This window comes from Oncorhynchus masou, chromosome 5, assembly GCF_036934945.1.
Source record: "Oncorhynchus masou masou isolate Uvic2021 chromosome 5, UVic_Omas_1.1, whole genome shotgun sequence".
Classification (NCBI taxonomy): Eukaryota; Metazoa; Chordata; class Actinopteri; order Salmoniformes; family Salmonidae; genus Oncorhynchus; species Oncorhynchus masou.
In genome coordinates, this window is record NC_088216.1 from 24,697,716 (window position 1) to 24,768,526 (window position 70,811).

Consider the following 70,811-nt stretch of genomic DNA (forward strand, 5'->3'; position numbering starts at 1 on the left):
TTTTAACTTGACGTTAAAATACGAATAAATGAAAAAACTCTGATTCTGTATATACAAATACAATTACACCAAAACATACAGTATCTATATATATATTAATATAAACATATATATTTACAAAACATCCACACCGAATGGTCATACATGATTACTTCTTAGACAATGTACAAATGTATGAATAAAAAGTACTGCGCAACATTCAATGAAGCTGAAACATGTATTTATGGTGCAATTGCAGTGTAGGTACTAGGTACTGAGCATACTGTATAATATAAGTGGTATGTGAACATTGTACATTGAAATGAAATTTAACATACATTAGCTAGATTGCCAAACCAAAACTACAGTAAGTGATTGTGTTAAAACCTGCCTTCCATGAAGAATTGGAATTACAAAGCCTGATACAATATCCAACTGGTCATCCTCATGTGGGTCATTTATGACTGTGTATGTATTTATTCATTGATTCGTACATTTAGCTATGAATCATCTTGACTCTCACACTTTTCCATTATCCACTGACTATCATTAGAAAATCATTTTTTTTATATCCTTATGTTTCAGTGCTGTTGTTTACTGTACTGAGTACCATGTGTTGGCCGGTACTCAGTAATCTCATCCTGACTATGTTAAACATCTCCTCTCAAGCTCAGCCTGATCCAAAAAATCTGCCAACTTTCCAAAAATTACAAAGTTTTATAGATATCCTGGTTGGAGGATTTTGGATTTCCTGCTTATTACTTCCTGATTCGGGGAATCTTTCAAATCGGATTTCGGGAAAACCAGGGGATTTGGGGAAAGTTACAGGATGTTTGCAACCCTACCCTGTACATGGGTCCATACATTGATTTAATACACTGTTCATTCCTGTACACTATTCAAATTCAGTGATGACATACACAGTTCTTCCTATACACTGGTCCATAGATTGTCCCCATACACGTTCTTGTACACTGATCTCATACCCTCTTCCACTGGCCACACCAGGTCTCCTTGGGTAAAGAGGTCTTGTTCAATAAAGATTCAACAAAACTAAAATTGTCATACAACAGGCCTCAGTGGTCGGCCATATTGGCAGGCAGCAGCTCCCTGGAGCTCTGATCCTGCTGGGGTCTGTCAGTGGTCAATCTCAGACTAACACTACCCTCCGTGGTGCCGGTGGGGTTGACCCGGAACTTCCTGTGGACCGGCCGCATGGCCACGATGAGCTGCCTCTTGAAGGTGTCATTCAACACAATGTAGAGGAACGGGTTGATGCAGCTGTTAATGTAGCCCATGCTAATTGCTATGTTGTAGGCGTAGGAGAAGGCTGGGTTGGGGTTCTGGACTCCAACGTGAACCAGCTGGAGGATGTAGTAAGGGGCCCAGCAGATGAAGAAAGCCAGGCAGATGGCCACTGCCGTACGGGTTACTTTCTTGGTGCGCACCCTCAGGCTCCTGGGGGGCAAGGGGGCCACGCTGGTGGTCATGTGCTTGAGGATCTTGAAAAAGACCACACAGATGATGAGGAGAGGCAGAGCGAAAGCCAGGACAAACTGGTAGAGTGTAAACCAGTAGATGTTGGTAGACGGATCGGGAAGTAGCAGGGCACAGCCCACCAGGTCGCCAGGCAGAGGCATGAGGCCTGTGTACATCCACACCGGGATGATGGTCAGCAACGACAGCGTCCATACTAGAACGATAACCACGGTTGCCACGCACGGTGTCCGAACGTAGTTGAAGCGGATGGGGTGGACGGTGGCCAGGTAGCGGTCCAGAATCATGACCGTGAGGATGTAGGTGCTCACGATCTGGCTGTTGGAGTCCAGCGCGGTGATGACTGTGCACATAGTGGCGCCGAAGCACCACGAGCCGTTGCCCATCAACTGGTGGATGAGGAAGGGCATACCGACGAGGAAGAGGAGGTCGGCGATGGACAGATTTAAGATGAAGATGTCGGGGACGGTCTGCTTGGCGCGGCACTTGGTCTTCTTCAGGATGGTGTAGATGACCATGCAGTTACCCATAATGCCCAGGAAACAGATGATGCCAAATATGGTGGGCAAGATGGTGTTGTTGTAGTAGGCATCATGACCCCCACCTATAGGGGCACAAGAGCAGCAGAAGAGAATGTTATTAAAGTACCGGTATGAAATATCATAGAAACCAGACCTGTCAAGCAGCAATTTACATAGCCTGGCTGCTGTGACCCAGCTGGTACACTCTTTTTATAAATATATATATAGATATAATAATCTAACTTTTTAAAAACTTTTTTTAAATTATTAACCCCTCCACCACCCCCTTCTTCGAAGGACAAATATCTTGTAGTTTTTTTACAGCTTTTTTGCTACATATACAGTTGAAGTCAGAAATTTACATACACCCTAGCCAAATACATTTAAACTCAGTTTTTCACAATTTCTGACATTTAATCCCAGTAAAAAAATCTGTCTAAGGTCAGTTAGGATCGCCACTTTATTTAAGAATGTGAAATGTCAGAATAATAGTAGCGAGAATGATTTATTTCAGCTTTTATTTCTTTCATCACATTCCCAGTGGGTCAGAAGTGTCAAGGTGTGTCTAAAGGCAAAGTCAGGTGCAGGAGAGCAGAGTATGATAAATAAAGTGCACTTTATTAATGTTCCAAAACGGGAGCACAACAAAATAAACGCGCTCAAAAACACGGAACAATAAAGTAAAGCGCTAAAAAACATTGTATGACTTGAAACAATTACACACAAAACATGATGGGAAACAGAGGGTTAAAAACAATTAGATTGATTGGGGAAATGAAAACCAGGTGTGTATGAAAACAAGACAAGACAAATGGATATATGAAAAATGGAGCGGCGATGGCTAGAAAGCGGTGACGTCGATCGCCGAACACCGCCCGAACAAGGAAAGGAGCCGACTTCGGTGGAAGTCGTGACAAGAAGTTTACATACATTCGATTAGTATTTGGTAGCATTGCCTTTATATTGTTTAACTTGGGTAGCCTTCCACAAGCTTCCCACAATAAGTTGTGTGAATTTTGTCCCATTCTTTCTGACAGAGCTGGTGTAACTGAGTCAGGTTTGTCGGCCTCCTTGCTCGCACACACTTTTTCAGTTCTGCCCACCAATTTCCTTTGGGATTGAGAGCAGGGCTTTGTATACCTTGACTTTGTTGTCCTTAAGGAATTGTGCCACAAATTTGGAAGTATGCTTGGTGTCATTGTCCATTTGGAAGACCCATTTGCGACCAAGCTTTAACTTCCTGACTGATGTCTTGAGTTGTTGCTTCAATATATCCACATCATTTTCCTTTCCTCATGATACCATTTATTTTATGAAGGGCACCAGTCCCTACTGCAGCAAAGGTTGGGGTGGTGTTCTTTGGCTTGCAAGCCTCCCCCTTTTTCCTCCAAACATAACGATGGTCATTATGGCCAAACAGTGCTATTTTTGTTTCATCAGACCAGAGGACATTTCTACAAAAAGTATGATCTTTGTCCTCATGTGCAGTTGCAAACCGTAGCCTGGCTTATTGATGGCAGTTTTGGAGCAGTGGTTTCTTCCTTGCTGAGCGGCCTTTCAGGTTATGTCGATATAGGACTCGTTTTACTGTGGATATGGATACTTTTGTACCTCTTTGCTGTTGTTCTGGGATTGATTTGCACTTTTTGCACCAAAGTACGTTCATCTCTAAGAGACAGAACGCGTCTCCTTCCTGAGCGGTATGACGGCTGCGTGGTCCCATGGTTTTATACTTGCGTACAATTGTTTGTACAGATGAACGTGGTACTTTCAGGTGTTTGGAAATTGCTCCCAAGGATGAACCAGACTTGTGGAGGTCTGCCAATGTTTTCTGAGGTCTTGGCTGATTTCTTTTGATTTTCCCATGGTGTCAAGCAGAGGCACTGAGTTTGAAGGCAGGCATTCAAATACATCCACAGGTACACCTCCAATTAGCTCAAATGATGTCAATTAGCCTATCAGAAGCTTCTAAAGCCATGACATCATTTTCTGGAATTTTCCAAGCTGTTTAAAGGCACGATCAATTTAGTGTATGTAAACTTCTGACCCACTGGAATTGTGATACAGTGAATTATAAGTAAAATAATCTGTATGTAAACAATTGTTGGAAAAAGTACTTGTGTCATGCACAAAGTAGATGTCCTAACCGACTTGCCAAAACTATAGTTTGTTAACAAGAAATTTGTGGAGTGGTTGAAAAACGGGTTTTAATGACTCCAACCTAAGTGTATGTCAACTTCCGTCTTCAACTGTACATGTTATTCAATCATTGCACCCACACTGCTCGTGCGCGTCAATGATCACCTGCGTGGCCAGGCGCTAAAATAGAAGTTGGTTCTATTTGTGACGCTTAAGTCACGCCTTTCCCATCTCCTTTTTGGTTTTTAGGAGCCTATACCCATGTGCCATTTCCTCATTGGTTTTGAAGAGCATATACCCACGTGGGTGACTGAAAGATTAACTGAGGTCCACACTCCAGGCCAGTCGGTAATGGTAATGCACATTAAAGTTGGTTGCCAACCGCCATATAAAGTCCAAAGAAGAAGAAGAAGCCTGAAGGAGGAGAGATTGCTAGAAAACAAACGTTTACCCTTTTGTATGTGGATTAATTGTCGTAGTAGAGGACCTTGTGCATTTCAGGGAAAATAACAACTCAATGTTTATATCCCAGGACAAATTAGCATTTCCACTGCTCCAGAATCCAATGGCAGCAAGCCTTACACCACTCCAGACGACGCTTGGTATTGTGCATGGTGATCTTAGGCTTGGGTGAGGCTCCTCGGCCATGGAAACTCATTTCATGTAGCTCCCGATGAACAGTTATTGTGCTGACATTGCTTCCAAAGGCAGTTTGGAACTCGGTAGTGAGTGTTGCAACCAATGACAGGTGATTTTTATGTGCTTGCGAGCTCCAGCACACAGTGGTCCCGTTCTGTGAGCTTGTGTGGCCTACCACTTTGCGGCTGAGACGTTGTTTCTCCTAGACGTTTCCATTTCACAATAACAGCTCTTACAGTTGACCGTGGTAGCTCTAGCAGGACAGAAATTTGATGAACTGACTTGTTGGAAATGTGGCATGCTATGACGGTCCATGTTGAAAGTCACTGAGCTCTTCAGTATTTGCATAAATACACCAATATGACTTTTCCATGTAAAAAATAGAATGACCACTGCTGCACCTCCTGCCACTGTTTTGAACCAATTAGATTATACTATAATGAAAAAAAATATATAAACGCAACATGTAATGGGTTGGTCCCATGTTTCATAAGCTGAAATAAAAGTTTGACATATGCACAAAAAGCTAATTTCTCTCACATTTTGAGCACATATGTGTTTACATCCCTGTTAGTGATCATTTCTCCTTTGCCAAGATAATCTTGGTATGTCAATAAGATGATTAAAAAGCGTGATCCTTACACATGTGCTCAGGTGTACTTTTGTCTATAATAAAGCGCTTCTGTGGAGGAAAACTAATAATTATGTGCTGTGCCTTGCTCCCCAGTGGGTGGGCCTATGCCCTCCCAGGCCCACGAATGGCTGCACCTCTGCCCAGTCATGTTAAATCCATATATTAGGGCCTAATAAAATTATTTCAGTTTACTGATGTCCTAATATGAACTGGAACTCAGTGAAATCTTTGAAATCAATGCAAGTTGCACTTATATTTCTGTTCAGTATACATATTCACATTAACATTGCTGATTACATATAGTGGTGACTGTTCCAACTTTAGGATTTGGATAGGCTTTAATGCAACTCATACACCTCTGTTAACTTCATTGAATCTACAAAACTGTTAGTGTTTAACTTTAACGTGATGACAATTCAACAGAACAGTTGAACAGGAATGACATTTGCACTAACGGGTGGCCCAAAAATTATAACTTAAAGCCACACCCATACTAAGCCACACCTCCACAGTTCCTCCAGGAACCAGTAGCTACATTGAACCATTATAGGTTCCTCCATGAACTAAAAAAACCAAAGGTGCAAATATGAACCATTTTGGTGATTGTTAAGCAAATAACTGTTGGTGTCACCGTAATTGATGCATATCCTGGCACACATAGCCTGATGCAGACCTTTTAGAACATCTACATTTTAAAAAGTCTAATAAATCCATGAAATATAGCCTACACCTTCACAATAAATAATTTATTTATTTTAGACAGGTCTAAAGAAACATGAAGAAAATGTAGTCTATTTCAGAAGAACAGAATAGCATACTCTGAGTATGCTTTTGTTAGGTCCTGATCTAAATATGCCAAATGGCTGTATGCTACACTAGTTAATTTAGCAGACAAGATTTTCTTAGAATTCTGTGCCTTCATTTTATATTACTTTGTAGTATGAAGAATACAATTGAACAAAGCTGAATAAAATAAGAAGGATATTTTCTTCAAACATTTTTAGGGAGTGCGCACATATGGCTATTCTGTTCTGAGCGGTTAACAAAGAAATAGGTACTCCTATATGCTTCATTTAGATTTATTCATGTAACTTTAGTTGTTCTACAAACATTGGGCTACGTGTTTAGAGTTTTTATACATTGTAAGGCTGCATGAGGTGACTCTTATGATGACTTGAAAAAATTAGCTTGAAAGGCTTGCGCTCTACTTTTTTTATTTTTACGCAGGCTGTACACACTTCATCAGTCTCTCATTCACAATTTGACAAGCACTTGATAATGCCTCAAATTTCCCAGAGGCATCCCCTCTATGCACTTAAATAGCAAACGGAGGATTTTTTTCTGTGGTTCATATTCATTCCAGCCAGGAAGGCTATACTCCTGTTGTAAAGATAAGCAATGTGGTTAATATTAAGAAAGTTGAGAAATAAATGTAGTAGGGCTAGCCGAAAGAAAGCTGATGGGATCGTCCTCTTTTCAATAGAGGCCATCACTTTGTTTTCTCCCCCAATTGCATAGCCTATAGAAATGTTGCGCAACATGAGCTCATGGGCTCTCATGAAGTGTTTGATTAGATTTTCGATCACATTTGCATTTAAGTCAGAGTGATTAGAGGGACAATGGAGTGCTGAATACCAGTTAGCAAGTGTGGTAGGCTACTAATAACCATCAGCAGCGTCAGAGCTTGGAGAAGCCTAATTACGTGACTATACGGTCACATGGGATTTGACTGCCTTCATGAATCGTGATCGCCAGTGTGGCGTTAATATGGTCACCGCAACAGCCCTATTCACACCCCTTGACGTTTTCCACATTTTGTTGTGTTATAACCGCAATTTAAAATGGATTCAATTGAGATGTGTTGTCACTGGCCTACACACAATAGCCATTGATGTCAAAGTGGAATTATGTCTTTAGAAATGTTCACTAATTCATTAATAATGAAAAGCTGAAATGTCTTGAGTCAATAAGTATTCAACCCCTTTTTAATGGCAAGCCTAAATAAGTGCGGAATAAAAATGTGCTCAACAAGTCAGATAAGTTGGATGGACTCACTCTGTGTCCAATAATTGTGTTCAACATGATTTTTGAATGACTATCTCATCTCCATACACCAGACATACTTTAAGGTCCATCAGTTGAGTAGTGAATTTCAAACACAGATTCAACGACAAAGATCAGGGAAGTTTTCCAATGCCTAACAAAAAAGAACAAGGCACTAAAGCAATACTGCAAAAAAATGTGGCTTGTCTTGAATACAAAGTGTTATGTTTGGGGCAAATCCAATACAACACATTACTGAGTACCACTCTCCATATTTTCAAGCATAGTGGTGGCTGCATCATGTTATGGGTATGCTTGTAATCATTAAGGACTGGGGAGTTTTTCAAGATAAAAAATAAACGGAATGGAGCGAAGAACAGGAAAAATCCACGAGGAAAACCTGGTTTCAGTCTGCTTTCCATCAGACACTGGGAGATGAACTCACCTTTCAGCAGGACAATAACCTAAAACACAAGGCTACACTGGGGTTGCTTACCAAGAACACAATGAATGTTCATGAGGGGCCGAGTTACAGTTTTGACTTAAATCCGAATGAAAATATGGCAAGACCTAAAAATGGTTGTCTAGCAATGATCAACAACCAGACAGTGCTTGAAGAATTTTGAAAAGAATAATGAGCAAATCTTGCACAATCCAGGTGTGGAAAGCTCTTAGAGACTTACCTAGAAATACTCACAGCTGTAATTACTGCCAAAGATGATTCTAACATGTATTGACTCAAGAGGTTGAATAGTTGTGTTTTTCTTCCACTTTGACATTACAGAGTGTTTTGTGTAAATTGATTACAAAAACAACAACAATTAAATCCATGTTAATCCCAATTTGTAACACAACAAAATGTGGAAAAGTCAAATGGTTTGTATACTTTCTGAAGGCACTGTGTTGCTATACCACATTCATGTCAGCTCGCGGGATCAGGCGGCTTGTTGAGATCTCTCACTGTTTGGATTTGAAAACAGCCCCCCTCATTACCAACACATCTTGCCGACAACATAAAAACAGACTTTCCAGACACTGAAGTCAGGACTTTGGTATCCGCCAGAATTTACGAGCAGCAGAGGAACATTGTAATAAAGCGTGATACATAGTATACAGTATAGGCTATCCATAAACCAAACCTGTGAAGATATTTCACTTCCCAGTAATATATATTTTAGTGCCCTTGGTATGTGCTATATACAGTATCTTTGACCCCCCAAAAAACTAAATAACATAGCTGCTACTGTATGTGTTGTGGTGATTAAAAGTTCACAGGAATTTTCATGGCTCTTTTGAGATTAAGGTAGAGAATGAGCCATTCCGACGAAAAACAAGTCACTCAAAAAGGAAAAGGTTGGCACTAGCTGTGCCTTCAGGAAGCTACTTGACAGATTTTCATTTCCCTCTGAATAACAAGTGTTAGACAGAGCAGTGAAGGAAACCAACCATTAACGTCTTCAAGGAAAAACGAATGAAAATAAAATGAGGATGACTGTAGCTTTCATTATAGCCTACATTATGTGTGCCATAATAAGATAAAGTGAAATCATTGTAGGCTATGAATTATTTTTTAAACGAGCAAAGATTTCCTTCATTGCAGTTACACGTTTCTACAATCTGGTTGTTTAATTGCTATACTGAATAGCCTACTGTACAAATATTTTCAACCATGATAAATGCTTACCTGTTGAAGATTCAGATGAGTTCACTGCAACCGGTGAGATGTTATCATACAATACCGACACATTATAGAAATCCATTGATAACTTCCGATGTAATCTCAATAAAATCTGGGGAAAGAAAAAAAGATCAACAAGTGTTTATGCTCAGGGAACATTCTCAAGCAGTTAATAACGCAACTGTCTTGCTGTTTTTAAATAATATTGTAGTGGCTAGAACTCACTGATAAAACAAATAATATTTACAGTTCCATCTTGCACATAAAAATTCTAGTACTACTATTATTTGTGAGATCCATGAAAATATAATAAACGTTTCCGCTCTTGTAGTGGACTTTACTGATTAGTAGCGTATCGCTTGCACGCGCTTGATGGAGTGGAGACAGGCGCCCAGTGTCTTCAAGTATTTTACTAAGAGACTGACAACTCTCCTGCGGCTGCACCGCGCTACTGTATAGTCTATTTGCGACTGCGCTCTTCGTCTTTCATTGGCTGAGGATGAAGTTTCGAGGATAACTCTTCTGTTTAGAAGTCTAGTTGACTGGCACCATTGAGATACCATTGAGATGTGGCTGTATTGTCTTGACAAGTCTATGTGTGTATTTAATACATTTTGACAGCCACATCAAAGATCAAGGACCAATGTACTTTTTTAATGCTAACATGGCACCTCAATAAAGACATTTTAATAGCACGAAGAGTGTTCCTACTTGTTATTTGATGACCAATAGCCTAGCCCGAAAAAATACCTTCACCAAAATACTGTACATTTCTGACGCTCTAGCATATCCAATCCCGGAATGTATTGCTTCCCATCCTTCTTTTTTAGTGACAAAATGAAAGCAAACATGTTCCAAGCATTGTGACGTTTTAATGATATTTTCAAACGAATTGGGAATTTACAGGTAGCCTAACTGCCAAAATAAAGGAAATATCAACATAAAGCAGCTTAATAGGACGCTGGGCCACCAAGAGCCAGAACAGCTTCAATGCACCTCGGTTGGCATCATTGTGTGTCGTAGAAGTGACGCCTTCAAACGTCAGACAATGCCCACAAGTGTCTGGAACTCTATTGGAAGGATGCAACCATAGAGATCCCGAGTGTTCTAATTGCTATGGATGCAACACCATTCTTCCACAAATTCCATTTGGTGTTTTGTTGATGGTGGTGAACATAGTGCTAATTATACCGTGAGTTTCGGGGCCTAATAGTAAAGACATGCCATTTAACTGTATATTTTTTTATATGACCTTTTCATTTGGCATGAACACAACCAATCATGATGTTTTCATCTTATTGTCAAACAAATCCCTTCAAAAAGTAACTATCAGCAAACAGAAAAATGATCACAAAAATAGAATGTGGTGTATTGAGAAATGTATTATTTGTTAATGAGTTTAGATTTAAAATGGTTGCAAATAGCCAATGGGATTTCCATGCAGGGATTCAGTTATTTGAATTAACAAATGACAATGGGGTTTCCGTTCTGGCATTGAATTGATTGGATTACGCAATACAAGGGCGGGTAAAGTTCAATGATGGATTGGTGAGTTGGGCTGAAGACACTGTAGAGAGTGGTCGACTGGAATGTGTTATGGTGAACATGAAATAAATCTGTTCCGTTTATTATAAGTACACTTCGGAGTCTTCTGCAGAAGAATCCAGCATCTTAGGATGCAACATATAAATCACCCGAACATAAATATTAGACACTGTTAAGACATTTGTGTGGAGATGATATCATTCTATTTGACATTCTGGGAGAAAGTAACTCCCCTACTTACTCAAATGACAACACACTTCACTCAATTCAGTGCTTCCAAGTTCCATGGATCAAATAGTTATTTTGATTATATTATTAAAACGAGGAAAATCTGAAATGTCCCCTGCAGATTCATAAATGTAATAAATTACAACAATAAAATAATAACAAAACTCATAACAGAATGGCAAAAGTATTTTCAACATTTTGTTACATTACAACTTTATTCTAAACTGTATTAAATAAATACACACGATACCCCCATAATTACAAAGCGAAAACAGGTTTTTAAGGATTTGCGCAAATATATTAAAAATAAAAAACAGAAAAACCTTACTTACATAAGTATTCAGACCCTTTGCTATGAGACTCGAAATTGAGCTCAGGTGCATCCTGTTTCCATTGATCATCCTTGAGATGTTTTTACAACATGATTGGAGTCCACCTGTGGTAAATTCAATTGATTGGCCATGATTTGGAAAGGCACATACCTGTCAATATAAGGTCCCACAGTTGACAGTGCATATTAGAGCAAAAACCAAGCCATGAGGTTGAAGAAATTGTCTGTAGAGCTCTGAGACAAGATTGTGTTGAGGCACAGATCTAGGGAAGGGTACTAACAAAAACTCTGCAGCATTGAAGGTCCCCAAGAACACAGTGGCCTCCATCATTCTTAAATTAAAGAAGTTTGGATCCACCAAGACTCTTCCTAGAGCTGGCCGTCCAGCCAAACTGAGCAATCGGAGGAGAAGGGCCTTGGTCAGGGAGGTGACCAAGAACCCTATGGTCACTCTAACAGAGCTCCAGAATTCCTCTGTGGAGATGGGAGAACCTTCCAGAATTGACAATCATCTCTGCAGTACTCCACCAATCAGGCCTTTATGGAAAAGTCGCCAGACGGAAGCCAGTCCTCAGTAAAAGGCACATGACAGCCCATTTGGAGTTTGTCAAAAGGCACCTAAAGACCTTCAGACCATGAGAAACAAGATTCTCTGGTCTGATGAAGATGTGCACGCTCATCCCCAGAATCATTTCACGTGTCTGTTTTCAAAGGATGGAGCTGAGAACATGAACAACTTCACAGTTAAGAACACTATAACAATATGAGGGACTTCTATTTAAGTCAGAAAATGATACTCATATGATAGGTAAGATATACATAACCTTGCAGAAAGCCTATCTCTTAGAAAAAAATATAAACTATTGGAACCAAGACTTAAAAATTACTGATATTGGCACAGATGAAGTGAGTGTTGGAACATAACTAACTAGGTACAGCGGTAGCCTTTTGTGAGCCCTAAGCGAGATTTGGTGGAGGGGCATTTTCACCAAGTGGGCAAACAAAATGTGTGAAATATGTACGTTTTTTTAATGTTTTTTTCCTGCAATTCTACACATTTTGCAATGGGGCGTAGAGAAAATGTTGCAGTTCTATAACACATTTCATGCAATTCTACCTATTTTGCCATGGTGCAGAGATTTTTTTGCCGTTTTAAAGCAAGTTTTCTGCAGTTCTACACATTTTTGCCATAGGGGGGAGAGCAAATGTAACAATTGTATTATATTATTTCATGCAATTCTACACATTTCGCCATGACTTATGCTATGTTAACGGTATCTGAGTGAAAGTGACTGTTACGGATTCCGCCGGTACTGCTGCTCATTCCGTGCACCAGCTCTGGAGGTCTATATCACCGGCCTCTTGGTGTCACTGAACTGTTTCATTACGCACACCTGGTTCCCATTCCCCCTCATTAGTAGTTGTATATATGTGCCCTCTGTTCACCATTGTCTTGTCGGTTACTGTTCCCATGTCCATTGGTCTTGTGAGTACCTGTGCATTGTGTACTCGTTATTAGGGGTCTTGTCCCGTGTGTTGTTGTGCACTTGTTATTACAGGTCTAGTCCCGTGTGTTGTTGTGCACTTGTTATTACAGGTCTAGTCCCGTGTGTTGTTGTGCACTTGTTATTACAGGTCTAGTCCCGTGTGTTGTTGTGCACTTGTTATTACAGGTCTAGTCCCGTGTGTTGTTGTGCACTTGTTATTACAGGTCTAGTCCCGTGTGTTGTTGTGCACTTGTTATTACAGGTCTAGTCCCGTGTGTTGTTGTGCACTTGTTATTACAGGTCTAGACCCGTGTGTTGTTGTGCACTTGTTATTACAGGTCTAGTCCCGTGTGTTGTTGTGCACTTGTTATTACAGGTCTAGTCCCGTGTGTTGTTGTGCACTTGTTATTACAGGTCTAATCCCGTGTGTTGTTGTGCACTTGTTATTACAGGTCTAGTCCCGTGTGTTGTTGTGCACTTGTTATTACAGGTCTAATCCCGTGTGTTGTTGTGCACTTGTTATTACAGGTCTAATCCCGTGTGTTGTTGTGCACTTGTTATTACAGGTCTAATCCCGTGTGTTGTTGTGCACTTGTTATTACAGGTCTAGTCCCGTGTGTTGTTGTGCACTTGTTATTACAGGTCTAGTCCCGTGTGTTGTTGTGCACTTGTTATTACAGGTCTAATCCCTTGTGTTGTTGTGCACTTGTTATTACAGGTCTAGTCCCGTGTGTTGTTGTGCACTTGTTATTACAGGTCTAGTCCCGTGTGTTGTTGTGCACTTGTTATTACAGGTCTAATCCCGTGTGTTGTTGTGCACTTGTTATTACAGGTCTAGTCCCGTGTGTTGTTGTGCACTTGTTATTACAGGTCTAATCCCGTGTGTTGTTATGCACTTGTTATTACAGGTCTAGTCCCATGTATTTATTGGAGGTATTACCTGGCTCTTTTGTTTGGGTTACATCCCTGTGTTTTTGTATACGTGTTTTTTTTTTCTTCTTCCCTATGCCTTTCATGGCATGTTGTATTTTTGGGTGGAGTATTAAAACCCCCTATTACGTATTCCTGCGCCTGTCTCCAATCATTTATACATCGTGACAGTGAATAACAAAATCAATGGGGGCCCCCTTGGGGGTCAGGGACCCAGGGCACATGTCCTGCATGCCCGGTTGGTATTTGGCTATGATTACTACAATTAAAAACGTGTTAGCTGACATGGCTGATTGTCAGTGACTGACAAAACAAGAAACTGTTGATACACAACATTTAGAACTTGCACCTTGTGTAATTCTACTATTCTCGACTGAGTTCCAAAACAATATATATATGGGATCGGTTGGCTGTCAGAAGTTTTACAATATAAATGTACTTTTAGTCCGTTTATATGTGTCACGCCCTGGCCTTAGTATTCTGTGTTTTCGTTAGTATTTTGGTGAGGCCAGGGTGTGACATGGGGATTTATGTGGCTTGTTTTGTCTGGGGTTGTTTGTAGTAATGGTATTGTGGTTAGAGTAGTACTCTAGGTAAGTCTATGGTTGCCTAGAGTGGTTCTCAATCAGAGGCAGGTGTTTATCGTTGTCTCTGATTGGGAACCATATTTAGGCAGCCATATTCTTTAGGTCTGTTGTGGGTGATTGTTCCTGTCTTTGTGGCACCAGATAGGACTGTTTCGGGTTTTTCGCGGTTCTTGTTTTTGTAGATTGTTGTATTTTCATCTTTATTAAAGATGTACAAAAATAACCACGCTGCATTTTGGTCCGCCTCTCTTTCACCAGAAGAAAACCGTTACAATATGCCTATTTCAAGACATGGCATATGAGGGTGCGATGAGATACCCAATGGGTTGGACAGTATTTTTCTCGTCAATCATTTTTTTTAAAACTTGGAGATCTGAGGTACCGGGATGCATTAGAACAAAATCACCTTTATAATAAAGCATTGCATACATGTCATCACTTTTGCTTAGTGGCATAGAGCAGTAGAGTAGAGGAACTTATCGAAGTTACACACATGGGAGAAAAAAATTGTGGTCTCGTGTCCGAGAAATGTTGGGCCTTTTATAAACGCATTTCATGCAATTCCACGTCGTCTTACTTGACTGGAGACGTTGGCATAATTGTTTAAAATGCCGCGTTTAAAAAAAAAAGTGGAATTAGGAGTTGGGAAATCTCCGACTTCAGTGTGTTCAAGACAACTGGGAAAGCAGGGAAAAACAATTTCCTACTGGGAAAATTCGTTTTGAACGGTCATCCAACTCGCTACAATATGAGGAAAAAATTATAGTCCTAAAAATGCTTTCCAGTTTCACTGATTTACCCCAATGATGCACAGCTCGCGTGTTGGTGATGGCATATGAGCTCATGGCAAAAGCATTTCTCTCTCTCGCTTTACTTTGTAAAACAATATTTGGTACCCTACAGCTTTCCAACCTGTGCTTTCCTGCAATTGAAGGCAATTTGAAATATTGCGAAAGGCCAGTTTTGTCTGCATGTTCTTTGTTCAATGACAGATTTGCCGCGTGTTCCCGGCTATAGGTTATGCCTTGTTATTGGGCTGCACATCGCAGTTAGGCTATTTTTAAAATAAGCTATTTATCTGTGGCTAAATTTCTCGTAGTGTAGTAGGCTATTCTGAATTATTTAATTTATTTCTGAACAGCCACAGTAACTCTATAACGTTGGCACATTTATTTACATTTATCAGGTGTGCTGCAGCTCCTCCGGGGTGAGGGGATTGCTGATGGCAATGCTGGACGTCCGATGTCTGTAGTGTTGCAGGGTAGTAAGCATGATGAGATGTTAATTGCTTAATTCACTCAGAAACCACACCTGTGTGGAAGCACCGGCTTTCAATAGATTTTGTATCCCTCATTTATTCAAGTATTTCCATTATTTTGGCAATTATCTGTATGGAGCCTATCAAATTATCTGCATATTTTTTCTCCTGTGTCATTTCACAATTTATTCAAATGTTGTACCACTAGATGGCCTAGTAGTCCCTGCTATGGAGTCCCTACACCTTATGACACATCTACAACAGGTGAGGTCTAGAGCCAAACTAAATGTTGTCTTCTACTCTTCACACATGCATATTCATACAAAAATGTGTGTTTGTGTGTGAGAGAGATCTTTAGAAAACAAAAATATAATTACTTGACACATTGGAAAGCACTAACCAAAGAAACAGCAAACTGGAATGCTATTTGGCCCTAAACAAAGAGTAGTACACAGTGGCAGAATACCTGATCACTGTGACTGATTCAAAATGAAGGAATATTCAGTTTCCACAAAATGAGGTGGAAATTGAGATGCACTTTCTAACCGTTTGCCAAATGTATGTCTTATTTTTTAAATTTGTTTAACTTTTATTTAACAAGGCAAGTCAGTTAAAGAACAAATTCTTATTTACAATGACAGCCTACTAAAAGGCAAAAGGCCTCCTGTGGGGACGGGGCTGGGATTAAAAATAAATTCAAAAATATAGGACAAAACACACATCACGACAAGAGAGACAACACTACACTACATAAAGAGATACCTAAGACAACAACATAGCAAGACAACAACACATGACAACACAGCATGGTAGCAACACAACATAACAACAACATGGAAGCAACACCACATGGCAGCAGCACAACATGGTACCAGCACAAAACAGGGTGCAAACAGTATTGGGCACTGACAACAGCACAAAGGGCAAGAAGGTAGAGACAACAGTACATCACGCAAAGCAGCCACAACTGTCAGTAAGAGTGTCCATGATTGAGTCTTTGAATGAAGAGATTGAGATAAAACTGTCCAGTTTGAGTGTTTGTTGCAGCTCGTTCCATTCGCTAACTGCAGCGAACTGAAAAGATGAGCGACCCAGGGATGTGTCTGCTTTGGGGACCTTTAACCTGTTGATACAGAATGTGACTGGCAGAACAGAGATGACCAGTTTACAGAGGAGTCTAGAGTGCAGTGATAAGGAGCATTGCCAATGCCAATTAGAGACACATTTCCCTCAGATTACACAGACCCACAAAGAATTTGAAAACAAATCCTATTTTGATAAACTCCCATATCTATAAGGTTAAATACCACACACAGTGTGCCATCACAGCAGCAAGATTTGTGACCAGTTGCCACAAAAGGGCAACCAGTGAAGCAAAAAAGCCATTTTTAAATACAAACAATACTCATCTGTCTATTTATTTCCCCTTTTGTTCTTAAACTACTTTTGCATTGTTACAACACTGTGCATAGCCAGATGTATAACATTTGAAATGTCTCTATTCTTTAAGAAACTTTTGAGAGTTTAATGTTTACTGTTCTGATTGTTTATTTCACTTTTGTGTATCATGTATACCACTTGCATTGGCAATCTGAACATGTTACCCATGCCAATAAAGCCCTTTGAATTACATAGAGAGAGAGAGACAAAGCCATCACCTACAGAGAGATGAACCTGGAGAAGAATCCCCTAAGCAAGCTGGTCCTAGGGCTCTGTTCACAAACACACTTCACAGAGCCCCAGGACAGCAACACAATTAGACCCAACCAAATCATGAGAAAACAAAAAGATAATTACTTGACACATTGGAAAGAATTACAAAAAACAGAGCAAACTAGTATGCTATTTGGCCCTAAACAGAATGTACACAGTGACAGAATACCTGACCACTGTGACTGACTCAAACTTAAGGAAAACTTTGACTCTGTACAGACACAGTGAGCATAGCCTTTCTATTGAGAAAGGCCGCCGTAGGCAGACCTGGCTCTCAAGAGAAGACAGGCTATGTGCACACTGCCCAGAAAATTAGGTGGAAACTGAGCTGCACTTCCTAAACTCCTGCCCAATGTATAACCATATTAGAGACACATATTTCCCTCAGATTTCACAGATCCACAAAGAATTTGAAAACAACCCCGATTTTGATATACTCCCATATCTACTGGGTGAAATACCACAGTGTGCCATCACAGCAGCAAGATGTGTGACCTGGTGCCACAACAAAAGGGCAGCCAGTGAAGAACAAACACCATTGTAAATAGAACCCATGTTTATGCTTATTTATTTTCTCTTTTGTACTTTAACCATTTGTACATTGTTACAACACTGTGTATATATACATAAATTGACATTTGTAATGTCCTGATTCTTTTGGAACTTCTGGGAGTGTAATGTTTACTGTTCATTTTTATTGTTTATTTCACTTTTGTATATTATCTACTTCACTTGCTTTGGCAATGTTAACATGTGTTTCCCATGCCAATAAAGCCCCTTGAATTTAATGTAATTTAATTGAGAGAGTGAGAGAGAGAAGGGGGGGTGGGGATCATTTCTGTGCAGATTTAAGTATTCCCAAAATGTCGCGATAGGAAGCTTCCTATATACAGAGCTCACTCTCTAGGAAGTGGATAGCCTACTAATAACACGTGTTTGTAGGATTTCAAGGGATAGCAAGTAGAAACAAGGTAACATTAAATGTAGGTTGGTGGACTTGGCCTAGGAGACCTGAATAGTTTCACTTTAGCTTCATGCAAGTCCTGGTGTACCGTCGTTCACTTTTTTGAAATGATGTAGCCTATATTCTTGTTTAATTAGCCTACATTGTAGGACTAGCACAACAATAGCCGAATCCTCGTCATCTTTCTTGTGTTGGAGCGAAAGTAGGCCTACAAGACTTCCTTTCTAAGTTTTAGCAATTTTGACAACTCGGTTACTTTTAACTTTGTAACAAACTGTTGCTTGTCAAACTTGGAAACAATAATGTATTGCATTGTTACAACTATCGCAGATCTTTGTTTTTATTCCCCAATGTTTCACTCGAATGAGCTGGACATTTATACAAAATATTGATGTAGGCTAATGGCAAGGGAAGAGGACAGAAAACATTGTACCAGACACAAAACGATTTTGAGTCGAAATGAGACATTCTACATTTAGCTTGAGTTGAGTCATCAACCACATCTGCCTGTCAAACATCCTCTACAAGGCGTGTAAATTAGCAATCCCATTGGTTTTGCACAGCTACAGTACATCTATTGGATATGACAGGATTCTCACATCCGATTGGTCAATTGTGGAGATGATGTGCTTTAATTGGTCTGAGGAAACGTCAATCCGATTATATCCTTCCTCCCCTTATTGTGCGAGCCTCAGAATGCTAGTATTGTCTGTGGGCGCGGCGTCACATCACAAGCTATCATATTTGTGCGTTGTTTTTCGGTGTTGGTTAATGTTGCTTTACTGCTACATAGTCTCAGGTTCTCTATCTGCGTTCTTATTCACAGGTTTGTAGCGGCGTGCAGCGAGTGAGGGTATTTGCGCTACTCGGAGTGAATGGTCAGACCAGGGGGAAAACGGGACCGGAGCTTTTCTGGGTTTTTTTTCTGACATTGTTAATAATTTTCATAATTCCTTGGAGGAATAAACTCCATTGAAAGACTTCAGAAGGGTACTTGTGCGTTCCTCAACACCGCATACAAGTGTTCCAACAATCCTCACCATGGAGGCCATTGCCAAATACGATTTCAAAGCCACTGCTGATGATGAGTTGAGTTTTAAACGTGGAGAGACGTTGAAGGTAAGCAGCCAATTGTTTCACTGTTTATATTCTTAAGAAATGTGTCAGGGACAGCATGTTCCTGACTGATTAAAGGCCTATTTATTACACTATTTGTAATAGCCCGTTACCTTTTTTGTTGTTGGTCATTTTGTGTCTTCATATTAGACACTCCTGCACAGTAACTGGTTTAAAGGACATGATCTAAAAACGTGTAAACAGTAAGTTCCCTAATTCACTTTAATTGGTCGATATTCAATAACAAAGTATTTTCCAAGAGATATTACCTTGTCATTTCAAAGGTCTATTTATTATGATAGGCCTACAGAAGGAGAGGGAATAGAACGGAATATAATATAAATAAAAAAAATGTTGTAGGGGTGTTGTCCTTTGGTTCCAACACATTTGAATGAGGCACAGCTAATGTCTTTGTCAATGGCAAGTCATATGGTAATCGGTGTCACGTTTTCAAGGAAAAGTTCAGCGATTGTTTCCGTACAGATATGGAAAAGGATAGCACTGATAACCTTTGGCAGGACACGATTCTGTCTTTCTCACATCCTATAACAAGCATCCTATATTGTATGCCACATATTACACGCGGTCATCATTTTGTGTGGAGAACCAGAATGAGCAATCCCAAAATTAGTCTTTGTAGCCTATATGACAATCATTTTTAGTCAAATAAATGCTACAAGAAGTCAGAATGCTATGGTAAATAACCCTACCCATAGTTGGTTAAAAACTACGCTTAAGCTCTTCCATCAAATCCTTTCTTTATCCTCAGTAGTTCAGCAATATTGGACTTCTTCTGGGGTTAAGTAGGCTATGTGATAATGCTGAAACAGGAAGTCTCGAGTATCATCCTTGGCTTCTATACATTTTTCCTCACTCAGAGAGTCAGAAATGGAGAGGGAGAAGGAAAGAGAGCAGAGAGAGAGAGGATGAGCTGGCAGTATGTTTACAACCACACCCCTTCCCTTGCTGGGATTATGACAGCTCCTTCATTTCAGTGTCAGAACAGTACTTTAACAGCTCTGCTTCAAGCCATGCTATAATGGTTATAAAAGCTCTATTATAGCTGGACTTTTTTGCGGCATAACTGCACGCTGACACATGACTGCCTGCACTGCAATCATAATACTAGTGTCAGTTCAGGTTAAAACCATATGCAAAAAAAAACCCAGCAGTAAAGAGAAGATTGAGAGTGAAGTGTGTGTCTCTGATGTAAACGGCTGGTTGTGGTTGTGTGCAGTCTTGTCTTCTTTCCAGCTCCCTCTCTCCACTGGTGTTTTGAGAATGGTCTGGCCCTGGTCTTGGCTCACCCTCCCTCCCCTGTTCTCCTCTACTCCGGCAATGTACCCTGGCAACGCCACGTTCAGAGGCAGAAACAAATCTGGCGAACCAGGACAGGAATACGCATTCATATCTCCTCAAGAGAAACATCAGTTGTAGATGTTCACACTAGAGACAGGAACATATCTGATCATGTGGCTTTAAGAGAAATATGGCCGCGAGCTGTGAAAACGGTGAAAGCGGTTGAAACGGTGAACAACGTTATCAGTCCATTTGTTGCCTACTGACTTAACAAGTCGGTAATTGTCCAAGAGGAATATCTGAAGGACGATTGGTGCGATTGCCGATCAGTGAAAGGAGGCATGTGAGTGCAGGCTATACTGCGTACAGTATACACTAGTCTAAGTAACTTTTACTATCCGTATAGTACATTCTGTCAGCCAAACCAATGGATGTCCCTCCCTCCTGTATTAGCCAAGCTTTTAGCCGGCTTGACAATGACCATAGCATTTGGCAAGACAGCACAAACCAATCTGGAAGCAGGCTATATTCTAACAGCCAAGTCAATAGCTTTCTTTCTCGTGTTAGCTGATTTGTTCACAGAAATGAAGCTCAATGGAGAGCGAACATTCTTTATCACAGCGCTGTAGAAGGGGATGGGGGAGTATGCTGGGCAGCTTACTCCATCCCCCTGGGCTTTAGGCTTCGCTCGCTCGGCGGGCACCACATAATAAATATTAATCGTCCAAGAGTGTGGTGTGTGGCAACAGCTTGCCGGTAAAAACACTACTACACCCGAGGCTATTATTTTTTTCTTCCCCCTGCTCTGTTCTTTCTGCGTAGCGCAGCATGCATGAACTCCGCCCGGAGTTGCGAAAGGGTTCTGTTGAGTTGAGTTCCGTTCTTGCAACTTCCTGGGATTGCTCTGCTGATGCAGTCTTGGCTCTTCTGAGTTCAGAGAGGGAGGGAAGGAGAGAGGGAGAATCTGGAGGGGATTCAGGAACGTCGGCAGTGATCCTATGCCTCCTTTCCTAATTGAATTCTGACCATGGAGGGAGGATGGGGCTCTTTGGCACTGTTCTCAGGGCCCATGGGCGGCCTCTTCTTAACCACACACTTCAAAGCTTCTGGCCTGGCACTGGGTTTTTAGCTCCAGTACTGTTCCAGCATGTACTATTACACAAGTGTTGTTACAGGGTATTTAGTCAAGTGGCTCTTATGAAGTAGGTCTACACTCTTGATGAACTGAGCTCTTATGGAATAAGCCTACTGTCTTGGTGAATTGCTGAGAATTAGAATACAGCCAATGCGTGATGTGCCATGTCCATGATCGATTTAGCACCGTTCTTGAGATCCCCTTACAATACAGGGGACATTAAGTCCTCATGGATATTTTTAGAAATCTGTGAAGATGAGAGATTATTTCCTCTGAATATGTAGGGTAACTCCCCCAGCCCTCACTTTTACAAAGGGTGGAGGAGTTTATTCTCTGGTATTGAGTTGTCAGGAAGAGAAGCATGTCAGAAATAAATAACACTTACCGAACAGAAGTCTTGTCTTGTTTTTTTGTGTTACTCGACATCAAGACATCTGTTTTTCTCGCATTTTGAAAGGCAGGAGAGGAGACCTCCGTTTTTATTTGGGGATGTTTTTTTGTTGGATAGACATTCAATGGCTCTGGGGCACGCAATCTCTCTTTCTCTCTCGCATTCTCTATTTCTCTCTTTCTTTCTTTTTTCTGTCAACTGAGGCCGCAGCACAAAAGCCGGGCAGCATCAGGTCTAAATTTAGCCTGCAAGGAGTGGAAAGAAAAACCATCTGAGACAGGAACCTGGACAAGGGCTGCGTGTCTGACGGAGAAGCCCAAAGAGAATGGAGCATCACTCTCGCAAACAAAGGAGAAGAAGGAAACAACAAACAGCTTTGGTCTCAAGTGTCTGGCTAAATAGTTTTTAGGGAAGTAGCAGCACCGTAGCCTGGTCCCAGATTAGTTTTTCCTGTATAGCCAAATCCTGTGGCCATTGTCAAAGCCGTTTGGCTAAGGCTATACAGCACAGATCTCAGGCCTGCAAGGTCGCACTTTGGCTCTTTGACTTTTTGGTGCCAACCCACGGACACCAGAAGTCTGCGTTCCGAGCTGGCAGTCAGGCACAGAAGGATAAACCGAGGGAGAGAAAGAAAGCACTCCACTCCGCTCTCCCAGAATGCCAGAGGCAGCGGGAGTCTAAAACGGGATGTACTGTGAAAGTACAGTGAAGGACAGACAGCGTCTGCCAACGGTATCTAGTGAACTGAACTCATTACCATGGCGGATGCTAACCTGCTAGGTTTCTTAGGAGCTTATACACCAGAAGCTGCATCCTATGGGTCACTTATGTCATATGCATGATAGGTTCTTCTGCCATTTGACCATAGCCATTCTTTGTGTCTATTTATGAGTGTGTATGCTTGCGTGTGCACCTGCATGTGTGGGTGACACTGACTCCTTTGACAGGGGCAAATGTACAGTGTATCAACTCACCCATTACAAGGTGAAATCACCACCCGATGCAGATGAGTGTCAAGACAAGGGCGATGGAAGGAAAGACAATAATAGACACACATTGACTATCCCCATTGAGAGAAGAACAGCACAATCATTCATCCATCTGCTCTTTTCTGTCACAGATCTTGTCCTTCTCTTTGTCCTCCAGAAGGAGGAAATGGAGGTGAGGGATGCGGCTGGCTGCACTCCTCCATCTCTCCATATCTCTCCTCTGTTCCCTTCATCCCTCATTCACTTAATCCTGCCTATTGGGGAGGGAGGGAGAGGGAGCGAGAGTAATCTAAACAAACAAACTAGCAGGTCCCATGTCACAGCTTGTGACCTGCTAGAGGTGCTAAAGAAGACCGAGGGAGAACAGGCCTAAAGTAAACCCGCAATCCTGTGCCGGGCTTCTCTCTCGTCACCTCCCGTCACCGTGTACAGAGTTACAGTATATTGACTTTTCAATTACAGGGCAGAAAAACAAAGCATGATGAAGAAAGAGAGAGTGGGATGGTAGAAGGAGAGGTAGACTAGTGCTTATAAACCTTTGTGTTGCCTTACTACGTGATAGACTTTAACAACCCAAACACAGGATCTAAATTGGTAGAACAAGTTCTTTTCAAGAATTAAACCATCAGGTTAGGTTTGTGAACTAATGTCCGTGTGTTCTAACAAATCGTGCACTCCCCCAAGGCTAAGTTAGGAAGTTCTAACAAATCGTGCACTCCCCCAAGGCTAAGTTAGAATGTTCTAACAAATCGTGCACTCCCCCAAGGCTAAGTTAGGATGTTCTAACAAATCGTGCACTCCCCTCAGTACAATGGCAGGGTGTTCAAAATTGTTTTGCCCCCCTGCGGCTACTGCAGCATGGATGATGCTTATTACCCTTGGAAGTGAATCTGACCTAATTACAGTATGTGATCGTCTGACTGGAGGGCTGGCAGTGCACACATGCACAGAGAGGGAGACACACACACCGAGTTGTCACACTGTAGCTTTGAAAAGTTTACTGCTACTGTCTGACCCAGTCGTAAGGCCAAAGGCTGCTCTTATTACCCTTGTGTTCAGGGACCTTCACTTTGAAGCCATCCTGGAGCCTTGCTTCCTTGTTTTCCTGCTTGTCCTCCTGCGTGGTTTGGGATGGGTAGATGCCGAGTTTGCTCCATTTCTGTTGGGAATGCCCTGAGATTTGACTAAATCTAAGGAACGAGGGATTTTAAACTTTCAGGAGAAGAGAAAAGAGTGTCTCTTCTCAGGTGTATTCAGAACTTTCCAGGCCTCACAACTTGCCAGATAGTTTAATTTTGCACGGGTTGACTTCACCCAGTTGTAATTCTGTCCAGGGCTACAGTAGTTGAGGCTCACTACAACACACTCCCTACTGCTCTTTAGCTAAGAGTGTGATCATGGGCCCGACAGTGTGAAAAGCAAAATATGGTTTCCTGTCACATCTAATGCTGTTCTTGACTCTCAGCTTCACAACCATATTTTTTTAGGCAAGTCAGTTAAGAATAAATTCTTATTTACAATGATGGCCTAGGAACAGTGGGTTAACTGCCTCGTTCAGGGGCAGAATGACAGATTTTCACCTTGTCAGCTCAGGGATTCGATCTTGCAACCTTTCGGTTACTGGCCCAACGAATCTAACCACTAGGCTACCTGCCGCCCCGCCCTTGGCCTAGGGGAAGTGCAAGCAGATACGCACACATACACACACACACACACAAAAACAGTGTAAAGCACACCGAAACAGTGTAGTGAACACATGCACACAGACACACACACTAAACTAATCCGCAGTGGGACTAGCTTGGGCTGATCAACATTGTTTTTCGTCAAAGCTGCGATCCTAACACCGGTCTGTCTAATGCCTCGGAATCAACCCTATCCTCTCCCACACCTCTCTCACACCACACACAGCCTCTCACCCTCTCTCCAGTGCTGTTTCAAAGATCCATCTCTAAGCCCAGTCAAATGCTTTAACCATTGATTAAACCTAAACCTGCCTTCTCCCATGTGGACAGACCATAGAATACAATACCCTGGCCTGTTAGCTCAATACGGATGGCTTCCTAACTAGAAGCGTCGTTTTCCCTCCCTTCCTAAGTTTTTTTTTATTTTTTTTTTATCGCAACACCCAGAAATGGCTCCCTATTCCCTATATAGTGCAATACTTTTGACCAGAGTCTTGTGGGCCCAATCAAAAGTAGTGCACTATATAGGAAAATAGGGTTCCATTTCAGCTGTGACAGTTGCCTTCTCACACCTCATTTGTTTTTACTGTGATGTCAATAGAGCCATTCTCACTATTTATATAGTTCAGAGGACTGGGGGGGAACAGGCTAAATTCTCACTATTTATATAGTTCAGAGGACTGGGGGGGAACAGGCTAAATTCTCACTATTTATATAGTTCAGAGGACTGGGGGGGAACAGGCTAAATTCTCACTATTTATATAGTTCAGGGGACTGGGAGGGGAACAGGCTAAATTCTCACTATTTATATAGTTCAGGAGACTGGGAGGGGAACAGGCTAAATTCTCACTATATAGTCTGTGTTTCCGGTTCCGGTTGGAGCGAGCGGCCGCATCTACACTTCGGTCCGCAGGTAGTATAACTTTTTATAACTTTTCATTACATTTCGTTATAGTACAACGGTTTGATTTGTCTAATCTTAGCAATTTCTTCTTAGCCAGCTACATAGCCGTCTTTGTATCAACGACAATTGCATAATTATCGTATTTCGTCGTCCTAACGTATCTGCCCAGCAGCTAGCTAAGCAGCTAGCTAAGCAGCTAAGCAGCTAGCTAACATCCACTGTCCACTAGCACTGTAGAAACTATTACACTCAACTGAACGACTCGATTAGCGTAGTGTCAGCTAGCTACATAGTTGTCTTCGTATCCAAGATAATTGTGCAGTTTAGAGTGTGTAGACTTAGAGTGATTATCTTAATTTACCGAGGTTAGCTAGCCAGCTATTTGTCGTCCTTAACGTAGGAAATGCTGCTAGCTAGCTAGCCAACAGCTAGCCAACCTCTACCGAATTGAACTCCAACTACCCGGTCAACATTCCGCGTCGTTCCACAGGTAGTATCACATTTTCATTTCACTTCATTACAGTACAACGGTTTGATTTGTTTGATCGTAGCTAGCCAGCTACATAGCCGTCTTTGTATCTAAGACAATTGTGTAGTCTAGAGCGATTTTCTAGGTTAGCTGGCCAGCTATTGTCGTTCTTCTAACGTAGCTAGCCAGCTAGCCCCCGAATAGCAGCACTGTTGTAACTATTACAGTACAACGGTTTGTTTTGTTTGATCGTAGCTAGCTAGCTACATAGCCGTCTTTGTATCTAAGACAATTGTGTAGCCTAGAGCGATTTTCTAGGTTAGCCAGCCAGCTATTGTCGTTCTTTTAAGTAACGGAACGCAATCAACCTTGCTAGCTAGCCAGCTAGCCCCCGAATAGCAGCACTGTAGAAACTATTACACTCGACGGAACGACTTGATTAGTGTAGTGTCAACATCGCAGCCACTACCAGGTAGCCTACTCCAGCAGTACTGTTTCATTTCAATCATTTTAGTCAATAAGATTCTTGCTACGTAAGCTTAACTTTCTGAACATTCGAGACGTGTAGTCCACTTGTCATTCCAATCTCCTTTGCATTAGCGTAGCCTCTTCTGTACCCTGTTAACTATGTGTCTATCTATCCCTGTTCTCTCCTCTCTGCACAGACCATACAAACGCTCCACACCGCGTGGCCGCGGCCACCCTAATCTGGTGGTCCCAGCGCGCACGACCCACGTGGAGTTCCTGGTCTCCGGTAGCCTCTGGAACTGCCGATCTGCGGCCAACAAGGCAGAGTTCATCTCAGCCTATGCCTCCCTCCAGTCCCTCGACTTCCTGGCACTGACGGAAACATGGATCACCACAGATAACACTGCTACTCCTACTGCTCTCTCTTCGTCCGCCCACGTGTTCTCGCACACCCCGAGAGCTTCTGGTCAGCGGGGTGGTGGCACCGGGATCCTCATCTCTCCCAAGTGGTCATTCTCTCTCTCTCCCCTTACCCATCTATCTATCGCCTCCTTTGAATTCCATGCTGTCACAGTTACCAGCCCTTTCAAGCTTAACATTCTTATCATTTATCGCCCTCCAGGTTCCCTCGGAGAGTTCATCAATGAGCTTGATGCCTTGATAAGCTCCTTTCCTGAGGACGGCTCACCTCTCACAGTCCTGGGCGACTTTAACCTCCCCACGTCTACCTTTGACTCATTCCTCTCTGCCTCCTTCTTTCCACTCCTCTCCTCTTTTGACCTCACCCTCTCACCTTCCCCCCTACTCACAAGGCAGGCAATACGCTCGACCTCATCTTTACTAGATGCTGTTCTTCCACTAACCTCACTGCAACTCCCCTCCAAGTCTCCGACCACTACCTTGTATCCTTTTCCCTCTCGCTCTCATCCAACACTTCCCACACTGCCCCTACTCGGATGGTATCGCGCCGTCCCAACCTTCGCTCTCTCTCCCCCGCTACTCTTTCCTCTTCCATCCTTTCATCTCTTCCCTCTGCTCATACCTTCTCCAACCTTTCTCCTGACTCTGCCTCCTCAACCCTCCTCTCTTCCCTTTCTGCATCCTTTGACTCTCTATGTCCCCTATCCTCCAGGCCGGCTCGGTCCTCCCCTCCCGCTCCGTGGCTCGATGACTCATTGCGAGCTCACAGAACAGAGCTCCGGGCAGCCGAGCGGAAATGGAGGAAAACTCGCCTCCCTGCGGACCTGGCATCCTTTCACTCCCTCCTCTCTACATTTTCCTCCTCTGTCTCTGCTGCTAAAGCCACTTTCTACCACTCTAAATTCCAAGCATCTGCCTCTAACCCTAGGAAGCTCTTTGCCACCTTCTCCTCCCTTCTGAATCCTCCTCCCCCTCCCCCCCTCCTCCCTCTCTGCAGATGACTTCGTCAACCATTTTGAAAAGAAGGTCGACGACATCCGATCCTCGTTTGCTAAGTCAAACGACACCGCTGGTTCTGCTCACACTGCCCTACCCTGTGCTCTGACCTCTTTCTCCCCTCTCTCTCCAGATGAAATCTCGCTTCTTGTGACGGCCGGCCGCCCAACAACCTGCCCGCTCGACCCTATCCCCTCCTCTCTCCTCCAGACCATTTCCGGGGACCTTCTCCCTTACCTCACCTCGCTCATCAACTCATCCCTGACCGCCGGCTACGTCCCTTCCGTCTTCAAGAGAGCGAGAGTTGCACCCCTTCTGAAGAAACCTACACTCGATCCCTCCGATGTCAACAACTACAGACCAGTATCCCTTCTTTCTTTTCTCTCCAAAACTCTTGAACGTGCCGTCCTTGGCCAGCTCTCCCTCTATCTCTCTCAGAATGACCTTCTTGATCCAAATCAGTCAGGTTTCAAGACTAGTCATTCAACTGAGACTGCTCTTCTCTGCATCACGGAGGCGCTCCGCACTGCTAAAGCTAACTCTCTCTCCTCTGCTCTCATCCTTCTAGACCTATCGGCTGCCTTCGATACTGTGAACCATCAGATCCTCCTCTCCACCCTCTCCGAGTTGGGCATCTCCGGCGCGGCCCACGCTTGGATTGCGTCCTACCTGACAGGTCGCTCCTACCAGGTGGCGTGGCGAGAATCTGTCTCCTCGCCACGCGCTCTCACCACTGGTGTCCCCCAGGGCTCTGTTCTAGGCCCTCTCCTATTCTCGCTATACACCAAGTCACTTGGCTCTGTCATAACCTCACATGGTCTCTCCTATCATTGCTATGCAGACGACACACAATTAATCTTCTCCTTTCCCCCTTCTGATGACCAGGTGGCGAATCGCATCTCTGCATGTCTGGCAGACATATCAGTGTGGATGACGGATCACCACCTCAAGCTGAACCTCGGCAAGACGGAGCTGCTCTTCCTCCCGGGGAAGGACTGCCCGTTCCATGACCTCGCCATCACGGTTGACAACTCCATTGTGTCCTCCTCCCAGAGCGCTAAGAACCTTGGCGTGATCCTGGACAACACCCTGTCGTTCTCAACCAACATCATGGCGGTGGCCCGTTCCTGTAGGTTCATGCTCTACAACATCCGCAGAGTACGACCCTGCCTCACACAGGAAGCGGCGCAGGTCCTAATCCAGGCACTTGTCATCTCCCGTCTGGATTACTGCAACTCGCTGTTGGCTGGGCTCCCTGCCTGTGCCATTAAACCCCTACAACTCATCCAGAACGCCGCAGCCCGTCTGGTGTTCAACCTTCCCAAGTTCTCTCACGTCACCCCCGCTCCTCCGCTCTCTCCACTGGCTTCCAGTTGAAGCTCGCATCCGCTACAAGACCATGGTGCTTGCCTACGGAGCTGTGAGGGGAACGGCACCGCAGTACCTCCAGGCTCTGATCAGGCCCTACACCCAAGCAAGGGCACTGCGTTCATCCACCTCTGGCCTGCTCGCCTCCCTACCATTGAGGAAGTACAGTTCCCGCTCAGCCCAGTCAAAACTGTTCGCTGCTCTGGCCCCCCAATGGTGGAACAAACTCCCTCACGACGCCAGGACAGCGGAGTCAATCACCACCTTCCGGAGACACCTGAAACCCCACCTCTTCAAGGAATACCTAGGATAGGATAAGTAATCCTTCTCACCCCCCCCCCCCTTAATGACTTAGATGCACTATTGTACAGTGGCTGTTCCACTGGATGTCAGAAGGTGAATTCACCAATTTGTAAGTCGCTCTGGATAAGAGCGTCTGCTAAATGACTTAAATGTAAATGTAAATGTAATAGTTCAGGGGACTGGGGGGGAACAGGCTAAATTCTCACTATTTATATAGTTCAGGGGACTGGGGGGGGACAGGCTAAATTCTCACTATTTATATAGTTCAGGGGACTGGGGGGGGGACAGGCTAAATTCTCACTATTTATATAGTTCAGGGGACTGGAGGGAACAGGCTAAATTCTCAATATTTATATAGTTCAGGGGACTGGAGGGAACAGGCTAAATTCTCAATATTTATATAGTTCAGGGGACTGGGGGGGACAGGCTAAATTCTCACTATTTATATATTTCAGGAGACTGGGGGGGACAGGCTAAATTCTCACTATTTATATAGTTCAGGGGACTGGAGGGAACAGGCTAAATTCTCACTGCAGGATTATTTACTGGTTTGCTTCAACTCCAGGAAAAGTGTAATTGTTTCAGGAACCGTGTGTGTGTGTGTGCGCGCGCGTGTGTGTGTGATAGGGAGATAAATGAAGCCATCTCCTCTCTCCCTCTTCTCTCCCATCCTGTAATTTGGTCGTCACGATGGAACACAATTCCATCAACATGATGAGCATGAAAATACCCATAACTTTTGCTTATGTGGTTTCCAAAGTGTCATTTCCGTGTTGTATGGCTTCTGGAACTGCAAAATATGGTTATTTTGTTTGAATGGGCACAGAAACGGTTGTAACGGGATCGTTACAATATCGTAATTATTATTTCTCAGAGGAAACTCATCAGAAACCCTCAACAGAAACTCTGGGTATAGACTAGAGTTTGGGTATAACCAGAGATACTTGATATAATGATGGGATTACGCGTCTCCCCCCTAACAATGGGATTTGTTATCCACAGAGCGGAATGGCAGGCTGTCGAGCTCCTGTCTATTCCTCTCTGGTGATTGGCGTATAGATCTCCGTTATTTAATACTTTTTTGAATATTCGATGAGCCGTCAACCGCCTGTATTCAATGTAGAGTGAGATGCCATGCTAACCTCATGAATATGCATAGACTGTCACGAGTTCTGACAGGGACAACTCTGATATAAAGTATTTTTTCTCAAAGTTGCCTGGATGTCACTTGTGACACACTTACGTCAATATACCCGTAACATGCTACGCATTATGGAATGGCTGTTAGATCAAAAAGACTCACTTATCACAATAGCAATACATTTTTATCTTAACTAAACTCTCATTGACCCCCATACAAAAACACCTCACTTGCTTAATAATCTACTAAATGTGGACAGATTTTGGGCGGAGTAAACCCTCTCGAATCGCCTCTTCAGGCTTAGTCCCAGTATCCCTCCCCCTTATCCATCCCGCGAGCCGCATCAAGTCGGAGTAGTGTTCCAATTCAACTTTGGGCAATGGGTAGTGCCTTTGAGCCCTGTAGCTGTCCCTCCAAACAATGCGAATTGACATGCAGATTTTCTATCTAGTGGTTATCAGAACTCCCATGAAGCACTGCGACCAAAGTCTCTAAAGTTGCTTCAGGAAGATGGCTGGCAAATATACTATGATGGAAGCAAACGTAAGTAATTATAACATCATAACAAATCATGCAAAAAATGTACAGTTAAGAGGAATATATTAATGCAGAAAAGGATCATGAATATTTATTGGTCATGAAGTTAATTTATGAAAATCGCTATTTAACATGCTGACTGGCTAACATTAACCAACTAGCCATACATTTAGCTTGCTGATGGGCGTGACATTTGTATGACTTGTAATTAGGGATGCACGATATATCGGTGAACATATCGGAATCGGACGATTATTAGCTAAAAATGCCAACATCGGTGTCGACCGATGTCTATTTTAACCCCGATGTGCGAAACTGATGTCTACGCTGACATACCAACAGTTGAAGTCGGAAGTTTACATACACTTAGGTTGGAGTCATTAAAACTCATTTTTCAACCACTCCACAAACTTCTTGTTAACAAACTACAGTTTTTGCAAGTTGGTTAGGACATCTACTTTGTGCATGACACAAGTAATTTTTCCAAAAATTGTTTACAGACAGGTTATTTCACTTATAATTCACTGTATCACAATTCCAGGGGGTCAGAAGTTTACATATACTAAGTTGACTGTGCCTTTAAACAGCTTAGAAAATTCCAGAAAATGATGTCAATGCTTTACAAGCTTCTGATGGGCTAATTGACATCATTTGAGTTAATTGGCGGTGTACCTGTGGCTGTATTTGAATGCCTACCTTCAAACTCAGTGCCTCTGCTTGACACCATGGGAAAATCAAAAGAAATCAGCCAAGACCTCAGGAAACATTGGCAGACCTCCACAAGTCTGGTTCATCCTTGGGAGCAATTTCCAAATGCCTGAAGGTACTATGTTCATCTGTACAAACAATATTGCGCAAGTTTAAACACCATGGGACCACACAGCCGTCATTCTGCTCAGGAAGGAGACACGTTCTGTCTCCTAGAGATGAACGTACTTTGGTGCGAAAAGTGCAAATCAATCCCAGAACAACAGCAAAGGACCTTGTGAAGATGCTGTAGTATCTATATCCACAGTAAAACGAGTCCTATATCGACATAACCTGAAAGGCCGCTCAGCAAGGAAGGAGCCACTGCTCCAAAACCGCCTTAAAAAAGCCAGACTCTGCACATGGGGACAAAGATCATACTTTTTGGAGAAATGACCTCTGGTCTGATGAAACATAAATAGAACTGTTTGGCCATAATGACCATCATTAAGTTTGGAGGAAAAAGGGGGAGGCTTGCAAGCCGAAGAACACCATCCCAACTATGAAGCACGGGGGTGGCAGCATCATGTTGTGGGGGTGCTTTGCTGCAGGAGTGACTGGTGCACTTCACAAAATAGATGATATCATGAGCAAAGGAAAATTACGTGGATATATTGAAGTAATATATGAAGACATCAATCAGGAAGTTAAAGCTTGGTCGCAAGTGGGTCTTCCAAATGGACAATGACCCCAAATTTCCTTCCAAAATTGTGGCAAAATGACCTAAGGACAACAAAGTCAAGGTATTTGAGTGGACATCACAAAGCCCTGACCTCAATCCTACAGAAAATGTGTGGGCAGAACAGAAAAAGCGTGTGCGAGCAAGGAAGCCTACAAACCTGACTCAGTTACACCAGCTCTGTCAGGAGGAATGGGCCAAAATTCATGCAACTTATTGTGGCAAGCTTGTGGAAGGCTACCTGAAACGTTTGACCCACGTTAAACAATTTAAGGAAATGCTATCAAATACTAATTGAGTGTATGTAAACTTCTGACCCACTGGGAATGTGATGAAAGAAATAAAAGCTGAAATAAATAATTTTCTCTACTATTATTCTGACATTTCACATTCTTAAAATAAATTGGTGATCCGAACTGACCTAAGACAGAATTTCTACAAGGATTAAATATCAGGAATTGTGAAAAACTGAGTTTAAATGTATTGGCTAAATTGTATGTAAACCTCTGACTTCAACTGTATGTCATGTGGCCTTGTGGTGTGTGTCTGAGAGTAACCGGGGGAGCAGGGAGGGGGAGAGAGAAGGCAACCATGTTGACTTGCAGTGGTATGCTTTTTGCTCGTTATTCAACTCATCTGATTACATAGTATCTGTCTTGACTGCATCAACTGAGAGAAACTAGCTTAGCTTGCTAGCTAACGTTAGCTAGGCTAATTGAGACTACATAACTTTAGCTGTGTGCTTTCCATTCCTTTCTATAGCAAATAACAACTACATTCAGAGTATTAAGTGGCAGCCTACCTGTTGGCTCTTGGTGTTGTAGCCTGTATTTCTCATTTAACTTTTAGTTTTGTCATTTTAATTCCATTGACTAGCCTAGGTATCTGCCACACGGAGCGGAGCGTCTATCTATGACTGTAGCCTAGTGCCGGTTTGATGACTTCAGAACAGTACTTCCACAGGTAGTGAATGAGTGAAGGAACTGCGACTGTTAAACTGCTATGGAATGAAAGTCCAGCTTCAGTACTCCTCCACTTTGAACCACAACCAGAGGATGGGTATATTACGGGCATATTGTTTTTCTGCTGTTCTCATTTGTTGTTCATATGGTAAGTACATATTTGTTGCACGAGAAATATAAGGAAAGCTGTTACTGCCACCAGTACAGGCATTGTGAAAAACACAAGGCTCGTCATCAATGAATTGAGTGATATCCGTTGTCAGTTTCTGATGTGCGCAACTGATGGAGTGATGTCCCATTCCCTAGGCCTAATTTGCCTCTCCCTACCACTAGTTGCTCCATTTGAGTGCCACTCCTCCACCAAGCAACCCTCTAAAACGAGGGGGAGGGCTGAGGTATTGGGAATAAGCCTTCCTCTCTGGTGTAACCCTAGTCCTTGAGTACCAACATACAGTACAGGACTCTCAACCCTAGTCCTTGCATGACATGTTTTTGATTGAACTGACCTGGAAGACCAGCCGTGATAAATTCAATCACTGAACTGATCAATTAGCTCAGTTGGTTAGGTTTGTTGCCTTGTTGGGACAAAAAGATGGACTATGTACACCCTCTGTTGCCTCATGCTGACTCATCCCCAGCTGGCCTCCCATCACCGTGGGTAAGTCCGTTGGCATTAGATTGCTAACATGCTAGGCAGGCACCAGCCCCAACATACAGGGCTCACCTTCCCGATCAGAGTGACTCATTCCACCCCTAAGTTACCCCTGCGCTCCTTCACACTAAACAGCATACATTGTTATCCACAAGCACATGGAGGAGCCAGCCAAATCGGAAAAGTAGCCAGCCAGGCTCGGGTTAAGAAATTTTTGCTGAACAAGCTCTATTTTGGTGTTCTCTGGTACATTCTAATACTAGATATTTTCTGGCTGAAAATACAATCAGGATATAACACTGATCAAAAATGTTCCCACTTTTACATTGCTGGTTTCATCAGCTGTTGTGCAATATGATATAAACACAGGAACAACTTAATTCTGACTGCACTGGGCCTTAAAAAACCTGTAACACGGAACCCAAACCGGCTGCATAAATGTATTTTGTCCCCCCACACCAAACGCAATCATGACACGCAGGTTAAAATATCAAAACAAACTCTGAATCAATTATATTAATTTGGGGACAGGTCGAAAGCATGAAACATTTATGGCAATTTAGCTAGCTAGCTTGCACTTGCAAGCTAATTTGTCCTTTTTAGCTAGCTTGCTGTTGCTAGCTAATTTGTCCTGGGATATAAACATTGAGTTATTTTACCTGAAAGGCACAAGGTCCTCTACTCCGCCAATTAATCCACACATAAAACAGTTAACCAAATCGTTTCTAGTCATCTCTCCTCCTTCCAGGCCTTTTCTTTTCTTGACTTTATATTGCAATTGGCAACTTTCATAAATTACGTGCATTTACTGCCACTGACTTCGTTCGTCTTTCAGTCACCCACATGGGTAGAACCAATGAGGAGATGGCATGTGGATACCTGCTTCTATAAACCAATGAGGAGATGGGAGAGGCAGTGCGATCTGCGTCAGAAATAGAACTGACTTCATTTTAGCCCTTGGCAACACAGATGCTCGTTGGCGCTCGCGAGCAGTGTGGGTGCAATAATTGAATTATATAGATTTCTAAATGTATTTTGCGATGCAAGCGGTGTAGTCTGCCTGTAAGAGTCTGACTTCCACAGGCTTCAGGTATGATTGAAGAATGACGCAGGTGTTGAACATGGGCTTTGCCATACAAAAAGCACCATTGTCAAAATGTTGATTAAACCAGTAGACCTACAGTATATCAATATCTCTGAAAATAAGTATAATTAGCTTTTAAAACAATTCAAAGCCTACCCGTATGCAAATTATAGAGTCAAATGAACTGCTCTCTTAGTGATGCGATTCGGTAGACTACTGACTTGTCACTCACTTTAACATCATTGTCTGGCCAGTACCAAAGGACTTCAAATCGAAAATACAAATGAGATTGTAGTTTAGTTGTGCCAATGCGACACCATGGACATATACAGTAACTATGTTGTATGAGATTGACTTTATTCAGTCAGTTCCACACCTTTTTATAGACGAGTTAAGCTTGCTGTTCGTCAATCAAAGCACAGTAAATAGCCTATGCGCCACCACTCCGTGGCTGTTTATGAAACACGCCAGGGTCCAACGTTAGCTTTTTTTCTCACTGGTAAAAATCATCCAGTTAACTTTGGACGCTGGTAAAAATCTATTGGCATGAACAGAACTTCTACTGGCCTGGACATGGTGTCGTCCTTAAAGGGATAATTCAATATTTTGGCAATGACTGTTTGAATGAAGTTGCTGACTAGCATTAGCGCAATTGCTAACTAACATTTACACAATGGCTGGAAGACTATGGTAACTGCTAGCATGCTAGTGGAGACCTAGCATTAGCTTGCAAAAACTAACACCAACTTCCTTCATTGCCAAAACCCAGGAGTATCCCTTTAAATGAACTGGGGTCATGCAGGGCCTATAGGTTGGCATGCTTTCTCTAAATTCAGCTATTAAGAGGCTACATTTGGTTATTGTATGTTTTAAAAAGCTGTGTAATATAATTTGGCAATGTACCCTATTACCCTATTCTTTAGAATTGCATTGTATTAATTGTATACATTTTTGTTTCTAAAGTATGTCCTTTTGAGATTTGAAAATAGGACGCTGCCTCTTTAAGAGTCCAAAAGACATATCGACATGGCTACAGTAGGCTAGCCAAGACAAATGCTACGTGTCTTTTTGTAGCTTTTTTTTGCAGACTATCAACAGCAGCCAGCATATTGCTAGAATGTTTACTTTTGTAAATCACTTTCACTAAAAGAAGACAATAGGCTGAATGGATTTGCACTCGTCGTTAGCACATTTTATCGGACGTGCAAATTCATGCTCCATCCCTCCATGTAAAGAAATGTGACTGCAACCACAGCACACACAACACACACACACACCCAAGTACCAAGAGACGGGACAGACCGCAGACTGTCAAACCGTCAGTGTTCCCGGTCATCGCTCACTTTGTAAAGCATAACCTAGTTCAATAGTTCTCCTCAAAATAGGATTTGTTGCAGTTACCCCTGTAGCATCTGCTCGTCTGTCACCTGGGGTGAGTCAGTTAGCATTACCCCGCTAACTTGCTTACGCTAGCTCTAACGTACCCAGGCCCGGCTGCCTGCTGTGTCTCCTGTGAGGCGAGAGACATAGTTAGCATTAGAGGTACACCAGAGTGACTCATTCCTCCCCTAAGTAACCCCTGAGCTCCTTCACAAGTGGTAGACGTCATACCACTCACTACACCTGTCAGTGGATCAGGGCAGAGAGCAGGGTAAAGGGGTTAGCTTGTGGAGTGCATGTGTTTTGTGTGTGTGTGTGCTAGAGCTCGATCGATTATGATTTTTCAACGCCGATACCGATTTATTGGAGGACCAAAAAAGCCGGCACCGATTTTAATCGGACGATTAAAAAAATAAAAATGTATTTGTAATAATGACAATTACAACAATACTGAATGAACACTTATTTTAACTTAATATAATACATCCATAAAAATCAATTTCGCCTCAAGTAAAATAATGAAACATGTTCAATTTGGTTTAAATAATGCAAAAAAAAGTGTTGGAGAAGAAAGTAAAAGTGCAACATGTGCTATGTAAGAAAGCTAACGTTTAAGTTCCTTGCTCAGAACATGAGGACATATGAAAGCTGGTGGTTCCTTTTAACATGAGTCTTCAATATTCCCAGGTAAGACGTTTTAGATTGTAGTTATTATAGGACTATTTCCCTCTATACCATTTGTATTTCATTAACCTTTGACTATTGGATGTTCTTATAGGCACTTTAGTATTGCAAGTGTAACAGTATAGCTTCCGTCCCTCTCCTCGCTCCTCCCTGGGCTCGAACCAGCAACACCACCCAGCAACAGCCATCCTCGAAGCAGCGTTACCCATGCAGAGCAAGGGGAACAACTACTAGAAGGCTCAGAGCGAGTGACGTTTGAATTAGCATGCGCTAACTAGCTAGTCATTTCACTTCGGTTACACCAGCCTGGAGTTGATAGGCTTGAGGTCATAAACAGCACAATGCTTGACGCATAATGAAGAGCTGTTGGCAAAACGCACAAAGGTGCTGTTTGAATTAATGTTTACGTGCCTGCTTCTGCCTACCACCACTCAGTCAGATACTTAGATGTTTGTATGCTCAGTCAGATTATATGTAACGCAGGACACGCTAGATAATATCTAGTAATATCATCCACCATGTGTAGTTAACTAGTGATTATGATTGATTGTTTTTTATAAGATAAGTTTAATGCTAGCTAGCAACTTACCTTGGCTTACTGCATTCGCGTAACAGGCAGTCTCCTTGTGGAGTGCAACGAGGCAGGTCGTTATTGCGCTGGACTAGTTATTGCGCTGGACTAGTTAACTGTAAGGCTGCAAGATTGGATCCCCCGAGCTGACAATGCGAAACTCTGTCGTTCTGCCCCTGAACAAGGCAGTTAACCCACAGTTCCTAGGCCGTCATTGAAAATAAGAATGTGTTCTTAACTGACTTGCCTAGTTAAATAAAGGTATAAAATAAAAATTGGCAAATCGGCACCCAAAAATACCGATTTACGATTGTTATGAAAACTTGAAATCGGCCCTAATTAGTCGGCCATTCCAATTAATCGGTCGACCTCTAGTTTGTGCTTTCTCCTGCATTAAAAGCTCCTGTCGATTCTGCTTTCTCTCTCAATTCAAGTTAAGGGCTTTATTGGCATGGGAAACATATGTTTATATTGCCAAAGCAAGTGAAATAGATAATAAACAAAAGGTCTCTCCCTCTCTCTCTCTCTGTCTCTGTGCTGACCCTGAAACTCTACTGTTGTTGACAGTTTGCAGACATAGATAGAAAGCCCTCCCAGGGGGGGAGAGTGTCTAAGAGGGGCCATCTGGGCAGACTAGATTCAGAGGCCTGTCCCCTACAGCCTCTCTAGTCTGAGTGGGCTTGCTGGGACTGCTTGTCAGAACCTAATGCGTCTGCTCTTTCACACTCTCTGTCACTCTTTCTTTCTTTGTAATCCAGACAGCCACAATCTGGGATCTCGTTAAAAGTGTCCCAGTGCTGTAGCTGGATTAGTGGTTTAGCTGTCGCTCCTCGCCCTTTATCCCCTCAACCGACATAGGATAAATAGACCTCATGGATTAGCCCCAAAACAGAGGCTGGGACCGGTGCCAACCGGGCAGAACCAGGACAGGGGGCAGAGGGAGACACAGCAGCACATAACTCTCCAGGAAAGCAAGGCCCCAGCTGCTACAGGCTAGGCTCATGGCACAATCCAAAATCCCAGAAAACTATACGGTTGCGTAATGAACCTCGATTACCACTGACTTTATCCAAGTGAAGGCTTGGATGTGTGTCAACTGGCAATGCAATATTCAGAACTAGAGGATTGTGTCGTGATGTAGGGGCATACGCCACTGCTTTGTACACCATGCTATTATACTATGCATCAATGTTTTAGTGTTGCTATTTCCACAAAGCAGTAGTTTGGATGATGTTGTAGACACGCTAGGTACCATGTTACTATGCAAAGTATGCATCGATGCTTAATGTTGCTATTTTCATAAAGCAGCGGGTTGGATAATGTTGTAGACGTGTCATAGTTGTTTGTTTCAGAGATCTAAACGGATGCAAATCACTGTGCTGTACATGGAAATGCACCTCGTTGTTCACTGTACCAATTTTGTGGAGACAAAGCAGATTCTTGTGAGTTTATGTAGAGGCACTTTGTGGAAAAGAAATGTACCGAACAAAAATATAAATGCAACATGTAAAGTGTTATAAAAGATTCCAGAAATGTTCCATATGCACAAAAAGCTTATTTCTATCAAATGTGGTGTAGCATTGTGTTTACGTCCCTGGTAGTGAGTATTTCTCCTTTGCCAAGATAGTCAATCCACCTGACAGGTGTGGCATATCAATAAATCCTGTTAAACAGCATGATGGGTCACCTTGGGGACAATAAAAGGCCACTCTAAAATGTGCAGTTTTGTCACACAACACAATGCCAAGTTTTCTCAAGTTTTGGGGGAGCGTGCAATTGGCATGCTGACTACAGGAATGTCCATCAGAGCTGTTGCCACAGAATTGAATGTTAATTTCTCCACCATACGCCGCCTCCAACGTTGTTTTAGAGAATTTGACAGTATGTCCAACTGGCCTCACAACTGCAAACCACATGTAACCACATCAGCCCAGGACCTCCACATCCAGCTTCTTCACCTGGGGGATCGTATGAGACCAGCCACCCGGACAGCTGTTGAAACTGTGGGTTTCTACAACCAAAGTATTTCTGCACAAACTGGCAGAAACCGGTTGGAAGCTCATCTGCATGCTCTCTCAGGGAAGGTCATATGTGTGTGCGTCGTCCTCACCAGGGTCTTGACCTGACTGCAGTTTGGCGTAGTAACCGACTTCAATAGGCATATGCTCACCTTCGTTGGCCACTGGCACGCTGGAGAATTGTGCTCTTCACGGATGAATCCCTGTTTCAGCTGTGCCGGGCAGATGGCGTCATGTGAGCGAGCGGTTTGCGGATGTCAACTTTGTGAACAGAGTGCCCCATGGTGGCAGTGGGGTTGTGATATGGGCAGGCAAAAGCAACGGACAACAAACACAATTGCATTTTATCGATGGCAATTTGAATGCATAGAGATACCGTGATGAGATCCTGAGGCCCATTGTCGTGCCATTCATCCGCCGCCATCACCTGATGTTTCAACATGATAATGCATGGCCCCATGTCGCAAGGGTCTGTACACAATTCCTGGAAGCTGAGAATATCCCAGTTCTTCCATGGCCTGCATACTCACCAGACATGTCACCCATTTAAGCATGTTTGGGATGCTCTGGATTGACGTGTACAAAAGCGGGTTCCGGTTCCTGCCAATATCCAGCAACTTCATAAGCCATTGAAGAGGAGTAGGACACCATTACACAGGCCACAATCGACAGCCTGGACAACTCTATGCGAAGGAGATGTGTCGTGCTGCATGAGGCAAATGGTGGTCACCAGATACTGTCTGGTTTTCTGATCCACGCCCCTACATTTTTTAAAGGTATCTGTGTCCAACCGATGCATATCTGTATTCCCAGTCCTGTGAAATCCATAGATTAGGGCCTAATTCATTTATTTAAATGGACTGATTCCCTTATATGAACTGTAAATCAGTAAAATCTTTGAAATTGTTGCATGTTGCTTTTTATATTTTTGTTCAGTGTAGATATAAATGTATTTCTTTTGCACGTTCCCCTCTGCAGTTGATCAATTTTCTTGTCTGCCCTCATTCCCAACATGCACACACTCTGATTCCCCTCATATAGTTCATTAAGTTTTCTGTCAGGTATCGCCCGTCTTTCTCCACGCGCCTCTACGGACACATTGGCTGTTTTTCCCTCAGGGAGAAAGATAAGCTTACCTTCTGTGTGTAAGTCTCTCTGTCTCTCTGTCTGTCTCTCTGTATTTCTTTCTTCATTATGCAAAAAAAATGTCTCTCCTTCCCTCTCTTCTACCATCTCATGTATATTAATGATGCACCAGAAACCAGTATTCACCCTGAATGCCTTGTTCCCTGGCTGGTTGTGCATACTGAACACGCTCACACACACACACACACACACATACACTGAAACACATAAGTACATACACACACATTCCCCCCACTCAAACACCACACACACAAGTGTATCTTATTTTTTCCAGTGCGGGCAATTAGGAGGCAGAAGGCAGTAAGTGTGAAGGTGTAGAGGAATAGAGGAGAGGAATCCCTGTGGATATGATTTAGGTTTAAGAGCAAGTCTGTTGTCTGCTGAGTTGTTTCCCTGATTGAATTCACACCCCTGGTTATAATCCTGCAGTTTGATTCCTTCCCAATCCTCTCTGGACTACACTCTGCATTGGCAAAATGCCCCCTCTTCCATCTTCCCTCTTCCATCTCCCCCCCCTCTTTCACCCCCCTCTCCCTCTCTTCCAACTCCCTCTCTTCTAGAGGTCAACCGATTATGATTTTTCAATGCCGATGGAATTATTGGAGGACTAAAAAAGCCGATACCGATTAATCGGGCGATTTAAAAAAAAAAAAAAAAAAAAAAACACACGTGTTTTATTTGTAATAATGTCAATTACAACAATACTGAAAGGCATTGATATTTATGCTTAGGTACATTCGTGCAACGATTATGCTTTTGTCACATGCGCTTTTGTGAAAACATCCCCCGTTTGGCGAAGTTGGCTGTCTTTGTTAGGAAGAAATATTTTTCACAGTTCGCATTGAGCCAGGCGGCCCAAACTGCTGCATAAACCCTGACTCTGTTGCACAGAATGCAAGAGAAGTGACACAATTTCCCTTGTTGAAAGAAATTCATGTTAGCAGGCAATATTAACTAAATATGCAGGTTTAAAAATATATACTTGTGTATTGATTTTATGAAAGGCGTTGATGTTTATGGTTAGGTACACTGGTGCAACGACAGTGCTTTTTTCCGCGAATGCGCTTGTTAAATCACCCTTTTGGCGAAGTAGGCTATGATTCAATGATTAACAGGCACCACATCGATTATATGCAATGCAGGACAAGCTAGATAAACTAGTAATATCATCAACCATGTGTAGTTAACTAGTGATTATGTTAAGATTGATTGTTTTTTAAGATACGTTTAATGCTAGCTAGCACCTTACCGTGGCTCCTTGCTGCACTCGCATAACAGGTAGTCAATCATGCAGTCTCCTCGTGGAGTGCAATGTTGTCGGCCATAATCGGTGTCCAAATATGCCGATTACCGATTGTTATGAAAACTTAAAATCGGCCATTCCAATTAATCGGTCGACCTCTTCTCTCTTCCACCTCCCTCTCCCCCTCTTCCACCTCCCTCTCTTTGACATCCACCTCCCTCTCTTCCACCTCCCTCTCTTCCACCTCCCTCTCTTCCACCTCCCTCTCCCTCTCTTCCACCTCCCCCTCTTCCACCTCCCACTCCCCCTCTTCTACCTACCTCTCCCCCCTCTTCCACCTCCCTCTCCCCCTCTCCTCCATCCTTCTCTTCCTTCTACTCCTCGTCCATCATGCTCTTGTATGGGACCTTAATTAATTAAATAACTTTATATTTTATTTAAAGTAGGAGAGAACATGGTGCAGTAGCATTGCCATCCTATATTTAGATGTGGATAGGCATGCAAGGTGTGTGTGTGTGTGTGTGTGTGTCTCTCTGCGTTTTAGTTAGTGTGCGTACATACATGCATGCATGTGGTTTTGCCACCCACGGCCATTGACAGGCGTGTTCCACTCCCATGGTGAAGCGTGTTCCTCCCAGGTAATTTCACCTCATGTCACGCACTGCCCTATCTGGTGTCCTTCCTCCTGAAAAACCACAGTGGTTCTTCACACACACACACACACACACACACACACTGTAACACTTGGTTCCTCAGTGCACGGCGGCTGCAGCAGTAATGGGGCCATCACAAGACTATCACGTCTGGTTTAGGAGATGGCAGAATGAGGATTTGGTATGATCAGGATGGTGTGTGTGGCAGCTGTGAAGGAGATTACTCCGGGGCCTGATCTTGTAAATGTAACCGCATCAACGCCCTTACAGAGGTCTACAACAAGGCAACGAGATCGGTCCAGAGGACCGTGCCTCAGCCACGACCAGTAACACTCTGCGAGGAGATTACCATACTGAGATATATCATTCACTACAGACACTATGGTTCTGGATGCTGAATGGGAAGCAGGTGCTTACAGCTTTACCCTCCGTTAGCACGCTGGTTGCTGATGACATATACATACCACAGTGTCATTGTGCTTCTGTATAGAAAATAGAGAGAAGTGGAGACAGAGGGGGGGTAGTACAGATAGAGAAAAGGGAGAGATTGCGATGAAGCAGGACACAGAGAGGTATCAAGAAATGTGGAGAGGGAGAGAGAATGCATCAATGTGTGAGACAGGAAGAAAGAGCTAGGAGAGACAGATGTGTGTGTGTGTGCATGTCATTGCCCCGGCCAGTCAGCCTATTGTGACAGCTAGGCTACCTCTGTTTCTGTCCCTAGGCCTGATACGATCAAACTAGCAGATGGTATTATAGCACTGAGTGGTGTGGTCTCATTTCATGAAGTCGACAGACAGATGTATGTTTTTCCAGCTTTAAAACACATTACCGGCCTCTGTTATGGGAAGGACAAACTGAATTAGACAGCCACTGATGAAACGATGTACTGTCCAACAAAATGTACTGTTAATGGGATCCAGAAAAGAAAGACTGACTGACACTGTCTTCATTGCAGTGTCAGATGGGTTTTACTAATCTGTTTTGTTTGTGTCTTTCTTTGAAGTGCGCTTGTCTTTGTTGGGCATTTACAAATCCCTGGCTCAAATTCACTTTGCTGTAGTGCCAAATGCATGGCGGCATTGCCTTTATTTTTTCTTTATAGGAATTAAAACCAATGGGATAACAAAGGTATTGCCTTCCAAACCATGGATTAGATATGTTTTTAGAGAAACTCTCTCTCTTACTCTTCTGGTTGGGTTGGAAGGTTAATGTGAATGTCTAGTTCTTACTAGTCAGCAAGCAAGGTGGAGAACGTCCACAGTTCCCTTCTGTTATGACCCCCATATCGCCCCCCAAACCACACACGCTCACGTACAGAACACGTCCTCTACTTCTGTGTACATGTCTCTCTACCCCCCGTGTCTCGTCTGTCTGTGCACTAGCTCCTTGTTTCCTAGCATTGGTGTAATTAGCTTTATCAGCAGCCAGAGCTCCTGCCTCGCTCAGGGGAGGGAGAGGAGAGTCATTATCTCCCTCATTTCCTTCCCTCCAGCACACAGACAGACAGACAGACAGACAGACAGACTGTTGCACATTTCCACACAGACATGGGAGTGCACAGGCAGGCACACGTACATGGATGTACTCACACACACACACACACACACTGGCATAGAGATGTTAGCTCATCCTCTCCTTCTCCCTCAGAGATTCATGTATGAGCAGTATTCAGTCATACTAGAGGCCCTACATGTGTCTGTCAGGACTGGATTGGCTCTGACTCTTCACAAGGTTACAGCACCGCCCCTCTCTTCATCACTAGCAGTAGCTATCACTTTAGAATCCTGCTCAGGCCAAAACAGCCCCCAGGGTACAGACGGGCTGTGACGGAGCACTGGGTGAGTCACCAGTACTGAGCAGCTGGATGTGTGTGTCTGGAGGTGGGGGTGGAACTGTGTGTCACACTGTGTCTTTCTCTCCCCTCCTGTCTCTGTCTGTCTGTCTGTCTGTTTATCTCCTGCGTTCTCAACCTGTGTGAGTGGTTATTACCGTATTTTGGAGTCTGAGGTCATGCAGAGTTTAGAGGGACAGCCGGCCAGTGTTCAAAAGAGGCATGGGCCACACACACACTGCGCTGGTCGTGCTATAGGAGGTGCTGTGTGTGATTGGCAGATTGGGAAGCAGTCAGAGGCCAACAGTAGACACACACCAGCCTCCCCCAGAACAAATAAGTGTATCCACCCCCTCATCTGTCACTTTCTGTGTGTTTTGTATGCTTGCTTATCTGTCTTCTCTGCCAATGGGAGATTTGAATTCAATTGGACAGAAATAGGGGCAGATTTAGCATGTATTCAGATATCTCTCCACGGGAAAAGGAGGTCAGCTAGTACCACACTGGTTCCATATGTATAGTTATTTTTTGGAACACATATTTCTGGTAAACAGTTGCTCAATTCCACGGTTACAGAATGATGCTGAGACGTATGTCAAACAAAAGCAGTCAACTCTTTGGACAAGGATGACTTTTTCCACGTTAAATTTCCTTAATAATTTCCACAGAACATTTTACAAAAACCCATTTACTTGAGGAATGGTGGCGCTTAAAAATGTGGTAACAGAATGACGGCACAAACTGTTACCAAACTTTGCATCTGCACAGTCCAACTAAATGTGTTTTTGTAACATTTTCAGTAGCAACTGTTAGAAGTCGTCCTCGTGCGTAGAGTTGTATGGTTTGTTTAACTTTGCAGTCACAGGTTTCTGTTTGACGTGCATTTTAAAGTGAACAATCTGAGTCTCGGCATCATCCTGTTAGTGTAGAATTGTCCAGTAGTAGATATGATGAAGATCATGGTACAATAGAAAGCATTTTAGGAATCACTGGCACAGTTAGCTCCATTGTAAAATTGGCCCATATGTGACATCACAACTGCCTATACATTTACAACCCACTATTATTTACATTAGTAAGCCTAAACTATAACCCATGTCTGTTTCTTCCTGCTTGGTGCACATTGTTTCCTGTTCTCTGTGTTTACAGTGGCAGTCCATTTCACTTGTGGCCTTGGGGCGATGGCGCCACTCTTACCATGGCAGAGGCCGAGAGAGAAAGCTAAGATGAATGGGTGTTTTCTGAGACCAGCGAAGGCTAAGAGACTGAGCCTGGCCCTTTCTCTCCACTAAGATGACTGGGTCATCCACCGTAGAGTGTGGAGACACCGTGGGAGACGTTGAAGGCCCCACTCCCCAGTCACATCAGTGTATGATGGTATGATGGTCTTGCTTGTGGGAGACGATACAGTCCCATGCTGAAGTGGAGTTGGTTTGGCATCTGACAGGGACAGGGTAATAAAGAGTGGAGGTGTAAGGCCATGTGTTTGAACTAGTCTGTCTAGGTAGAAGTTGCCTTTATAGACACACAATAGCAATTTTTCACTCCAAAACAAACTCATCCAGAAAGAGCAATTCCACCAAGATTCATACTACTCCCACCTACACCTAAAATCCAATGTGTGTTCTATCAACCGGAATCCTCCTCCATCCAACCCTAAAAACCCATGTAACTCGTTGTCTCTCAGGGAGCTCTCTTGGCCGGTTACGGAGTGTTAGTGTCAGCCGTTGATGCTGATGGATCCGGGGCCAGAGTGGTTGTGACAGATGGTGTCTCTGTGGGGACAGGAGGGGTTCTGGGTCTGGTATAGTGGTGGCGTGGTGGCAGTCTGGTCAGGTCCCACTGTGGAGCCTCCAGATGATCACGGTCAGGTTGACTGACCTGGACTAGGTCTCATGGGGCCTGGGATGGGCCAGTCTGTCTGGAATGTCTTTTCACCTGGCTAGGCTTTGTGAATGGACGTATGGGAGGTTAGGGGGGAAATATGTACGGTACATGGCAGTTATGGGATGCATGGTGTATTTTAAGCAGTATTGTCTGAGAATTGCAATGTTTTGCTTTTCGTCTCTGAGTCTGGGAGCATATGGGGGGAATAGTCTGTACAAAATATTAGGAACACCTTCCTAATATTGAGTTGCAAAACCTTTTTCCCCTCAGAACAGCCTCAATTCGTTGAGGTGTGGACTCTACAAGGTGTCGAAAGCGTTCCACAGTGATGCTGGCCAATGTTGACTCCAACGCTTCCCATAGTTGTGTCAAGTTGGGTGGTGGACCATTTTTGATACACACAGGAAACCTTTGAGCGTGGAAAACCCCAGCAGCATTGCAGTTCTTGACAAACTCAACCCGGTGCGCCTATACTGATTTGAAGTGGATTTAACAAGTGACACCAATAAGGGATCATAGCTTTCAGCTGAATTCACCTGGTCAGTCTATCAGCATTTCCTAATGTTTTGTACACTCAGTGTATGTACATAGCAGTACATGAATATAGAGGATCTACATGATATTTCTTTAAATAATATTTGTGGTTAGCTCATACAATGGTTTCCACACCATTATGTTGGCTTTCATGTACCCACTCTGTCAGTTTTTTTAAATAATGTAGTCTTGTGGTCTTACGTTTGTCACGACCATGCTTATAACCATTTGTGACTCTTTGACCAAACTATCGTCCCTCTGTTTTGTGCCTTCAGGTTTTGAATGAAGAATGCGACCAGAACTGGTACAAGGCAGAGCTGAATGGGAAAGAAGGCTTCATCCCCAAAAACTACATAGAAATGAAGGGACACCCGTAAGTATGAGCCAGCCTTAGATACCAGTTGCCCTATATGAGCCTGCCACAAGTCCACATGAAACTGGAGAGCCAAAATGGCGACGTTCACCTCCCCTAAATTACCTCATGGTTAACCTGGAGCTCAAAATTGGGGTATCAAAAGTGAGGTTCTAATGTTGGAAGGTTCCACTACTAGTTTGTGAAACTTATTTTTTCCAAAGGGCATTTATTTGTGCTAAATATCAGGGGGGGAAAGTAACTTCATAGACAGATTTACTTCTCTAGTTCCCATGTTTAGAACCATTCGGAAGACAATTGAAACAAAGTCTAGCTAACTCCTGAGGCTAGGATCAATGCTCCTCTGGTCTGAAGATAAGGGGGAGAAAGGTCTCATCATGCTGCTGCTGTGGTCTGGAAGCTAGCCTGGAAGTGACCTGGCTTTCTAGAGCTCATTTGTGGGTTATAGGCCTCTGAGATCCATGTGGTCGCAGGGTTGTCGGTTTGGCATCCCAGAATCCCTCATCATGTGGCGTCGTCAGTCCTGATTCCAGAGTCTGTTTCTGCTGCGTCAGGCCTATTAGGTTTCCCCCCACAATCGCCCTCTGGCCCAATATAGCCTGTGTGGATCTTTCTACATACTCTCTACTTAACATGCAGTGCATTGGGAAAGTATTCAGACCCCTTGACTTTTTCCACATTTTGTAATGTTACAGCCTTATTCTAAAATGGATTAAATTGTTTTTTTTTCCCCCTTATCAATCTACACACGGTACACCGTAATGAAAAAGCAAAAACAGGTTTTTAGAAATTGTTGTGTGTGTAAACATACATACAGTTGAAGTCAGAGGTTTACATACACTTAGGTTGGAGTCATTAAAACACATTTTTCAACCACTCCACCAATTTCTTGTTAGCAAACTAGTTTTGGCAAGTCGGTTAGGGCATCTACTTTGTGCATGACACAAGTAATTTTTCCAACCTTACAGTAAAATGCTTACTTACGAGCCCCTAACCGGCAGGGCAGTATCAAAAAATATGGATAAGAATAAGAGAAAAGTAATAAAAGAGCAGCAGTAAAAAACAACAACAATATATACAGGGGGTGACAGTACAAAGTCAATGTCCGGGGGCACCGGTTAGTTGAGGTAGTATGTACATGTAGGTAGAGTTAATTAAAGTGACTATGCATCAGCATTTGTGGGTTCAATTACAGGCTCAAAATGGCCAGAAACAAATAACTTTTTTCTGAAACTCGTCAGTCTTGTTCTGAGAAATGAAGGCTATTCCATGCGAGAAATTACCAAGGACCTGAAGATCTTGTATAACGCTGTGTACTACTCCCTTCACAAAACAGCGCAAACTGGCTCTAACCAGAATAGAAAGAGGAGTGGGAGGCCCTAGTGCACACCTGAGCAAAGGTACAAGTACATTAGTATCTCGTTTGAGAAACAGACGCCTCACAAGTCCTCAACTGGCAGCTTCATTAAATTGTACCCGCAAAACACCAGTCTCAACATCCACAGTGAAGAGGTGACTCCGGGATGCTGGCCTTCTAGGCAACATGCTATATTTAGTAAAGAATATGACTTCAGCCGAGCAACAGGGCTTTTGTGTAACTGTCAGATAGGAGATGGATTGTACTGTAACTGTCCTACAGAAGCCCTTTCTACATAAACTTCAGGGTTACTAAATGGATCTTATTCTGAGGTAGCCACTAAATAGAGATGGATTGTACTTTATATTCTACAGACGCACACAGTAGCAAAGAGGGGCTTTGTCCTGTGTAGTCGTCAGCTGTGTGAGAACGCCTTCCCCACCACCGCCACCTGCTCTCAGGGCTGAGAGGGCTTTCACACCGCAACCAATCAGATACAGAGGATCCTATTATAGCAGTCAGGAAGATACTGTCCATTAGCCTTAAGGACCCTATGACTGATTGGTCAGCTGGGCCTAAATACAGGAGGGAGGGAATCACCTGCTCTATGGAGGAGCAGCTGGTGGAGGAGGGTCCAGGATAGCAGGCAGGCAGATGGTGGGGCTGGATATGAAAAAACAGTACTCACTTCACTATAGGGCTGGCCTTGGCCTGGTTACATCCACCATGGTTGCTGTTACCATGCTGGAAAGGATCATGTGAGGAGAAGAAAGCCAAGTCACCACAGCATGGTTTGGTTTGGCTCGATAGTGTGTAAAGGGCTTTGACTCCCTTATGGAAGCCTGGTAGCCGTGGATGTCAGTGTGACCACATCAAAGAGCAGCACTCCACCACAAAGCAGGAAGGACCGGGATAATAGGAGGATATCCACAGTATCTTTCTACACACAGTGTTACTGTTACCTCAGGGTGTTACCTCGGGGAGATCAGAGCACTGTGGATGAGGGGGTTGGAGTTCTGTCATCTCTAAGCCTGTTTGTGTGTGCACACCAGGCACAAAGAATAGCATTGCTAAAGGCTTGTGGGTTGAAACCTATGGCCCAGAGATGCTAGTGCTACCTGACAGGTCAATGTGTGTGTACTAGAGGTTGATCGATTATGATTTTTCAACGCCAATACCGATTATTGGAGTCCAAAAAAGCTGATACCGATTTAATTGGCCTATTTTATTTGTAATAATGACAATTACAACCATACTGAATGAACACTTATTTTAATTTAATATAATACATCCATAAAAATCAATTTCGCCTCAAGTAAATAATGAAACATGTTCAATTTGGTTTAAATAATGCAAAAAAAAGTGTTGGAGAAGAAAGTAAAAGTGCAATATGTGCCATGTAAGAAAGCTAACGTTTCAGTTCTTTGCTCAGAACATGAGAACATATGAAAGCTGGTGGTTCCTTTTAACATGAGTCTTCAATATTCCCAGGTAAGAAGTTTTAGGTTGTAGTTATTATAGGACTATTTCATTACATTTACATTTAAGTCATTTAGCAGACGCTCTTATCCAGAGCGACTTACAAATTGGTGAATTCACCTTCTGACATCCAGTGGAACAGCCACTTTACAATAGTGCATCTAAATCATTTAAGGGGGGGGGTGGTGAGAAGGATTACTTATCCTATCCTAGGTATTCCTTGAAGAGGTGGGGTTTCAGGTGTCTCCGGAAGGTGGTGATTGACTCCGCTGTCCTGGCGTTGTGAGGGAGTTTGTTCCACCATTGGGGGGCCAGAGCAGCGAACAGTTTTGACTGGGCTGAGCGGGAACTGTACTTCCTCAGTGGTAGGGAGGCGAGCAGGCCAGAGGTGGATGAACGCAGTGCCCTTGTTTGGGTGTAGGGCCTGATCAGAGCCTGGAGGTACTGCGGTGCCGTTCCCCTCACAGCTCCGTAGGCAAGCACCATGGTCTTGTAGCGGATGCGAGCTTCAACTGGAAGCCAGTGGAAAGAGCGGAGGAGCGGGGTGACGTGGTCATCAGAAGGGGGAAAGGAGAAGATTAATTGTGTGTCGTCTGCATAGCAATGATAGGAGAGACCATGTGAGGTTATGACAGAGCCAAGTGACTTGGTGTATAGCGAGAATAGGAGAGGGCCTAGAACAGAGCCCTGGGGGACACCAGTGGTGAGAGCGCGTGGCGAGGAGACAGATTCTCGCCAAGCCACCTGGTAGGAGCGACCTGTCAGGTAGGACGCAATCCAAGCGTGGGCCGCACCGGAGATGCCCAACTCGGAGAGGGTGGAGAGGAGGATCTGATGGTTCACAGTATCGAAGGCAGCCGATAAGTCTAGAAGGATGAGAGCAGAGGAGAGAGAGTTAGCTTTAGCAGTGCGGAGCGCCTCCGTGATACAGAGAAGAGCAGTCTCAGTTGAATGACTAGTCTTGAAACCTGACTGATTTGGATCAAGAAGGTCATTCTGAGAGAGATAGCGGGAGAGCTGGCCAAGGACGGCACGTTCAAGAGTTTTGGAGAGAAAAGAAAGAAGGAATACTGGTCTGTAGTTGTTGACATCGGAGGGATCGAGTGTAGGTTTTTTCAGAAGGGGTGCAACTCTCGCTCTCTTGAAGACGGAAGGGACGTAGCCAGCGGTCAGGGATGAGTTGATGAGCGAGGTGAGGTAAGGGAGAAGGTCTCCGGAAATGGTCTGGAGAAGAGAGGAGGGGATAGGGTCAAGCGGGCAGGTTGTTGGGCGGCCGGCCGTCACAAGAAGCGAGATTTCATCTGGAGAGATAGGGGAGAAAGAGGTCAGAGCACAGGGTAGGGCAGTGTGAGCAGAACCAGCGGTGTCGTTTGACTTAGCAAACGAGGATCGGATGTCGTCGACCTTCTTTTCAAAATGGTTGACGAAGTCATCTGCAGAGAGGGAGGAGGGGGAGGGGAGGAGGATTCAGGAGGGAGGAGAAGGTGGCAAAGAGCTTCCTAGGGTTAGAGGCAGATGCTTGGAATTTAGAGTGGTAGAAAGTGGCTTTAGCAGCAGAGACAGAGGAGGAAAATGTAGAGAGGAGGGAGTGAAAGGATGCCAGGTCCGCAGGGAGGCGAGTTTTCCTCCATTTCCGCTCGGCTGACCGGAGCTCTGTTCTGTGAGCTCGCAATGAGTCGTCGAGCCACGGAGCGGGAGGGGAGGACCGAGCCGGCCTGGAGGATAGGGGACATAGAGAGTCAAAGGATGCAGAAAGGGAAGAGAGGAGGGTTGAGGAGGCAGAATCAGGAGATAGGTTGGAGAAGGTATGAGCAGAGGGAAGAGATGATAGGATGGAAGAGGAGAGAGTAGCGGGGGAGAGAGAGCGAAGGTTGGGACGGCGCGATACCATCCGAGTAGGGGCAGTGTTGGATGAGAGCGAGAGGGAAAAGGATACAAGGTAGTGGTCGGAGACTTGGAGGGGAGTTGCAATGAGGTTAGTGGAAGAACAGCATCTAGTAAAGATGAGGTCGAGCGTATTGCCTGCCTTGTGAGTAGGGGGGGAAGGTGAGAGGGTGAGGTCAAAAGAGGAGAGGAGTGGAAAGAAGGAGGCAGAGAGGAATGAGTCAAAGGTAGACGTGGGGAGGTTAAAGTCGCCCAGGACTGTGAGAGGTGAGCCGTCCTCAGGAAAGGAGCTTATCAAGGCATCAAGCTCATTGATGAACTCTCCGAGGGAACCTGGAGGGCGATAAATGATAAGGATGTTAAGCTTGAAAGGGCTGGTAACTGTGACAGCATGGAATTCAAAGGAGGCGATAGACAGATGGGTAAGGGGAGAAAGAGAGAATGACCACTTGGGAGAGATGAGGATCCCGGTGCCACCACCCCGCTGACCAGAAGCTTCCCACTATACCATTTGTATTTCATTAACCTTTGACTATTGTATGTTCTTATAGGCACTAGCTAGCCATTTCACCAGCCTCATCTCGGGAGTTGATAGGCTTGAAGTCATAACAGCGCAATGCTTGACGCACAACGAAGAGCTGCTGGCAAAATGCACGGAAGTGCTGTTTGAATTAATGTTTACGCGCCTGCTTCTGCCTGCCACCGCTCAGTCAGATACTTGAATGCTTGTTTGCTCAGTCAGATTATATGCAACGCAGGACATGCTAGATAATATCTAGTAATATCATCAACCATGTGTAGTTAACTAGTGATTATGATTGATTGTTTTTATAAAATAAGTTTAATGCTAGTTAGCAACTTTACCTTTGCTTACTGCATTCGTGTAACAGGCAGTCTCCTTGTGGAGTGCAACGAGAGAGAGGCAAGTCGTTATTGCGTTGGACTAGTTAACTGTAAGATTGCAAGATTGGTTCCACCGAGCTGACAAGGTACAAATCTGTCGTTCTGCCCCTGAACAAGGCAGTTAACCCACAGTTCCTAGGCCGTCATTGAAAATAAGAATGTGTTCTTAACTGACTTGCCTAGTTAAATAAAGGTATAAAAAAAATATTTTTAAAATCTGCGCCCAAAAATACCGATTTCCGGTTGTTATGAAAACTTGAAATTGGCCCTAATTAATCGGCCATTCTGATTAATCGGTCGACCTCTAGTGTGTACACATGTAATAGGCTTGTTCTACTCATATCTGTCGTCTTTACCCAGCAGGCAAAACTAGCCGGTGGATATGTGACTATCGGCTTGTGACACTGTTTGAGGACTCTGCCCTGATGATGATACTGTATGTGAAACCTGGCTGGATTATCATTCCCTCATGAGGAACAGCTGGAGTTGATCAGGTCCTCTGGCTTTGTCATGTTGTCTGAGCTCACAAACGAACAAGCTAAGCGGCATAGCGCTAGCGCTCACCTGCACTGACATGCTCTACTGCAGATGCTATGGCTATTGGCCAAGCCAAGGGTATGCTATCGCTAGGATAAGCTACAGTATATGGTAAGGCTAAACTATATGGCTAAATTAAGCTATATGGATAAAGCTCAGGGTTTGCTTTCACTGGAGATAGAGGAGGCAAACATTGTGTGTTGCAACACCTTTGTTGGCACATTGTGACATAACACCTTTATCCGGACAGTACAATTCCACACCTGACTAGTCACAGAAGGAAATGGAGGTCCCACACACTGTACACCCATGCACATACACACACACACTCTGTATGGAGTATCCGTGGGGGTTGGTGACTGACCGCTGGTATTGGGCACCAGTCAGAGCCAGAGGAGTAGGTTGCAGGTGAGGTTGGCATGGCACCACACAGAGTTGTCATTGTCTCGGCCCAAGGCTCCACCAGCTCTTTTATCAGACCAGGAACCTCCCTGTAATTACAACCTACTAGGACAAATGCAAAAAGACTAATTAAATGGCCCACATGTGCTCACTTACTGCATTGATTTCATTCTATTTGGCATGCAAAATAGATGCGATATTCTGATTTTGACATCATTGTTTAGTAGTGTTATTGGTTGCTATGCACTTCACTCACTCCTCTCCACAGACACAACAACCACTACAACTGTCAATAACAGGGGTCAGGTTTGAGGTCAAGCTCTGCTAAAGGCCATGTTCCCATGATATTGAGTCACGCCTATGACCCTGCGCTTTGAGGTTACTCAAAGGTCATCGCTAACTAGCTACCTGTCACAACCACACCACAATCAAATTCTGGTAAGTGCAGCTTTTCCTCCAAATGAAGAAAAACCACCCAGCTTGGTAGGGCTGGTTGAAACAACGTCATTACAACCAAATTACAACCATGTAATAACGTCATCTCAACCAGTTTTGCCCGCAGGGTATTTTTTCTTTCTTCATTTGCAGTAAATCAGCACTTATCACTGTTACTTGCAACTTGTTTTTATATCATTTTTCATGAGTTATTAAAGTGTTTTGTTCTGATTTGTTATTGTTGTCCCAGGTGGTTCTATGGTAAGATCCCCCGGGCGAAGGCAGAGGAGATGCTGAACAAGCAGAGGCACGATGGGGCCTTCCTCATCAGAGAGTCGGAGAGCGCACCTGGAGACTTCTCCCTCTCTGTCAAGTATGTCGCAGGCACACACTGTTTTATTGAACCTTTATTTCATTTCAGTTCAATCATTGTATAACTGATCGACCGATTATCTGTTTTCCCTTTTTTTTTTTTTTTTTTTTTTACTTTCAAAAATACACTTCTCCAATATCATCAGTTCTGTTTACATATTTTTTTCAAACTCTGTGCTAAGTGCTTGCTTTCTCATGCACAGCTCCCATGTTGGTTTGCGAGCGTCTAGCCAGCTTAACCTGGGAGGTACTGACTGTTCTAGCAGTGACTGGCCACCCTGTTCCCATTCTAGTCTTCATGTCAAGTCGCTGTGCAGATCTACAGATCCATATCAAGTTAATTGGCTGTGTCATCTCTGACTCACCTGGGGCTAACCAACAGTTATCTGCTACTAAAGCATGTTGGTCTCTGTCAGATGGCTCCGGTGTCGGCGCTGCTGCCTCTTATCAAAGCTTTGCAAGCTGGCACTTTCCCTAGTCCCAGGCTGTGTCTGCAGTAAGTAAGGTGAGTGAGTGTGTGTGAGGGAGAAATGGAACCTTATTCCCTTTGTCCAGGCCAAAAGTAGTACACCTACTAGGACACAGTAGGACACATACTCCAGTTCAGCACTTAACAGTAGGTGACAGAATAGAATATTATTCTTGTCGCTACTGCTACAATTGCACTGTCCTAGTGTCACAGCTGTGTACCAAACAACTGTCCCTGTCTAATCCATTTGTAATGCAATCTAATGGAAGTATATCTTCTGTGTCAAAATCCCAAACTCATGGTATCACGCGGTGAGAAGGAAAGTGGGCCAACTGGGCTTAAATCATTTATGAAAGCGCTGACACATATGGTTATAAAACTAGTGCCCACGTGATGTAGACTTACCCGTGTTTTGACTGCTGTCCTCAAATGGTTACCACGGTAAATGTCATCACTCACTTTCTGTTTATTCTATACTTATCTCCCCCTTCTCCTCCTCCTCCACCACATGTTTGGTAATCACAGATCTGAAACGGTTGGACTGATGGAAGTAGTAGGACGGTCACCTTGTTTAAACTTAACCAGTCACTTAAGGATCTATGCTACCTCTCCCCAGGTTTGGTCATCACAGATCTGAAACGGTTGGACTGATGGAAGTAGTAGGACGGTCATCTTGTTTAATCTTAACCAGTCACTTCTAGATCTATGCTACCTCTCCCCAGGTTTGGTCATCACAGATCTGAAACGGTTGGACTGATGGAAGTAGTAGGACGGTCATCTTGTTTAATCTTAACCAGTCACTTCTAGATCTATGCTACCTCTCCCCAGGTTTGGTCATCACAGATCTGAAACGGTTGGACTGATGGAAGTAGTAGGACGGTCATCTTGTTTAATCTTAACCAGTCACTTCTAGATCTATGCTACCTCTTCCCAGGTTTGGTAATGACGTGCAGCACTTCAAGGTCCTGCGTGACGGGGCTGGGAAGTACTTCCTGTGGGTGGTCAAGTTCAACTCTCTCAACTCCCTGGTGGACTACCACCGTTCCACCTCTGTGTCCCGCAACCAGCCCATCTTCCTCAGGGACATCGAGCAGGTCCCACAGGTGAGGAGGGAGGGACACCGGGACACACACGCACGCACACACAGGGACACACACACACACACTTTAGAAAAGCCACTTTTCTCCAATATCACTCCTCCTTTTACCTTATCAGTAATCACTAATGTTCTGTTTATTCTATCCTCATCTCCCTCTTCTTCATCTTTTTCCTCTTCTACTTCTTCTGCTCATCGTCGTCCTTCTCCCCGCCCCCCAGAAACACACACACAAATACATGTAAACACACAGATACAGGGCCTTCAGAAGGTATTCACACCCCTTGACTTATTCCACATTTTGTTGTTACAGCCGGAATTAAAAGTGTATTACATTCATTTTTTCCCTCACCCATCTACACACACTACCCCATCATGACAAAGTGAAAACCTGTTTTTAGAAATGTTTGCAAATGTATTCAATATGTAATGCAGACATATCGCATTTACATAAGTATTCACCCCTGAGTCAATACTTTGTAGAAGCACCTTTGGCAGCGATTACAGCTGAGTATTTCTGGGTAAGTCAACATGTTGTTTGTGCAATATTTGCCTATTATTCTTTTCAAAATTCTTCAAGCTCTGTTAAATTGGTGGTTGATCATTGCTAGACAACCATTTTCAGGTCTTCCCGTAGATTTAAGTCAACTGTAACTCGGCCACTCAGGAACATTCAATGTCCTCTTGGTAAGCAACTACAGTGTAGATTTGGCTTTGTTTCAGGTTTTTTTTGCTGAAAGGTGAATTCATCTCCCAGTGTTGCGTTTATTTATTTATCCTGATAAACTCCCCAGTCCTTAACGATTACAAGCATACCCATAACATGATGCAGCCACCGATATGCTTGAAAATATGGAGACTGGTACTCAGTAATGTATTGTATTTTCCCCAAACATAACACTTTATATTCAGGACAAAAAGTTAATTGCTTTGCCACATTTTTTTTGTTGAGAATTTAGTACCTTGTTGCAAACAGAATACATGTTTTGGAGAAGAAGAAAAAATTCTGTACAAGCTTCCTACTTTTCACTGTTAATTAGGTTAGAATTGTGAAGTAACTACAATGTTGATCCATCCTTAGGAGAAAACTATCACAGCCATTAAACTCTGGAACTGTTTTAGTCACCATGGTTTCATGGTGAAATCCCTGAGCGGTTTCCTTCCTCTCCGGCAACTGAGTTCGGAAGGACGCCAGTGTCTTTGTAATGACTGGTTGTATTGATACACCATCCAAAGTGTAATTAATAACTTCACTGTGTTCAAAGGGATATTCAATGTCTGCTTTTATTTTTTACCCATCTACCAATAGAAACCCTCCCTGGTCTTTGTGGTTGAATCTGTGTTTGAAATGTACTACTCGACTGAGGGACCTTACATATAATTGGTACAGAGATGAGGTAGTCATAAAAAAAAAAACTTTTACTGCACCCAGAGTGAGTACATGTGACTTGTTAAGCAAATGTTTACTCCTGAACGTATTTAGGTTTGCCATAACATATTGGTTGAATACTTATTGACTCAAGACATTTCAGCTTTTCTTTTTTTTTAATGAATTGGTAAAATGTCCAAAAACATCATTCCACTTTAACATTATGGGGTATTGTGTGTAGGCCAAGGACAGAAAACATTTCAATTTAATCCATTTTAAATGCAGGCTGAAATACAACAAAATTTGGAAAAAGTCAAGGAGTGTGTGAACTTTCTGAAGGTAATGTATGTATACACAGCGCTGCACATCATACGGAATACCAGGGAAATCCTCATCTCTGACAATCATTTAATGAGATTGCATCACGTATTCTCATCTAAGCAATCATGCAAAAACGTGACCGATTACCAGTGAACTACAGTTCACTAAGCAATTTTGCAGAAAAATAGCTGAATCCACTATGGTGGCCTTCATGTTGGTTATGAGACAAATATACAAGTAGAAGTACAATACAATTGGAAGTTGGAAAAAAGGGTAATGTTCATTAGGCACCAAACAGAAGAATGATTTTAACAGAGGGTCTAGTACACAGACCAATAAGAAATACTAATTTCCTATTCCATTGCAAAGCGTTTTAAAACATTATCCGTTGTGTGCCTGTAACGGTTTTCGCCGTCTGAAGAAGAGGAATCGGACCAAAGCGCAGCGTATTAAGTGTTAATGCTTTTTATTGAAACTGAACACTATAACAAAATAACAACGAGAATAACCAAAACTGTCCTGTCAGGTGCAAAACACTAAACAGAAAATAACTACCCACAAAAACCATGTGGGAAAAAGCTACCTAAGTATGGTTCCCAATCAGAGACAACGATAGACAGCTGTCCCCGATTGAGAACCATACCCGGCCAAAACAAAGAAATACAAAAACGTAGAAAAAAGAACATATAATGCCCACCCAAATCACACCCTGACCGAACCAAAATAGAGACATAAAAAGCTCTATGGTCAGGGTGTGACAGTGCGTGTGACAGTGCCCTAATGAACACAGGAGTGCCCGACTACACTCCTTACATACTCTAACCCATGTGTTTCTCCTCTCGTCTCTCCAGCATTCAACGTACGTGCAGGCGCTGTTTGACTTCGATCCTCAGGAGGACGGCGAGCTGGGTTTCCGACGCGGCGACTTCATCCAGGTCCTGGACAACTCCGACCCCAACTGGTGGAAAGGGGCTTGCCACGGCCAGACGGGCATGTTCCCGCGCAACTACGTCACGCCAGTCAACCAAAACATGTGATTGGCTAAGTGAATAATGACATGTCCCCCATTGGCCCATTTACACCCCCTCAGGACTTTGAGGGACACTTCAGAAACAGACCTAAATGAGGAATGGAAGAATGGGAAGAGGAACAAAAATCCTGCAAATACACAGAGCGAGAGGCAGATTTCATTACTCAGACTCTACAGTTGACTGTGGATTCTCTGATGCAATGAGGGAGACACACGGAACAGAGAAGCATTGCAAAGGAACCTAAATTGAAGTTAAAAAAAAACAAACACAAGGGATCCGGCTGTAGCTTGGCTCCGGCAACGGCCTCCCTTCTTATACGTTCTTTGTTTTCTTTCATTATGCATAACATCACCATCCTATGTTAGTCTATTAGACAAAGACAATGAAGAAGATGTCAGAGACCAAAGACTCTAGTCTAGTGTGTTATTGATCTCAACCCAACTTTGGGAGAGAAGGACCATGGACTGGAGAGAAATTCTATTGTTTTCGATGTGTATGTATATCTCTAAATATTTGTACTTTGAGCCTGTTTTAGTGTGTTTTTTTCATTCATTTTCTTGATTTCTTCCCCATTTGTAGACCTACATATTGTTGTTTTCTAGGATCATATTAATTTAGTACCAAATGGAAGAAAATAGACAGGGAGGATCTACCTGAACTGAATAAGAAACACTCATTTTTGTTTTCCGTTGCAAAACGTCTTGTTGCGTTTTGAAACTGTGCACTAATTGATATGACCCAGATCATGCACAGAGTCTCTGAGACAAGAAGCTAAATGGTTTTCATGTGATTGGAAGTTATGCAATACTCTCAAGACAGAAATTATATTTCAATAATATTTCAGGTGGAAATCTAAATCTAATTTGGAAAATGTCAGGATTTCTACTTTGTTCTGATGTGAAAGCGGAAGCGTGGCTATCAGCTAGAACAAAATGTGTCATTTTTTACCCATTTAGGCATTTAGTGGCTTTCTGCATTCTTAAATGTAGCCATCGTTCTCAAAAAAAATCATAGACAATGGTATAGAATTTATGTCTATCTGCAATCAATAGACTTAACTGATGATGGGGCTGATTCAATATGACCTAAATGTAGCTAAATTGGGTCCCACTGGTTCTTTATGGAGATTGCTAGTGGTTGACTGGGTTGAAACGGCAGTATCCTTATAATCATTAGTTCTATGAAAGAAGCTATTGAATAGTGCTACACTCACTGATTTCACCCTGCGTTTGTGGAAGTTGGGTAGTGCCTTTTCCATCTCTGGTGTTTTTTGTCTCTCCAGGTTGACCAATGAGTGCTTTTTAAGCAGCAGATCGCAGAGATACGGTGACCAATACAATGTCTCCATTCTCCACACATGCCGGCCAATGGTTAGGAGCTACCTTATGGAAACCTAGTCTGAATCTCTAAACCCGTCTCAGCTCTGCAGTCTTCTGTCTCACTTTCAAATATGATCATTCGATGAAAGAGAAACATAATGTTTTGTGCCAGAGAGTGTTGTTATGTAGTGTTTCCCTTGAGGAATGACTAAATGGTGTGATGTAAATGTGCAGTGTGGATCTATGTTTTCAACAGAATGACATGCATATGACAAAGTCTTGTTTTGTCTGATTATGGAACGTATCAAAAGGGCTTTTGGAATTCTGTGAGATTAGATGCGAACACATGATCTGTCGGTTTGGTTGCGTCAAAAGGGGGACATTTTTGACAGCGGGCGAAAAGAAGTCACAGAAAAAGGTAGTTTAGCGTTACCTGAAAGAGGGAGCATGAATTGTCATAAAGTCCAACGTAAGTGCTTGATCTGGGCAACATCTTAAGTATTTATCCTTCAGTCAGTGTCTGCTTGTGACTGAGGCAGAATGGAATCCTCCATCTTGATAAAGAGATTAAAGGACCAATGATGCTGACAAACTGACTCTAGATCAGAACGACTAGCGCAACGGGTGGGTCAATGACCTCTATTGAACTCTGTGTCCTCAACTCTCTACTTTGGACCTTTTGAGAATCTTGAAGAGGACCTCAAATGCAAGGAATTCCATATGATCTCTCCTCCACGCTGCTTGTTATTCCCTATCTACACACTTTGATTTGGAAAACTACTCGAATATGCTTTATGGTTTGTTGAAGTAAAATGGCTGAAATACACGAAGAGGCAGGTCTGAAGGGAATATGCAGGGAGGGGACCATGCAAGTTTTTCAATGTTATTTCTAGCCTGCAATGAACTGCAATGAGCCATTCCAATGAACTGATAGTCCGATTGACTTGCAGGTGTTTGAAAATGCAAGGGCAGGAGAAACATTGCTTACGTGGTTTTGCTATGAACTGTAGCCTGGCTATGTGTTGCCTTGCTGTTGTTGCAAAGCCCCCCCCCCCCCCGATTCAAAGTTCACTATGTCACACTATGTAAAAAAAAAAAAAGCACTAAAGTGTGACGCCTGTGTGTATCTTCTGTACGTGACATGTATATACCTCTTCAGGTGTGTCTGTATTCTCAGCCAATCATATGACATGTATGACCCTGAGGTTTTCCTGACCACCTGACCATCTGATCTGGAGTATTTCCAAGTCATGTCACGTGTTCAGGAAAAATTCCTGGCCCTAGACCTTATGTGATTACAGGGGTCAGTGTTTCAGCAGGTATGGAGTTGAGACTGGTATCCTATTGGTTGACTCTTGGCCTGGTTGAACCAGATTGAACGCTGCGTTCGACATTCAGTGTCTTCTACCAGGCTAGTTGACGCTACCAGATGGTGGATTCCGCTGCTCTCAATGGGCCTGATAAACAGGACCCAGTCCAAAACTTTGTCTATTTACGCTGTCTCTAGGTTCCTGGAAAGCCTTGCACTCTCCCATGGTCAATATTTACTCTCTCCTCGGTCAGTCAGTCATTCATTACAGTGCGAAGGCCGCCAGCAAGTGTACCATTCATTAAGCCTAGTTCAACATGACATAACACTGCACTCGGCACTCACTATTTGTTTCACTTCGGTGACAATAGTCTCCAGTCTGCTACCAGTATCATTCTATGGTTTATTTCCTCGTCCATTTGCAGCCGTCCGACTCGTTATTCCGGAGTGGGATCATACGGTGGTTGACACCTAAGACGATGTGATTGTTTACATTATGCTGGAAAGTCTTTGTATGTATATCTGACATGGTTGCTTTATGATGTCATTTCATGATGTGCGTGAATTAAAAACGTTTCCGTTTTCAAACGGGAGGATGATGATGTCCCCTGATGTCTGTCACATCATTTGATTTCCTTTGAACGTAGATCGACGACAGAATAATAAAACAATCACTATGAAGAAGCTACTGTTGTGACGTTGGTTACTTCCTGTTGTCGCGGGTACTGTATGTTTCACATTAGAACAATCCATATTGCTTTTAGGAGGAAGTTCTACACATAGAAAGTAGAACCCCAGACATAGATTAAGCCTAGCCATTACGTTCAAAACTCTTTCAATGTAGATTCTCCATTGAGAATGCTTTTTAGTCCAGGGCTAGGCTTCATCCTGAAAACTGGCCCTGTATCTCTATGGTTACTCCACTATCTCACCACTTTTGCACAACAGAGAGAGTTCCTACAGAGAGCATGGAGGAGCAATATAGCAGATTGGGTGTGGGCCCTTATCATGGGTCATGCTTGGGTTACACTCAACACCACACAGTGTAACCTAATGTTTCAAAAGAGAAAGATGCTGATTAACATAGGTGGTCAGATTATATGCCCAAATCCTGATCTAAGGTCAGTTTGACATGTACCCATTAATGGTTACTATTGGAATGAGTGTAAGCTAATTCTTATCCTAGATCTGTGCTTACGACCCAGACAGTCTCTCAGCTATAGGATCAGTTTAGCTTTTTAGATCATTTATATGATTTTATGGACAGTGGGGGGGACCTGATCCTAGATCAACACTCCAACGCTGAGACGCTTTATGAATACAGGCCCATAGGCTACCTCTACCAAGTAGCGGTGCGTAGATAAAATCACCGGGGAAGCCAAGCCAGGAAATAAAATAGTCATTTACAACCTATGTGTTGTGATAATTGTGTTGTTTGCTCTATAACAAAAGGCAAAGGGCTGTTCATATACAGTGACACCATGATATATAGGCCTAAAGGCAGAGACAATGAGAAGGCACAGTGGCAGAATAAATTCAACCACACCTTTGTTTTGTCGCAAAGACCTGTCCGGTGAAGTCCACAATGCACTTTGCATGTAACAAACCATTACATGACCTACAGCATTGTCAACCAAGGTTATGTTTCTGACATTTTCAGACTCCTAAACAACTATTGATTTAGAACCACAGAGTTACCGCAAGTCGCAAAGAAAACAGGAACTGCCTCCACTATTCCAGCATCATTTCAACATCATCTAATCACCTCTAGTTGTCACTCGATTAGACTAAGCAAACTATACCCAAAACTTTTAGTCCAATCAACTTAAGCTAAATATGTGCCTGTCCATGGTACTGATTTCTGTGTGTGTGGTATATGTGTGTGTGAGTGCATGCAAATAGATAAACATGTTGACTCACCCTGCTTGTAGAGAAACACCAATTCCGCCATCCTTTTTCATGTTGCCTAAACAAGTCTATGACTGTTATACAGTACACACTTTTAGCTTTTGTTTTCCTAGGCTACCTGGCTAAAATGCTTGATCACTAGCCTAACTTCCTTTCATGGGCAATGATGCGCCAGGTCAGCTCGTTAACATTAGCCTACTACATCTAGCTACCTGATGAATTTCCATCGTCTCGCCAGGGGCACAATGGTGTCATTTATGGTTGGAACAGAATTGCGTTATAATCATTGGCCAGTATCGAGAAGTAAAACCACAAGTCCAAATCCCTACCTCCATCCATGGCTAGTTTAGAAAATGGCTGATTTTAGCTAGATAGCTAGCTAGCTTCCGGGGGAAAACAACACGAGATATCTGATTGTGAGCCATATTTAGGTAAATTCTAGTTTTTTTCTGACAATGACATTTGGCTTCTGGTGTGATTGGTCTGAATCCAAATCCAAACTGGCTTTCCTTGACACTTTCTTTTGGTGCATCAGGAAAAATCACAGCTAAGCTCGCTCAGTTTAGCTCAATGCTGATTGGCTGTAATTCTTTTGAAAAATTATCAAGGGAGGCCAAATGCTCGCTGGCATCCCTTGGATTCAATTCTACTAGCAGCAAAAATGGCATACTCTTTTTGACCAGACAGCATCAGATAGATACGCTACACATACTGAGACAGAGATGTGCTGTTTCTTTCGTTTGGATGCTTTCTCAAGTGAGATACATTTAGCCTTTTGAAAATTGAATAAATTTGATGAAACACAGTGAGACAAAAGATACATTATTTTGTATGTTTTTTTCCTGGTACATTTTTTGGGGGAAGCCTGGCTTCACTTGGCATCCGTGAATACACGCCACTGCCTTTACCTGGAGTGTATGTAATAGAGATGGTCTCTCTCTGGGTTGGGAGGGGTTGTCTCATACCCATCCTGCCGTCTGTCATATGTACGACCCATCTCCAGATCAAAGTCAGTGTGTGGGGTGATGGAGCCACTTCTCCCTGACATGATCTTCTTGTCTGAAACACATGCAAAACCCCTTCCCCTGCCTCACACTGGTTTCTTGTACCCCGGCCTGCTCTAATCTGAGGTTTTGATCTGTGTCTGTTAGACTGTGCTGTTCTTTCACACACTCCCATCAGAGTGTTCACAGGGAGGAGGATCCCTGGGAGGTTACTCACCTAGACAGGAGAGAAGTGAATGAAGAAGAAGAGGTTAACTGGTCTAGCCCAGTGCTCTAGTAGTCAACTATAGTGTGACATGCTGTTTATCTTGCATCATTGCACCCATGTAATACTTGCATAATGACTGACCCAATGGCTCTATCTAGCATTTTGCTCGTGAGGCTTTGGTACTCTGGCTCTTTCTCGTGAGGCAGGTGGTCATAGATTATATACTGTGTTATTCCCGCCATCTGCTGGCAATACAACATAATTACAGTCCAAAAACAACAGAACACCAACCACAGCGAATACAGAAAAAGTGAAACCTCTTCTAAAAACTGTAAAAAGATAACAGTTGTGTTTTTGTGTGCCCCCCCCAAAAACACTGCACCCTATCTCTCGAGAGGACACACCGCAAGTGCAATGCTCGCAAGCATCAATTGGCGGGAAGAACGGGTGCTGAGGGTGCAGGAGCACCCCATGAAAAAAATCTGAATAACACAAATATATATATACAGTACGGGTAAAAAGTTTGGACACACCTACTCATTGCAGGGTTTTTCTATATTTTTTATATTTTCTACATTGTAGAATAATAGTGAAGATATAAAGACTATGAAATAACACATATGGAATCATGTAGTAACCAAAAATGTGTTAAACAAATAAAAAATATATTTTATATTTGAGATTCTTCAAAGAAGCCACCCTTTGCTTTGATGACAGCTTTGCACACGCTTGGCATTCTCTCAACCAGCTTCATGAGGTAGTCACCTGGAATGCATTTCAATTAACAGGTTGTAACGATTGTCTTCCTCTTCTGAGGAGGAATAGGATGGATCGGACCAATGCGCAGCGTGGTAAGTGTTCATGTTATATGAATTAAACCGAACACAAAAATAACAAAGGAGAAAATGACAAAAACGAAACAGTTCTGTAAGGTGCAACAAAAACATTAAAAAAGAAAATAACTACCCACACCCATAGTGGGAAAACAGGCTGCCTAAGTATGGTTCTCAATCAGAGACAACGATTGCCAGCTGCCTCTGATTGGGAACCATACCAGGCCGAACACAAAACATAGAATGCCCACCCCAACTCACGCCCTGACCAAACTAAAATAGAGACATAAAAAAGGAACTAAGGTCAGGACGTGACACAGGTGTGCCTTGTTAAAAGTTAATTTGTGGAATTTCTTTACATCTTAATGCGTTTGAGCCAATCAGTTGTGTTGTGACAAGGTAGGGATGGTAAATAGAAGATAGCCCTATTGGTAAAAGACCAAGTCAATATTATGTCAAGAACAGCTCAAATAAACAAAGAGAAACAACAGTCTACATTGTAGAATAATAGTTACTTTAAGACATGGTCAGTCAATCCGGATCATTTCAATAACTTTGAAAGTTTCTTCAAGTGCAGTCGCAAAAACCATCAAGTGCTATGATGAAACTGGCTCTCATGAGGACTGCCACAGAAAAGGAAGACCCATTGTTACCTCTTCTGCAGAGGATAAGTTCATTAGAGTTAACAGCCTCAGAAATTGCAGCCCAAATAAATCAGGCCTTCGTGGTCGAATTGCTGCAAAGAAACCACTATTAAAGGACACCAATAATAAGAAGAGATTTGCGGGGTTAAGAAATACGAGCAATGAACATTAGACCGGTAGAAATCTGTCCTTTGGCCTGATGAGTCCAAATGTTTGATTTTTGGTTCCAACCGCAGTGTCTTTGTGAGACGCTGAGTAGGTGAACGGATGATCTCCGCGTGTGTGGTTCCCACTGTGAAGCATGGAGGAGGAGGTGTGATGGTGTGGGGGTGCTTTGCTGGTGACACTGTAGGTGATGTATTTAGAATTCAAGGCACACTTAACCAGCATGGCTACCACAGCATTCTGCAGCGATACGCCATCCCATCAGGTTTGCGCTTAGTGGGACTATCATTTGTTTTTCAACAGGACAATGACCCAACACACCTCCAGGCTGTGTAAGGGCTTTTTGACTAAGAAGGAGAGTGATGGAGTGACATGGCCTCCACAATCACCCGACCTCAACCCAATTGAGATGGTTTGGGATGAGTTGGACCACAGAGTAAAGGAAAAGCAGCCAACAAGTGCTCAACATATGTGGGAACTCCTTCAAGACTGTTGGAAAAGCATTTCAGGTGAAGCTGGTTGAGAAAATGCCAAGAGTGTGCAAAGCTGTCATCAAGGCAAAGGGTTGCTACTTTTAAGAATCTCAAATATAAATATATTTGGATTTAACACTTTTTTGGTTACTACATGATTCCATTACATAGCCGTCTTTGTATCTAAGACAATTGTGTAGCCTAGAGCGATTTTCTAGGTTAGCCAGCCAGCTATTGTCGTTCTTTTAAGTAACGGAACGCAATCAACCTTGCTAGCTAGCCAGCTAGCCCCCGAATAGCAGCACTGTAGAAACTATTACACTCGACGGAACGACTTGATTAGTGTAGTGTCAACATCGCAGCCACTACCAGCTAGCCTACTCCAGCAGTACTGTTTCATTTCAATCATTTTAGTCAATAAGATTCTTGCTACGTAAGCTTAACTTTCTGAACATTCGAGACGTGTAGTCCACTTGTCATTCCAATCTCCTTTGCATTAGCGTAGCCTCTTCTGTACCCTGTTAACTATGTGTCTATCTATCCCTGTTCTCTCCTCTCTGCACAGACCATACAAACGCTCCACACCGCGTGGCCGCGGCCACCCTAATCTGGTGGTCCCAGCGCGCACGACCCACGTGGAGTTCCTGGTCTCCGGTAGCCTCTGGAACTGCCGATCTGCGGCCAACAAGGCAGAGTTCATCTCAGCCTATGCCTCCCTCCAGTCCCTCGACTTCCTGGCACTGACGGAAACATGGATCACCACAGATAACACTGCTACTCCTACTGCTCTCTCTTCGTCCACCCACGTGTTCTCGCACACCCCGAGAGCTTCTGGTCAGCGGGGTGGTGGCACCGGGATCCTCATCTCTCCCAAGTGGTCATTCTCTCTCTCCCCCTTACCCATCTATCTATCGCCTCCTTTGAATTCCATGCTGTCACAGTTACCAGCCCTTTCAAGCTTAACATTCTTATCATTTATCGCCCTCCAGGTTCCCTCGGAGAGTTCATCAATGAGCTTGATGCCTTGATAAGCTCCTTTCCTGAGGACGGCTCACCTCTCACAGTCCTGGGCGACTTTAACCTCCCCACGTCTACCTTTGACTCATTCCTCTCTGCCTCCTTCTTTCCACTCCTCTCCTCTTTTGACCTCACCCTCTCACCTTCCCCCTACTCACAAGGCAGGCAATACGCTCGACCTCATCTTTACTAGATGCTGTTCTTCCACTAACCTCACTGCAACTCCCCTCCAAGTCTCCGACCACTACCTTGTATCCTTTTCCCTCTCGCTCTCATCCAACACTTCCCACACTGCCCCTACTCGGATGGTATCGCGCCGTCCCAACCTTCGCTCTCTCTCCCCCGCTACTCTTTCCTCTTCCATCCTTTCATCTCTTCCCTCTGCTCATACCTTCTCCAACCTTTCTCCTGACTCTGCCTCCTCAACCCTCCTCTCTTCCCTTTCTGCATCCTTTGACTCTCTATGTCCCCTATCCTCCAGGCCGGCTCGGTCCTCCCTCCCGCTCCGTGGCTCGATGACTCATTGCGAGCTCACAGAACAGAGCTCCGGGCAGCCGAGCGGAAATGGAGGAAAACCCGCCTCCCTGCGGACCTGGCATCCTTTCACTCCCTCCTCTCTACATTTTCCTCCTCTGTCTCTGCTGCTAAAGCCACTTTCTACCACTCTAAATTCCAAGCATCTGCCTCTAACCCTAGGAAGCTCTTTGCCACCTTCTCCTCCCTTCTGAATCCTCCTCCCCTCCCCCCCTCCTCCCTCTCTGCAGATGACTTCGTCAACCATTTTGAAAAGAAGGTCGACGACATCCGATCCTCGTTTGCTAAGTCAAACGACACCGCTGGTTCTGCTCACACTGCCCTACCCTGTGCTCTGACCTCTTTCTCCCCTCTCTCTCCAGATGAAATCTCGCTTCTTGTGACGGCCGGCCGCCCAACAACCTGCCCGCTCGACCCTATCCCCTCCTCTCTCCTCCAGACCATTTCCGGGGACCTTCTCCCTTACCTCACCTCGCTCATCAACTCATCCCTGACCGCTGGCTACGTCCCTTCCGTCTTCAAGAGAGCGAGAGTTGCACCCCTTCTGAAGAAACCTACACTCGATCCCTCCGATGTCAACAACTACAGACCAGTATCCCTTCTTTCTTTTCTCTCCAAAACTCTTGAACGTGCCGTCCTTGGCCAGCTCTCCCTCTATCTCTCTCAGAATGACCTTCTTGATCCAAATCAGTCAGGTTTCAAGACTAGTCATTCAACTGAGACTGCTCTTCTCTGCATCACGGAGGCGCTCCGCACTGCTAAAGCTAACTCTCTCTCCTCTGCTCTCATCCTTCTAGACCTATCGGCTGCCTTCGATACTGTGAACCATCAGATCCTCCTCTCCACCCTCTCCGAGTTGGGCATCTCCGGCGCGGCCCACGCTTGGATTGCGTCCTACCTGACAGGTCGCTCCTACCAGGTGGCGTGGCGAGAATCTGTCTCCTCGCCACGCGCTCTCACCACTGGTGTCCCCCAGGGCTCTGTTCTAGGCCCTCTCCTATTCTCGCTATACACCAAGTCACTTGGCTCTGTCATAACCTCACATGGTCTCTCCTATCATTGCTATGCAGACGACACACAATTAATCTTCTCCTTTCCCCCTTCTGATGACCAGGTGGCGAATCGCATCTCTGCATGTCTGGCAGACATATCAGTGTGGATGACGGATCACCACCTCAAGCTGAACCTCGGCAAGACGGAGCTGCTCTTCCTCCCGGGGAAGGACTGCCCGTTCCATGATCTCGCCATCACGGTTGACAACTCCATTGTGTCCTCCTCCCAGAGCGCTAAGAACCTTGGCGTGATCCTGGACAACACCCTGTCGTTCTCAACCAACATCATGGCGGTGGCCCGTTCCTGTAGGTTCATGCTCTACAACATCCGCAGAGTACGACCCTGCCTCACCCAGGAAGCGGCGCAGGTCCTAATCCAGGCACTTGTCATCTCCCGTCTGGATTACTGCAACTCGCTGTTGGCTGGGCTCCCTGCCTGTGCCATTAAACCCCTACAACTCATCCAGAACGCCGCAGCCCGTCTGGTGTTCAACCTTCCCAAGTTCTCTCACGTCACCCCGCTCCTCCGCTCTCTCCACTGGCTTCCAGTTGAAGCTCGCATCCGCTACAAGACCATGGTGCTTGCCTACGGAGCTGTGAGGGGAACGGCACCGCAGTACCTCCAGGCTCTGATCAGGCCCTACACCCAAGCAAGGGCACTGCGTTCATCCTCCTCTGGCCTGCTCGCCTCCCTACCATTGAGGAAGTACAGTTCCCGCTCAGCCCAGTCAAAACTGTTCGCTGCTCTGGCCCCCCAATGGTGGAACAAACTCCCTCACGACGCCAGGACAGCGGAGTCAATCACCACCTTCCGGAGACACCTGAAACCCCACCTCTTCAAGGAATACC

General features: G+C 43.7%; 2 protein-coding genes across 3 annotated transcripts; one reads left to right on the top strand and one right to left on the bottom strand.

The window, feature by feature from the left end:
- Positions 1–1,055: 1,055 nt before the first annotated feature.
- Positions 1,056–4,794, bottom strand: LOC135528542 (melanin-concentrating hormone receptor 1-like). Its single transcript, XM_064957701.1, has 2 exons — positions 4,719–4,794; positions 1,056–2,080 (listed from the first exon to the last, which is right to left on the bottom strand). Exons 1-2 carry the CDS (start codon positions 4,792–4,794, stop codon positions 1,056–1,058), a joined length of 1,101 nt encoding a protein of 366 aa, XP_064813773.1.
- A 14,069-nt stretch (positions 4,795–18,863) lies between these two features.
- Positions 18,864–60,025, top strand: LOC135537456 (growth factor receptor-bound protein 2-like). 2 transcript variants are annotated; one of them, XM_064963618.1, is made up of 5 exons: positions 18,864–19,292; positions 47,744–47,841; positions 55,089–55,211; positions 56,614–56,782; positions 59,317–60,025. In XM_064963618.1, the coding sequence occupies exons 1-5, from the start codon at positions 19,215–19,217 to the stop codon at positions 59,500–59,502; spliced, it is 654 nt and encodes a 217-aa protein (XP_064819690.1). In that variant the 5' UTR covers positions 18,864–19,214; the 3' UTR covers positions 59,503–60,025. The 2 variants fall into 2 exon arrangements, with proteins under 2 accessions (XP_064819690.1, XP_064819687.1); XM_064963615.1 differs by lacking the exon at positions 18,864–19,292 and adding an exon at positions 43,061–46,424.
- The last annotated feature ends 10,786 nt before the right edge of the window (positions 60,026–70,811 follow it).

Coding starts and splice junctions, on each gene's coding strand:
- LOC135528542 (XM_064957701.1), bottom strand. CDS start 4,794: ATGAGTTTCCATGGCCGAGGAGCCTCACCCAAGCCTAAGATCACCATG. Junction 2,081..4,718: donor CAAGCGTCGTCTGGAGTGGT/GTAAGGCTTGCT, acceptor GTGCCCCTATAG/GTGGGGGTCATGATGCCTAC.
- LOC135537456 (XM_064963615.1), top strand. CDS start 46,341: ATGACTGGGTCATCCACCGTAGAGTGTGGAGACACCGTGGGAGACGTT. Junction 46,425..47,743: donor AGTCACATCAGTGTATGATG/GTATGATGGTCT, acceptor TTGTGCCTTCAG/GTTTTGAATGAAGAATGCGA. Junction 47,842..55,088: donor ATAGAAATGAAGGGACACCC/GTAAGTATGAGC, acceptor TTGTTGTCCCAG/GTGGTTCTATGGTAAGATCC.